The 72089-nt window shown below is 34.7% G+C and overlaps 2 protein-coding genes and 1 pseudogene across 2 annotated transcripts; 2 read left to right on the top strand and 1 right to left on the bottom strand.

The window, feature by feature from the left end:
* The first annotated feature begins 1830 nt into the window (after positions 1-1830).
* LOC122587190 lies at positions 1831-6178 on the top strand. The gene is made up of 5 exons (XM_043759291.1): positions 1831-2069; positions 2167-2240; positions 3516-3627; positions 4405-4707; positions 5611-6178. Exons 1-5 carry the CDS (start codon positions 1953-1955, stop codon positions 5887-5889), a joined length of 885 nt encoding a protein of 294 aa, XP_043615226.1. The 5' UTR covers positions 1831-1952; the 3' UTR covers positions 5890-6178.
* Positions 6179-14062: 7884 nt separating this feature from the next.
* On the top strand, positions 14063-41068 carry LOC122586846 (protein MON2 homolog). Its single transcript, XM_043758845.1, has 43 exons — positions 14063-14362; positions 14445-14630; positions 15699-15788; positions 16812-16885; positions 17749-17904; positions 18264-18384; positions 18521-18576; positions 20070-20124; positions 20240-20296; positions 20376-20477; positions 21233-21313; positions 21405-21457; positions 22157-22226; positions 22765-22828; positions 25083-25231; positions 25304-25431; positions 25511-25568; positions 26265-26362; positions 27251-27338; positions 27440-27505; positions 27614-27673; positions 27814-27900; positions 28010-28196; positions 29018-29061; positions 29145-29264; positions 29375-29497; positions 29773-29825; positions 29901-29949; positions 30150-30208; positions 30563-30702; positions 30786-30946; positions 31233-31361; positions 31446-31531; positions 31630-31745; positions 31833-31945; positions 32493-32616; positions 35720-35841; positions 36349-36737; positions 36983-37307; positions 38351-38490; positions 39416-39540; positions 39616-39817; positions 40675-41068. Exons 1-43 carry the CDS (start codon positions 14258-14260, stop codon positions 40760-40762), a joined length of 4899 nt encoding a protein of 1632 aa, XP_043614780.1. The 5' UTR covers positions 14063-14257; the 3' UTR covers positions 40763-41068.
* Positions 41069-41428: 360 nt separating this feature from the next.
* Positions 41429-48963, bottom strand: LOC122587850 (annotated as a pseudogene).
* Between the last annotated feature and the right edge of the window lie 23126 nt (positions 48964-72089).

The following is a 72089-nucleotide window of genomic DNA, read 5'->3' as shown; positions in this document are numbered from 1 at the left end:
GCAGTGGTGTCAAATCTTGAATTCGGTTCCCCATAAACAAAGACGTACTTTGTATAGATATAATATATATATATATATATATGTATTATGTATGTATATTCTGCAACTCTTCTGCAAATATACCCATTGTGCGGCTAGAGGTTATGGGGAAGATAATTAGCATTTAATGCTTGAGTGTAAACAACCATTATTCGCCATCCGTACAACAACCAAACTTTAGTTTTTTAATTTAATTATTAATACAAATTTTAAGCACTTACCCTCTGTTTGTGAACAACACTCCGGCCCAAACACCAATTTGAAATCCTGCATGCGTTTCCCAACACTCCCGCCAAACACATATTTGAAAATGAAGGCTTTATCCCCCTTCCATAATACGCCCCCACACACACTAAAAACACCAAAAAATACATACAACCTGACATCACAAATCCGATGTAGAAGAGGCGTAGTGTTGACACGTCAAGCTTGTGATGTCACTGGAGTTGTGTTCTTTAGTATGAAAAGGGAGATATATTATATGTATATATATACATGGAAATGGTTTTTTTTAATTAAAAAAAAAGCAGTGATTAGTAACGGTCCAATCTACCGGCACCACAACTGGCACGACGCTCCCCACTTCGCTCCCCTCCCCACCGGTACCGGGGGGTCGGAGCGGTGTTCCATCCGGTACCGGCCCGGTACTGGTCCCCTCACCTCACCACTTCGTCCACCCTAACAATTCCTTCGAACTCTAGTCCACTATGTCTATGGCTTATGCAATAACATAAATATTATATGTTTATAAATTAGATTTATATATACAAAATGCGAATATCTATACTATATAATAAAACAAATAAGGTTTCAACTTTCAGTTTAAATAATGTATACATGTTAATACATAATGTACCATACATCAATGTCTACAACTTTCTCTCTGCTACATAAATCCTTTTATTTCTCTAATTCTATCAAAATTTTTTATCTCAAAAACCGTACATCGATAAATTATAAAAACTATATGGGTGTTCTTAAAATTTCATGCTCTTTCATTAGAGATGTCATTCGATATAATTTCGATGAATTTTTAAATTTGAGGGCGAAGCCCGTACGGTTAAGAGCCTAAGACATTTGGCTATAGCATTCTATGATATATCACCTTCTATGAGCTATCACACTTTGTGACTTATCACCCTCACTATCTCACTGTCACAACGCGCGGATATTTGGTCTCGTATATAATAATAGAAGTTGGTTATTTGTCCAATTTATAAGTTGGTATTTGTTTAGACTAGTTGAACCTTAAAATGCCCATTTTATTATGTGTATTGGTAAGCAAATCTCAAGATTGTTGAAAGTGCTTTATATATTTTTATATTTATCATAAAATTTTATATATTTTTATATTTATCATAAAATTTAGGAGATCTCAATTTTTTACATAGATATACAAATTTTTTATATAAACCGAGTACAAGATTGCATTTAGCATTTTTATATAATTATTTCCATAGCTGGTCTAGAAAATATTGATTTTTTTTTTTTTGTGACGGTTAAATACTTGATAGACTAATTTCAAGAAAGACCTCCAAACCATTATGTATCAAAAATTCAACAAAATAAATAAGAATAATATTAAGCCCATTACCCCACATTGACAAAACAAAACCAAAGCCCAGTTCCAAATAAAATCTTCCAAAAACAACGTTGTTAGGCATGTGCCCATGTGCATGGAGAACTGCGCTACAAATTTAAATTTTAAAAAACAAATCAATGGCTAAAAAAAGTTTGAAAAGTAAAAAGTCATCCAACACTCGATCGTTTTTATATAGTACTCGTGGCTGACATACACGAGTGAGTAGTGACTGATAGCTCAACTTACTGACACACACTCACTGTGTGATTTCTAGTTGTATCATTTATTTTGAAATTGAAATTAAGGTACACAAAAAAAATCTGAAAGAAAAATGTCGTCTAAACCGAATGGTTCAACTTCTGATCTTTTGAGTTGGTCGGAAACTCCACCTCCAGCAGCTGATTCCGGCAATGTCAAGGCTTCCGGCAACCCCCCTCGTTCTCATCAGGTGATGAAGTATTATTAAACTATTATTATTGTGTGTGTGTGTGTGTGTGTGTATATATATACAGTATTAAGAAAGATTTGAATAATTAATTGAACAGCCATCGGATGGAATAAGTAAGACGTTATTTGGGGGTCAGATTAGTGAAGAAGAAGCTGAATCTCTTAATAAAAGGTATACTATCAACCAGCAGCTTAATTATTCATTTTATTTCTTGACTTTTATAATTAAATACTGCATTTAGATCTGGTTATATATAATGGAGTGATTGCTTTTTAAAATCTCTTGGGGGTGAAGTCCATGGTTCAATCCCTGGCATGAGTGATTTTAGGATTATTTGGTGTAGTTTAGGAGTAGAATAGATTTGCCGTTAGAAAAAAAAAGATTTGATTTCGGGGACTCTCTATGTTTAAATGACAATGACTATAAGACAACAATAGCCCAAAACCGCTTTTAAAAAGTTGTCAAATTAATATGTTTTCTCAAAGTTGGGTGGTAGGTGCTCGTCTCTAGGAGAGAAGATAGGGGTGTTCAATCCCTGGCAATGGTGAATTTAGGAATATATTGAGGTAGGTTTGAGTGGGGTAGTTTACGCATTAAAAATGGCACTAAAATTGTTGTCAAATTAATATGTTTCCTCACAGTTAGGTACTTGGGGGGTAGGAGCTCTTGCATTGTTGCCTCTAGGAGAGAAGATCGTAGTGTTCAATCCGTGGCATAGATGAATTTAGGAATATAATTGAGGTAGGTTTGGAATAGTGTACTTTAGCCGTTACAAAAAATGTTTCTCACCTGAACAATCATACTGAAAATAACACCAGACAATATTCCGAATAAATAAACAATAACGTTTCTTTCACTAGTGGTCTCACCTGTGCCGGGATCCTGACAGGCGTGGTTTTTGGAATCACATGCACCAAATGTTAACGTTGCGCTCGTTCTTAGTGATTGCAAGTTTATGTATAATATAAAATTATTAAATAATGGCTAATACTCATCTTACCTTAAATTCTAATTATTGGACTCTGTATTATTATTTTTACGTATGCAATGACATGTTACTACATTAGAACTCATGAGTACACGGGTGATATACATATGCAATGACACGGGTTGTCGGGTTATAAGATTTAAACTATTGATATTTCTTTTATGTTTGTCCAGTTCTATATTGTTTAGATAATAATCAAATCAGTTAGAGACCTTTAATATATATATTAATCTAACTAATTAACAAATCAACATATGGATTTTAAATGATGTTTCATTTTCATCAAGATAAGATATGTTTCAAATTCAATCAGTAATTTTAAAGCAGGTTAATTAAACCTGTTCGAAACTGGAAACTCAAAAAGCATATGTAAATTTTGATGAACATTGAGTAATTGGTGTTTGAACATTATATGTAAGATGACATGGCTTTGTATTATGGTTGGTATCTACTTGCAGAAAACCATGTTCAGGGTATAAGCTTAAGGAAATCACTGGTAACAAAATATTCGGAGTTGAATCACCTAATTCTGGGTCTTCTGGCAAAAGAACGTCAGTTCGTATTGTACAGGTAATTGTGATACATATTAATGACCATGTTAAACTCATTTGGTAGAAGAAAAGTAACTTGTATTGTTAAAGGGGAATACTGAACCTTGTATTGTTAAAGGGGAATACTGCACCTTGTATTGTAAAAAGGTATCTATTTGGCTGCTGCGTCATGTGTGCTAACGAGTTTTTGGTAGCCAGTTTTATTTTCGTTTAATGAAGATGACTGAACTTGTTTGTCACAGTTATCAATTGATATCATTCTACTGGACGAAAACACAAATATGTAAGTCAGGTTGGAGTGATCGAAACACCTTTTTGCGACTATATCTAGTTTTTTGTTACAAAAGTTTATCAGAGCTTGTACTCATTAACAATACACTTCTGACTTACTCACCTGGTTGAGCTTCAACCCATTTGACTCATTTCCTTATCGCCTATTTTTAATTCTAACAATTTGAAAGGCTAACAGAGGAGCATAGTCCAGATAAACAGTTCTTAAGTAAATTTGCTGCATTCGTGACAATTAAAGTGTGCAAACAATGATCTCAAAAGTAGATACACTGATCAAACTTTTACATCTATAGTGGCCAAACATATTTTCTTTGTGGACAGTACTTGATTTAAGATTTAGAATGGTCAGAAGAATGTATGTAATTGTACAGCTTGGAAAACTTAATATACTTAATGGTACACTGGCCAGACAATTGTTTCCATAACCTCTAGTTTCTTTTGACTCTTATAACATTTTATAAATTAAACTTAAATAGTATTTAAGTTTAAAACCAAATACTTTCAGCAAGCAACAAAAGGGATGAGCCAGATATCCTTTAGTAGTGAAGAGGAAGTATCTCTGAAGAAACCGGTTTCTGTCCCTGAGGCAGCAAAGCAACGCGAACTAAGTGGAACATTTAATGACTCGAACACGAAAATTAAGAAGCCATTGTCCGATGCCAAATGCAAGGAGCTCAATGGAAATGACATTTTTGGCCCTGCCCCAGAGATTACCCCTCGGAACCTGGAGGTTAAAGCAATGAAACAGTTTGAGGAACCTGCACCACCACCCCCCAGAAACATTCGAACTTCGGTTAGAGTTTCAAATGTAATCCTTCATTCTCTACTTTTGATTAAAATAATAAGATTGGCCATTTAGCTATGAAGTTTATGTCCTTGTAACCTATTTCTAGCATATAGTAGAGGTGATGATTTCAACTTATTTATACTAAAACGTGTTAATTTGATTAACATTTTCATATGAGTCAACCAGTTAAACTAAGATAATTTGCTAGAAGAACGGATAAGCATTTATAGTTTCCATATCATATCAAACTAAAGTGTTTATGACATCCTAAAGTTGTTCTAATTATAAGTTAAATCATTATTTTTCTAAGCATTTATGTTACCATAGGGGCATAGTTTTATTTAGAAAACTAAAAATTTAGACAAAAAGGTGTCGAACATTTTATCCCAGGTTCATTACCTGATAAAAGGTTGCAAAACAAGCTGGTTAGTTAATGGTTGAAAAGTGTTTGGATCATATGCATTGACTTTAAGTACAGTTCAAATTGAGTCGAATTGACCTGCCAACACTTTCACTATATTTGAATCGATTAACTAATGTATTTATATGAGTCTATTTCTTTTGTAGAACAGTTAGTTGGTTTTAAGTATTTTAGTACATTTTAGCTGACTTGGTCAGTTTGGCTCGGTTTTTGTGTGGCTTATTTTTGGTATTGTACTCAGTTGCGAATAATCAATAAGTTATAAACTGGTTAAAACTCGAAAGTAAGACTGTTCAAAATTAGTGAGATAGGCTTAATCATAGTGTATTAGATTAGTTCTTTGCAGGGGATCCTTGTGTTTTTGCTTAGAATTTATGCAGATGAGCTTCAAATGGTATTCAAACTCATGGCGATTACTTATTTACTTGCTAGATAAAAGTTACAAGAAAATTTCCATTCTTATCTTTTTCACTTAGTTGCTATTTTGTGTTCTGTTTTGACAGCCTGCAGGGGGTCAAAGTAATATCATGTTCAGTGAAGAAACGGAGGTGAAAGCAACAAAGAAAACAATTCACAATCAGAAGTTTGCAGAGTTGACTGGGAATGATATCTTCAAGGGAGACGTGGCGACTCATGGGTCTTCTGAGAAGCCACTGAGCAGTGCAAAGCAGAGAGAAATGAGCGGAAGTGATATATTTGCGGACGGGAAGGTGGAATCAAGAGATTATCTTGGTGGCGTGCGTAAACCGCCGGGTGGTGAATCTAGCATTGCTTTAATATGAACTACTTGGCTTATTTGACTCCTGCTACTGTAACGTTAATAAACAATGATACTGAGTATGCATGTTCTAGATATAGATTAACAATTGCTGTTAACGTGTTTAACAAACATTAACATGCAAGAGTCAATGATATTAGCCGTTTTTAATGGTTAATTTGCAATAAACTTTGTAATTTTGGGGTTAGGGAACTTTGTTACTTCGTCATTTAGTAGGAACCATGGTTGCTTGCTTGTAATGAGGATACAAATATGATGGATTGATGGTTAAGAATTTACAGTATTTTCCCCATGATATCTTCTCCACAATCTCCTCATTTTTCAATAAACCGTCTAATCTATAATGACTTTTTATTGAGAGTAGAGTCACATTTCATTGATGGTAATCAAATTTCATTGCTAGTCATCTATCATTATGTAAATACATGCTAACATGCATTACTTTTTAATATACCAATGGACTAATTTACCAACAAATTAAAACATACAAGTAATTGAAACATCCTTTAATCAACACATATGTCCCTTTTAATTTATATCCTAATTTTTAGTTTCCTAACACTAATCAAATTTGTTATTATATTATATTTGATAATAACTTATTATATCGTTTGTGATGATTTTGTACGATCGTGATTATGTATATCTTATTGGAACCACATTAAATATGACCGTCACTGATCGTTTATCATTCGCGATATGATAATTGACAATAACTAAAATCCCTATGTCTAATAAATATACGATGGACGTATTTACTCTTAAAGGCATATTATAAAGTTTCTCATTAGATGATTGTAACTACGAAGACTTATATTGCACATACTAAACATCAAGGGCTAAAACTATAAATGCTCTCTCTGCAAATAGAGAGCCATCCAACCATTTGAACCCTAATCTTCCACCCTCTTTGTGTGTGTTTTCTCACCCAAACTCATAACATCTAATAGCAATCATCTTGTTTTGGGAACCCAACATCAATGACAAACATTCTTACTTTTACAAGGTCCTCTATATCATCAGATACACATTATTATTATCATGTTTTCATTATATTTACAATATGAATCATATTAATTCCAACATATCTTTCATATATAATGTTAAATCATAATTAAAAATTACAGGTTTTTTAGTTAAAACAATCCATATTCTGATGAGAGCGTACGACATGTCATTATTATATGTTATATAGAACGAATTGAATGAATGGATATGGAGAAAAGACATAGCTAGAAAAAAGGACGTTATGTGCAAGCTAGATTAAGGAAGAAAGTGTAAAAGTTGGAAGTAAAATGAAAACCAACACACCGTTTCATATCAAACACATAAAAATTTTTTATTTTTTATTTTTTAAAACTACATATCAAACACATAGATGGTTTTGTTTTTTCATTATGACACATGTAAATATACAACTAGAAAGCATGATGACAATCATATACATTGTTCTCTATTTTTATATTTTCCTTTTCTATTATTTAAAACTAGAATTTTTATCTAGGCGTTGCCCTAGACTGCCGCCGCATCATACAAATATACATCTAGCATTACCTAAAAGTTTGGACACTTAAAGTTTACTATAAGGGGTCGAAAGTGAAAAAAATGGGTAGCCAAAATTGTAAAAACCAAGAGTTCGATAGTGAAAGTTAAAAACCTTATAATAAGAGATATAAAGTAAAAAAAATAAAGATTTGATAATTAAAGTTAAAAACTCAAAAGTTAATTAATAAGAATTTAAACCTTTACAAAAGTAAAGTATACTTAAGTTTGTATGAAAATGTTAGACTAAAGTTAAAAACCTATAAGTCAAATGGTAAAAATAAGAAACTCTAAAAATATACTATCGTTAAAAAAATTTAAAAAAATTTTTAAAAATAATGTCGGCATAACGTAAGCTGACGTCAGCAAATGTACTTTAGATAAGTCTGTCCTTTTATATATATATATATATATATAATATGACATGCTTTTTACTTTCGAGACATGTATATTTATATAATATTTATACATGACAAAACATAGATTTTTATTATTTTTTTATATAATGATAAAGTAAGTTTTTTATATTTTATATATATATGAACTTTTAAAAGTAAATGAATGAAATTTTACTTTATGTGTATACATATGAACTTTCTAAATTATACATCTTCTTCGTAGTATATGTTTTAGTATATGTATATATACATATATTTTTTTCAGCAACATATGTTTTAATATTATTATATTTAAAACAAAATATTATTAATCTCATAGCCACTAATAAGCGTATGTAATTTCAAACATGTAAAACCAATGAACATTTTAAGATACACATGTTACTAGCTTATATTTTTTTCAGCGACATATGTTTTAATATTATTTTATTTAAAACAAAATATTTGTGTATTATTAATCTCATAGCCACTAATAAGCGTATATAATTTCAAACATATAAAACCAATGAATATTTTAGGATATACATGTTACTAGCTTATATAGTTTCTCACCCCTATTTTAAAATGAATTAGGTAGAGTTATTCTATTCACAAAACATCATACAAGGTACTTTTTGTAAACGATCAAGTGATCAACATTTGCTGTTTTTGCCCGCAGCAAAGCTTCCCACTAGTTATAAATATATAATGAACTTGTATTTTATTAGGGGTACTAATACAAATAAAAATCTCTTTATATATATTTAAAATTTTCTTATAATATTATAATTTCTGGACTGTATTTGATATACAAGAGCACCTTTATATTGCCAACTCTTGACAACTTAAGGTGAATGAGCAAATCTCCTTTGAGTATTATTCAAGTTCTCTTAAAGCGTAAATTCTAATTAAATGTTTTTAAGTCTTCCTCTCATGTATAGATTTGTCTAGACTCAAATTTCATAGTTATTTGCTACTCCATGTTGAATATGCGAAAGTTTCCGCACGGAAAGATACGAAGGATTTTATCATTAGTGATTAGTGTACTTGCTTTATAATTCCGCAAATCTTAATAGAATACAAGAATAATATCTTTGTTACAGTTAATTCGGAGGTCAGGTACTCCTCCAAGTGATACTTTATTACTTTTGTTATTTATCATCAAGTTTAAGAATTGTGTGCCTAAAATTCTCAAACCTAAATGACTATTATCTATGATATAGTTAACTATCATCAAACTAACATTTACAACCATTACAATACAAATAGCTAAAATGGTTATAGGAGTTGTACATGGCAAAGATACATTCAGATTCTCAAATCGAGTTGCGTTCTCAATTTGTGCTTTGTCACGTTTGTAACTCTCTAAAACAAGTACAATGAAAACATCAATTATCTTAACAATGAGCATTTTAGTCAATATAAATATATGATGATAATTATAAATTACCACATTGTTAATGTCGTCTCTAAAACCATAAACTTAACTTAATCTTTGTAGCAGCTTTATAGCGTATTCACATATAGTACCAAAGACTTTTTTGAAATTTTTTAAAAAGTTTTGAGATTTTATTTTTCCCTACAATGTAAACAACTTTCCACAAGATATATTGTAGGTCACTAAAAGGGAAATAAAAAAGCTACCGAAAAGAATAAATGGAATGTGAAGGAAAAAAACTGCCATTAAATAGCATGCGAGTGTCAAGATCCGAACATTAAAAGTTAATAAGTTTATAATGGTAATAGTAGTAATAATAAAAATAATATATGTATTAAATTAAAAATTAGTTAATGATAAAACATGAAAACTGAAGAAAGGAAATAAAGGAGAAAAGGGAAGAAAAAAAGTGAAATAGGTAAGGTAATAGGAAAAAAAATATCTTTTGGAAGTGAAATAAGTAAGACAGGGAGGAAAAAAATAGCCATTAAATGGATTCGAGTTTTCAATATTTGGACTAATGAGTCATATTTTATACATGGAAGCTGGAAGTTGAAATAAGTTAGTGTTGAACATGCAAAATAGGAAATACAATACGTAAGCATGAAAGATGGTTTTTGAACGTCGGAGATCATTGAATAATTATTCTGCATCGCAACTGAATATTAACTTTGTTTGCAATTGTGTCAAGAAAAACCCAAATTGAGTAGTGGAACGAGGGCTTAAAGCCTGTCCGTTGGACGGCGAGGATGAAGGAAAGTTGTCTTTTTGATTGAATTGGTTGATTTTAGTGAAAAATTAACTTATTCATAATCGATGGTTAATTAATTTATCTACTAAACAGGGGCATTAGAATGAGATACACCAAAATAGTATATAATAGACCACAAAGATGTATTAGCAAATGGAAATAATATGAGTGACAAATTCAGAGTAAATAAGCATGTCACTCTCATAAACATAGAGTTATTGTGAAAGCATACTAAAGTTGCAAATTTGGAAACGTAATATGCGTATAGAATCCAAACAAAATAACCTGTCTACGTTGCTCACAAATTTTTAGATATATTGCGAAAGCAAAAGTAAAGTTCCAGCTGGGAAAAAGTGGTAGCAAAGGTAATGATGGTTCTGTTGATAATATCGATTTTATGATTAGTTGGTTATTTGTTACATATTCCCCATTGTAAAATAAGTAAAAATAGTTATAGACATACATCCGGTTCTACAAAATCTGCAACCGGTAAGGGTACATATGTTCACCACCAGCTATAGTTGTAGATTTATGAAAAAGACATGAATATCAAGGAACATAAGCTTCAAATATAACTATGCATTTGCCTAAAAATGTTATTGTACTATATGTCTTCGTCGTCACTATTATTATACTTCAATTGGATTTTTCGTTGACCCAGTTGATACGGGAGTAATAGCCTTGTCCTGAAATAGTATGTTCTGGTTCGAACAACGACTATGTTGGAGTTTTTGATTTCATTGTCGTTTTCTACGTTCATTTCATTAATTGTTGGGTTGTATACTTCGGTATCCATATGATCTTGTGTATCATTAGACGGTTAGTGATGTAATGCAATATTGTTTTGTTGGTTGAGCCCTTAGTTGTAGACATACATCCGGTTCTACAAAATGTGCAACAACCGGTAAGGGTACATATGTTCACCAGCTAGAGTTTGTAGATTTACGAAAAAGACATGAACATTAAGGAACATAAGCTTCAAATATAATTATGCATTTGCCTAAAAACGTTGTTGTACTATATATCTACGTCGTCGCTATTATTAAATACTTCAATTGGATTTTTCATTGACCATAGTTGATCCGGGATTAATAGCCTTGCCCTGAAATAGTATGTTCTGGGTCGAACAAAGACTTTGTTGGAGTTGTAGATTTCATTGTCATTTTCTTCGTCCATTTCATTAATAGCTGGGTTGTAAACTTTGGTATCTATACGATCTTGTGTATCATCAAACCGTTGGTGCTCTAATTCAATATTGTTTTGTTGGTTGAGCCCTTGTTCTACTAGTTCCTCATATGTCATATTCAGATGTATTTTTTCCTTTTTGTGTGTGTGTGTGTGTGGGGGGGGGGGGGGGAGGTCTAATTGAAGACATTGTGTTGTTTGATTTCATTGCTCACATTTCATCTGCTGCGGGCCGATGGTTAGCCGTTTTGAATTTCAAATTTTGTTTAAATTTAATAAAACAACAGTTTGCGAATATAAGAGTAACAGAGAAGTAGATGATATTTTAAAATGATGAGCCTACAGTAAGATCAAGTTAGCGGAACCGATTGTAATCAGACATGTGACCCAATTCATGGTAAAATGTGGGTAGAATTATGCCAAACACAGTCTAGATGTTGCAATTGATTAGAGTCATAATTAAAAGAAAGGAAATATGATGGTGCATATAACTGTTCATAATTTTACGGATTCTTGGTCATATGCTTATGTGAAATGTGATTGACATTGATTGTTATTATAAGCCAAGTACACATATTAAAACGGGAAAATAATAAACCGCAAAAATTGAATTGGAACGGGTTGTACATATTGGTACCTTTGCAAAGATCGTGTTTGGGTTGAATTTTTTATATTTGCTATCATAAATTGCTCGTTTAGTCCACTTTTTCCCCATGAAGATCTATGATTTACATGTTCCCTGTTTTGATCGGTGATGATTCCAAAAAGCTAGGGGGTTGAATGCAGATGAAAATCGTTAATTAATTAGGGGTTGGTTTTGGGAGGAAATTGGTAAGTATGAGCAATGATATTGATTTGGAGTAAAAAAATTTAATTGCGTATAAAGGTCGACCCAAATTTGTTAGTGAATTTTTTTTTCCACATTGGTTTTAAGAGTCATTAGTTTAAATTTAAATCATCTAAAATATTTTAGATTGTGTAAGTAAACTTTTAAAATCTATTCCTACAAATTTTTAAAACTGACTTAATACTAATGAAAATTAAGATTATTTGAACGCAACCTATATAAGTGCGCGTTGATTTGTATATGTACATATAGACATACATTATAACCATGTCACAATTGATACGATAGTAGATACTCAAAGGATTACAATATAATCATAATATTAATTAAAAAGTGTACAATTAATTTTGAATAAGTTGTGATGTCTATAAGTTGGTATGTAATTTATGTAACTATATTTTTTTTCAAGAAATCTATTGTACCATATATGTGTGACTTAGATATGTTCATATGAGTCTTTCAAATAACATGTTGGTGACACACATAAAATAAAGTAAGTTAACTAATTTAAAGACCAAAATGAAGATCTACATTCGATTTGGTGAATGAAAATGAACGGTATGTCTATCTTTCGTATTACATCATTATTCATTCGGGAAATTTACTTGTTTGGTCAAATTAAGAAGGGTGGTTTTGCTTTGGACTACATTTAAATAAATGACCAATTTGGTCAAAAAATACTGTGGCCTAAAGTGGTAAAGTACACATATTCCTTCTGTTTTTCATATTGCATCATTATTAATTACGGAAATTTACTAGTTTGGTCAAATTGAGAAAGGGTGGTATTGCTTTGGACTACATTTAAACAAATGACCAATTTGGTAAAAAAAAATAATACCGTGGCCTACAGTGGTAAAGTACACAAATTCCTTCTACCCAATCAACATTTGACACCTGACCACTCTTTCTCTCTCCCCTCTTTCTTCTTCCCACACTCGTGACCTTTTTCCCCATCCCCTTTTTTATGCTCTCCTCACCATGTTCAAACAAAAAACCCTAACTGTTATACACCTTAAATCCTATTTTACAATACCTCATTTTGTAAAAAGAATTATGAAGTTATATCTAAATGTTTACGCTGCTCGACATATCTTTTGTTCGTTCTTGTCTATCAAATAATTTATAGCTCATAATACTCGTTGTTTGCTAACACATTAATACACAAAAATGAGTTATTCAAAAGAAAGAGAAAAATTTAAGGTATATTTAAGATGTGTTGAAACAAAACGATTGTGTGTATACCAACTAGTGTGTATACCAACTAATATTAAGTACTCTAGTTTAGTTAAATATGTGGCTAGCAAGTTTAGTTTGGATATGGGGGCAGGTTTTCAGTTGTCGTATAAATTTCCTATTAACAATGAGTCTTACGAAGTTATTGATGATGATGAAGTTGCATTCTTTACCTCATAGGTGTATATTCAAGCAATTTACTTTTGTATGGGTCGGATTTGTGTTTCGTGTCAAAACAATCAGGCAAATCAAATACATAAACAAGGCTAAAAACAAAGGACAAAAATGGTTAAATGAATTGATAATACCTATTGTAGATCATGTACAGGAAGAAGAAATCGGGGATAACTTAAAACCCCCAAACATTCATTAAAATCAATGATATCTCCTATCTAGGGTTTTTTTTTGTTTTGTTAAGGAGAAGAAGAAAAGGGGAGGGGGGGGGGGGAGGTCACATAAAGGAAAAAGAGAGGAAATAGAAGAAGTGTCACGTGTCAAATTAGAAGTGACTTATTATAATCGGAGTGTTTTGTGATGGTAGACCACGGTATTTTTGACCAAATTGGTTATTCATTTAAATGTATTCCAAACCTTCTTAATTTGACCAAACAAGTAAATTTCCCTCTAATTATTAACTAAACTATACTATTCTCCATATTATAAAAGTTTTTTTTTTTATCAACTGTTGTTAAAATCGCAATACAAACAAATGGGTAAAAACATTAGTTTGGGGCCATATACTCGAATAATTCGAGTGAGCTCAACTTTACTCGGACCGATAATATTTTGCAACTCGACCTCGGCAGCTCACGAGGTTTAGCTTATTCACAATTACATAAGAGGCTCTACACGGCACATCGTATCAGCTAAAGATCTGTAACCAAAATATACTTGATCTAACCCATTTCCATCGATCGATCTATCAATCTCTCTCACACACATACACACAAAAACACACACTTACATACATGTGAACAGAAAAAAGAAGGAAAAGAAAAAATGGCGTTTATGGCTGTTCTTGAATCAGATCTAAGAGCTCTCTCCGCCGAAGCTCGCCGTCGTTATCCCGCCATTAAAGACGGAGCTGAACACGCTATCTTAAAGGTCCTTAATTTTTTAATTTTGTTAATTTATTTCTCACATTATATATTGTTTTTTTTATATATATTGTATATATATGTATCAGCTGCGGTCATTATCAAGTTCTAGTGAAATTGCACAACATGATGATATATTAAGGATATTTTTGATGGCTTGTGAAGTTAAAACAATCAAATTGAGCGTAATCGGGTTATCGTGTTTACAAAAACTCATAGCACATGATGCTGTTGCTCCACTAGCTCTGAATGAGATCCTTGTTACTTTAAAAGATGTAAGCACTTTTTTTTTTATTATTACTTTCTTCTTCTTTATTGTTTCGTATTTTGCAATTGCTCGTTAGTGCGTGATCATAAGTTCGATCGTATGCCAGTAGCCTTTTTTAGTGTAGAACTGATTTGCAGTTACGTATTACGAATTAGTGCAATCGTGGTTATAGGAAGTTGGCTTTAAGCTTTGGTGTCATTGTTACAAGTTTTTGTATGTATATATATATACACATAGGGAAAAGTTAAATTAGGGACTCCTTATTTTAGGGACGGTTAGGGACTCCTTCTACCTCCTTCTCCGGCCACCACCACCATCATCTCTAACCACCACCACCACCACCATGATCATCTCCGACCACCACCATGATCCTCCGGCGACGGCGACCATCTCCGGCGAGACTTACACATGTTTTAAGTACAATTGTTTTTAGGTAGACCACCCATCACCGGTCACCCCCTATGACCTATCACCTTCTATGACCTATCACACTATGACCTATCACCCTCAATGACCTATCACCCCCACCAGCTTTGGTTTATGAATATCCTTAAGGGCGAAGCCCGCTCCGAATCATAATTTTTATTCAACTTACACATGTGTAAGTTGTACTTACACATGTGTAAGTCTCGCCGGAGATGTCGCCGGAGATGATCAGTGGTGATTAGATATGATGAAAATGGATGGTCTAGATCGAGTCCCTAACAGTCCCTATAACAAGGAGTCCCTAATCTAACCCACCCCTATATATATATATATATATTGGTAATTAGTTACTTGGAACTTACCTAAATCCACAAGGCCCAAATGTTCGCATATACCACGGCGGATTTGTTGTTCTACTTTTGTTGTGCCATGTAATTTGAAGGAGGTGCTTTTTTGTGTGTACTATATGTATAATGTAATATATGTTTTCACTTTACTCGTTTATTATTTTAGAGTGATGCATAATTTGAGTTTCTTATATGTCCACATAGTTCTCTACATTAGTTTGTTTCTTAAATATGATTCTTTAAGGATTTTATTGAAACATTTTTCGTGTAAGCAAACTCATTTTTTGTTTTTTCATTTTCAGCATGGTGAGATGGCAGATGAAGGCGTTCAACTTAAGACTCTCCAAACAGTACTCATAATATTTCAATCCCGCCTACAACCTGACGGTGAGGTAGTAATTGCTATTCAAATTATGAATATGCAGGGTTTTTTTTTGCTTTATCTTTTGTCATCTTGTTTTATATTTATCTTTTGTAATTTTTTAAGAACAATTTATTTTATCTATTTATATTTTACTTTATCTCTTGTAAAAAGAAGACCCCATGATAGTACTCTTGATTTTTACAACCATATGAACTTGAAAACACATGAACTGAACAGTCTAGAGACCCAATGACTTGAAATATATATGCAAAAGAAAACACATGAACAGAACAGCCTGAACTTTACTAATTGCTTGAATATTAACTTGTACTAAAGGTAAACATACTATGCATCCTGCTTAATCCCATGTAACATTTAAATAAGATGGACTCTTATCTTCAGCCTAGAAAAGGGAGGAGGCTTTATGAATTTTTATTGAACTTCTGGAATACCTCGCTTGAAATCATACTATGATTAGAACCCATTTGATTTGAGAGTTTGGTTAACCTCGAAGGCCTTTGAGAAGACTTATCTTGACCTTAAACCCATTCGAGGCGTACCTTGACGGTTTGACCTTGAACTCCATATGATATATTTCTTGAGTCTTGACCATGAATTCCAAATGATATGTTAATCATAACAAACGTCACCGTCTTTGACTGAATTACAAAGTTGCCCAGTTAAAGATAAAATATTACTCGAATACCCTCAAGTTGAACCAAATCTGAGAGTAAATTTGAGATAATATCTAAGAATGAAATAAAGCCTCGCTAGAACGCTGAAACTCTTTCAACTTCAGAATCATGAAGTGTGAATCATGAAAATAAGATTAAACTGTTCTCGGATTGGAATGGAGAGTTTAGATCTGCACTGAGTGTAGACATGAAAGAATTGGAAGGTCTATACATTAGGTAAATGTGAAAGAAAGATCTTTAAATAATAGTTAGACGTCATACTAGCTAGCGGCATGCTTTAGAATGTCTCATATACATAACTATTATGCTTTTAGACATATGTATTCTTTTTGACTATATCGTACTCTGAATTTCAGGAGCATACTGCCCAAGCTCTTGGTATCTGTCTTCACCTTCTTGAGAATAGCAGATCCTCTGATAGTGTGCGGAAGTAAGATGCAACCCAGTAGATATAATACATAGTTTACGTACAGTATAGACCTATTTGTATATGGAAGATGTCAGTTATATATTCCACTGTTCAACATCACTAATACCTGCTAACTTGCCCCTTCTCATTACCTTTGAAGTAATTTAGTAATTGGACAAACAGTCAGTGCATATTCTTAAACGGGTAAACAATAAATTGTCTTTTGAAGTGTCAAATATTTCACAACTTGTGAGGAGAAATCGAGTTAATTCTGTTATTATATATCTGCAGTGTTTGGGGATTATAGTTTTAACATTCATCTTCTTCTATACAGTTATTAAAGTGAAGTTATTAAATTCGCGCTGCTTTTTTCCACATTGTTCTTTCCTCTTTGATAACTGTAGCTTAATTTCTTGGCATCAATGACGAGTACTCATTACTCAAAGCACGTGCCACGGGGCATAGGTGTGAGGCACAATATGTGACTAGGAGTGATTGAAAATATATTTATTTGTTTGGGTTCGAGGATTTAATTGGAATAAGGGATTTAGGAAAGCAGCAACTAAAATGGACCATAAAAAGATGACTGGTATGAAAAGGAACCAGTGATTTGTTAGCGAGTGCATAATGCATACTTGTTTATAAGCCAATCTTTAGAAAACTTAGTATTATGGGTGTGAAGGAATTTCTTTTATTAGGTTTTTCGTTTCTTCTCATTTGTTATAACTCATGTTCATCAATGAAATGGTCTTATTGACTTGAAAAACTGGAATATGGTCATATACGAGGCTGAGCCATTTCCAGTATTATCATTTTATTTGAGCAATATTTCAGCTCTACTTCAACTAATTTTAACTTGTTTCTTTGACATGAGTTGTTTCCAGTACTGCTGCGGCGACTTTTAGACAAGCTGTGGCATTATTATTTGATCGTGTTCTTTCTTCCGAGTCACTTCCTGCTGGCAAGTTTGTTCATGGTGGATACATTTCACGAAGTACTTCGGTTACCTCTGACGTCAATCACAGTATCAACAACTCAAAGTATGTGATATATTTTAATAACATAATGTTTTTTTACTTTATATTTAATTGCATCTAAATGACTAAGTACACACTGACACACTGAATGACGCTGGTATGTTAATACTTGCACTAAAGTTTTAAAGATCTAGATGAAAGGATGTTCTTACTCTATAATTCTATATCAATATAGAAGTATTCATGTATGTCTAGAGTGTGGTATTTCTTTTCATTTTCTTCTTCCTCACCCTGTCTCTTACAATCTCTTAGTTTTTTTATGTTCTTGAACCAATTACTACCCTTCTAAACTACATGTGTCTATAAGGTTGAAAGAATACTGTTGTTTCAAAGTGTTTCACGCATTTAAATTGTGTTAGCAGGTCACTGGAGGAAGACTTTGCCTCCTTAGGCAAATTAAAGATGAGAGAGACCCCAACTAAAGCTGGAAAACTTGGGCTACGTTTGCTTGAGGACCTGACAGCTCTTGCTGCAGGTGGATCTGTATGTGCTAATTTCTGTTTCTACTTTTTTCTGAAGTATCTAAAGTTATGATTTGGGGAAGTGCTCAGATTTGTTAGTACCCTAAAGTTTAGCATGATAATGTGTAAAAATCAGTGGTATGTGTCTTCTTGTTCAGGCGATCTGGTTACGTGTTGGCTCCATTCAGCGAACTTTTGCTCTTGATATACTTGAGTGAGAATTCTTCTCTGCATTGCTGTCTTTTTATCTTTTTGTAGTCTTTTATTACTCCGAATAGAACATAATGAAATAGGAACAAACAGTCCTGAAGAGGAATCCTGACCCAAATGGATAACCTCGTTGCCCAAGCTGCATATGACTCAACAAGTATATACCCAATACCCTAATTACAATCAGTATAATCTAATTTTTTGTGCCTACCAATTGAACCCCTATTTACTCTACATGTGTCCTTCCTCAAAATCTTCCTGGTTTAAAGACTCCAGACTTCAGGTCTGTTGGTTACTGGTCCAACAAGTAATACATAGCACTCTCTTTATTAGAAGATGTTCAAATCTATGCCCTGATTGAGACTATTGCATGTATAAGTTTCCCAGGTTTCATATTTAAACGCTGATCCATAGCTAGCTTTTTTCTACACATCAGTTTTATGATTTTGGAGTTGTGACAGAGATGATATATAGTCCTTTCCTTTTTGGTTTGTGGTGCACATGGTAGAGTTGAACTAGGATCGTTTCATATCGCTATATTAGTTATGACATAAACGTTTAGGGTAAAATCCCTTTTACACATATTCTTGTTCTCTCTATGTGGCCTCATTCTGAGTATTCTCAAGTTTTAACCAGATCTTTATGTGCTACTATAGTCAATAGCCACAGATATCACGAGAGGAAAATTTGGAGAGTAGGAAGAGAGGGACAGAAATCATTATATTACATATTAACATATGGGCCTAAAGATGGGACCCAGATAAAACCAGAATGAATGCTGATACTTAATGTTTCCATTATCTTTAAGGGTTAAATGCATAAAAAGGTAATCTATGTTCCTAAAATTCCTAAAAAGGATAACGTATTTATGTTTTGATTATTAAAGGGACTTTGTTTTCAAATTGTATGCAATAAAGGTAACATCGTGAGTTTTTAACATTAAACATTCGTGAAGTGCCAACGTGACATACCACATCAATAAAAAAAGGCCACGTCATTAAAGAAAATGGTCGATCTATTAGGTTTACAAAACAACATCGTCATTTTCAACAATTGGGTATCATTTATCGGTGAAATAAATATAAATCGGTGATGGGTATAAAAATGGTGGAAGAAAAATTGGTGATGGGTATGAAATGGGTTTTGCATTGCTATGTGTAGTAGATAAGGGGTGTGCATTACGTATATAAATGTCATGTAGACTTTTTTAGTGATGTGGCATGCCATGTTGGCACTTAACGAATATCTAACGTCCAAAACTAACGATGTTACCTTTATTGCTTACATATTGAAAACATAGTCCTTTTAATAATCAAAATATAAATACGTTATCCTTTTTAGGAATTTTAGGAAAATAGGTTACCTTTTTATTCATTTAGGAGATATAAATACACAAGAGAAGCAAAAAGATGCCATTTCAAATGTAAATCTTTCTCTTTCAAACAGATGCTTGTTCTTCTTTGTGATAATATGTTGGGTTTCTCTTTTGATTTTCAGGTTTGTTTTGTCTAATTATGTGGCTGTCTTTAGAACTCTGCTACCTTATGAGCAGGTGTTTACTTATGCAGTTTTCTGATACTTTTGTATATGAATTAAATTATGAAATTTCCTTTAGGAAGTTACTTGTAAAGTATTTTTGACTTGCTATAAGCTTTGAATATGTACAGGTCTTACGACACCAGATTTGTTCACTTCTAATGACTTCACTTCGTACCAATTCTGAGGTGACTGGTCTAGTCAACATTCTTCCGCTTTATAAGTCATACTACATCTTTAATTTACCTAACTCTGTAATTCATAAAGATTGAAGGAGAAACTGGAGAGCCTTACTTTCGTCGTCTTGTCTTGCGGTCAGTGGCCCATATAATTAGGCATTATAGTTCATCCCTCATCACTGAATCTGAGGTATGGCTTCTCTTCTATGTTGATCGTTAGAACTAAGAAGATAAACTTGCATCTGTTACAAATAATTAGCAACTGTGAATGTGTAGCAACTGAAAAATCAACCACTAACTCCATACATAACTAAATAGAGACCAGCATTTGGGATGAAAATGTTAAAGCACCAGTAGAAATCGATTCTGCTCATCCATGAACATAGAAACTATTAAAGATAGAGCCTGACAATGTATGTAACTGTTTCAGTGAATTCATATACAGTGTCCTAAGTCCTGTTACTATTTACCTAGGCCTAATGAACCCCATTAGTATCTGCCTGCCCGTACATTGGAGTCATCAGACACATCCAGACGGATTTTTTTTTGTTTCTATTGCGCATATAATATAGTAATATAGTATCACTCATTGAATTAAGGGACAGCTGAATAAATGCATGATCTTACTTCAAGTTTTCAGTATTTTGCATTTTTAAGCATGTTGATGATTTTGGATTAATCCACTTCTACTTTTTTTGTTTTCTTTTAAGAGAATAATAGTAGACACACTATAGATTAGATTAAACTCAAAGTTGATCATTTAAACAGCTGTCGACCATATATCCTTGTCATAGATCTGATCTGTCCAATTGTGTGTGTTGATGTTGGTGGTGGTTGTAGTTTGTAGTTTTCTCTTATTTGTTTACATATAATGCAAATTTTGTTGGTAAATACTTTGTTTTGTTTCTGTTTATTTTAATTTGACCTTTTTAAATTTGGGGACAGGTATTTCTCAGCATGTTAGTTAGGGCTACATCTCTTGACTTGCCATTGTGGCATCGCATTCTTGTACTTGAAATCTTGAGGGTAAATTTGTCGAATTGAATACGTCAACTACTAATGCACTTTTTTAGAAGTCTCAATGCGCTTCATCTAACCACCAATACCACTTTGGCAGGGTTTCTGTGTGGAAGCACATACTCTGAGAATCCTATTTCAGAACTTTGATATGTAAGCTCATAAACATACATATGTCGCTGTTTGACGTTTGTTAATCTAACTTAATAGTGAAACCCTTTCACTCACATACAGTTAATTGTCATGATTTTTAAATAAACGAAATTTTTTTGAAAGCGTACAAAACAGATGCAAACAATCTTGCTTAGGGATATGGGGTAAAGTTCAGCCTAAAATTTGGTTCAAGAAAAACTGGAAGCCTCTTTTTTTCTTTTGAACAGTTTTCTTCAATATATATAAAAATATAGTGAGATTCATAATTGTTTCTTACAATAAATTATGAGTTTATGAATGAGTTATGTGATATAGTAACGTTTTTCTAGCTGATAGAAAACCGACTAGACTTTTATAGCCCTATTTGGTTTTGCATTTCTCATCATGTAGAGTATAATTACATTTCATTGAGTTTTCCATACTTCGAATTTTTCACCTAAAACCCAGTAAAGTTCAGTTTTAAATTCCTGTTCCTCTTAAATTTGTCTCAGTTTTATTGGGTTTTCATTACTGGACCGGCATCTAAAGCTAGAAGTTTCCAATGAATCTTTAATTTTTTTATAATTATTTTTGGCCTGCTTAGCTTTTCACGAAAGATAAGATCTTGCCTTTTGCTGTTACATTGTTTACTGAGGCTACCAAATTGTTAAACAGGCTTGACCCATAAAGTAGATAACCGAGTTGCATGTTTGTTTGCAGGAACCCAAAAAACACAAATGTAGTTGAGGGTATGATAAAAGCTCTTGCTCGGGTGGTTTCAAGTGTTCAGGTACTACATTGGAATTTTTTTTAATATTAATCTTCTGCTCTTTCACTCCGGTAACTACTTGTTAGTGTCAATCATTTCCTCTAGATAGTTGTAGCTCAAATTGTGGCAATCTCTCTTATTGGATGTTAGCATATCTGTAATAATTCATTTGCCTAGGTAAGAGGCTACATGGCATAGATAGAAGGTATAGTACACATGAATAACGAGACAAATCCCGTCTAGAGGTCTGCATGTTCATATCAGCTGTTAGCAAGTCGATTACATTTTTAAGTTGTTCTATATCTATCACATTAGTGATGACCTTATTTGGAGGAGGCTAGGTTGGAGACCCCAAAAAGTCTACCTTGGGTCCCGTGATTTTAATCATATTGTCAAGTTGTGTAACTTTTGAACTTGTATTAATTATTGACTGAAGTTATGCTATCGACAATTCTTTTCTGATTATAACACATCTACATATCATGTATTATTTTTTACCAGTTATCTATGAAGTATGAAGATTTATATATATAATTGTGATATGTTTGAAAATTTTCAGCTTCAGGACTCAAGTGAGGAGAGCTTGGCAGCTGTTGCAGGAATGTTTACTAGTAAAGCCAAGGGTAAGAACAGTTGATTACGTAAAAAAATTATAGACTTAGTTACAACAGCACACATTCTTTGCACATTTATCATTTACTTGCCCATGGGTCCTCTGTTTACTGTGTTTACACTTCACATTAAGTTGTTATATAATATATTTATCCAATAGTAGGTATCTGATATAACTACAGTTCTTTTGTGTGGAGGTGCAATAGCATTACAAGCCATCACATTGTTAATGGAGACAGACCTTTTATAGTACTGAAACAAAGCACTGTCGAGATATTATTCAGTAGAGGGCACAACATAATCCTAGACTTTAATACATATTGATTATACCTTATCGTGTGGAGGCAATACAAACTAGACCTCTACTTAGTTAGTTACAATAATAAGTTTATGCTCATCAAACTTTCTTACTAACTTGACCAGATAAAATACGACATTTGTGCTCTTGCTTTAGTTTTCATTTTGTGTACTATTTCTATTGTGTGGAGTCATTTCTGATCTTTTCTCTAGTACCTTCTTAATTTTCTTTCTATTCGTTTTGGGAAATTATCAGTATGGCATATGGATATGTTTCAATTTCGTTTTGAGCCACCATTGTTTACATTCATGTTGTTTCATTTAGTGGCAGAATATTTGAATCTAGTGGTTCTCAAGTCCTTATAGACTATTAGTATTATTGATAAAGATTGAACTGAGGTGGAAGTCAGGTGGGAAGTAATGTTAATAGATTTGGACTTCAGAGTTTTGGATCCCAAGTTTAAGTAAATGGTTACCACGCTTGGAACTTCCAAGACGTCTGCTGAGCTAAAAAAGGAGATAATTCTTTTGGTAAAGATAGAACTGAGGTTGGGGTGGCAAGTAATGTTAATAGATTTGGACTTTGGAGTTTTGGAACCCAAGTTTAAGTAAATGGTTCCCATGCTTGGAACTTGCAAGACGTCCGTGAGCTAAAAGAAGTTGAGATATAGCTTGTTTAAGATTGAACCTAGGCGGAAGTAAGGTGGGAAGTAATGTAAATAGATTTGGACTTTGTAGTTTTGACCCACCCCATGTATAAGCAAATGGTTCCCACGCTTAGGACTCACAAAACCTCTGGTGAACTAAAAATAGGAGAGAATAATTTGGTAAAGATAGAACTGAGGTGGAAGTAATGTGGGAAGTAACGTTTATAGATTAGGACTCAACCCCTCAAGTTTAAGTAAATAGTTCCCGCACTTAGAACTTTCAAGACTTATACTGAGCTAAAAAAGGGGAGATAAAAGTCAGACACATGTATGGCTGTTTTCATGCTCTATTGTTAAATCAAAAGTTGCGTAAGCATGGACTTTTCAGCTCAGATATGAATGTTTTGTAATCACTAGGAAAAAAATGCTAATTGCTATTTGGTTGAGCACTTGTGGCAAAGCTTGCATGATTTAGTTATTTGCAATAGATCTATGTGATGAAAGCTGTGTAAGCATGGACTTTTCAGTTTAGATATGAACGTTCTTTAATCACTAGGAAAAATTTGCAAATTCCTATTTGGTTGAGGACACACTTGTGGCATTGCTTGCATGATGCAGTTATTTGCAATAGTTCTATGTAATGTATAGGCAAGAAGCCAAGGGTTGACTTGTTCGCAGAAGAATCTGAGAAGTATAGGGCAGTTTCAATCTCGGAATGGATCTTTCGATTTTATAAATTTAAGCTTCCACACGTAAAGAGAAATAATAGTGATTGATGTTTTTAGCTTCTTAGTCTGGCAATTGTAATATGTTGGTTAATCTGATACAATAAATTTTTCCGTCACTCGAAGTGTACAGTTGTTGGTATCCTGAAGTTATCAACATCAATTTTACAGGGAAAAAAAAATAGAAAGGTAAGGTAATCTGTATATTGGAAATGAATTATTTGTAAATGAGGTGTAGTAAGCCATTATGATAATGGCAAATCAATTCTATTATTAGGATCACTGACGTGTCACATGGGTAAGCCATTATGTTTTTAGTTTATTGACGTCTCCCATCCAAATGAAGGATTCCTAAAACATAGATCCTCTCGTCAGGGACGGTTTACCATTGTTAAAGAATTTCAGCTCGTTATTATTTTTTTGAAGTACTCCTTTACTTGATATGAATATACCAACTATGGGTGCTCAAAGTTACCTGCAAGTTAGTGTCCCTTAATCTCTCATAGGCTAAATCTTTTTTTTTTTTTTTTTCCTTTTCCTTTTCCTCGTATCATTGATGGTGAACATAAGCAAATGAGCTTTTTAATGTCTTTCAGGAATTGAATGGAGTTTAGACAACGATGCATCCAATGCTGCTGTTTTGGTTGCAAGTGAGGCCCATGCAGTAACTTTGGCTATTGAGGGTCTTCTTGGAGTAGTTTTCACTGTGGCAACTTTGACAGATGAAGCAGTGGATGTTGGTGAGGTAACTTCACATCTGCTTATTTATAATAACTATGAGTATTCTTCTATAACATATGACATCGTTGTCTCCCAGCTTGAATCCCCAAAATGTGAGTCTGATCCACCAGCAAAGTTGATTGGAAAAACAGCAGTTCTATGCACAACGATGGTTGATTCAGTGTGGCTGACTATTCTCGACTCGCTATCATTAATTTTGACCAAGTATAGTGTTAGTTAACAAATTATTATTTTTTTATTTTACATGACCAATTATTATTTCTAATTGTAGCATATTTAACAGATCACAGGGAGAAGCTATAGTGTTGGAGATATTGAAAGGTTATCAAGCATTCACACAGGTATCCCGCTAAGTTCTGGTCTAGTAGGCTAGAAGAACATTACTATTAAGGAGGCATTGATCTATGGACAGCTTTTTTTGGTCTAACAAATGTGTGTATTTAGAGCTGTACAATGTGTATTAAGTAGATGAGAGTTCTGTGGCCTATAGTAGTTCAGAGGTACTGTTTCTTAAGAAAAGTTGAATATAGTAAATGTAAAAGAGAACTCTCTTACTCTCTAAAAAGTAGAATATGATATATGTAAAAGAGAACTCTTTGCTTAGTATAGGCAAGTCTGGAGAAGTTGAATAGTCCTTTTTTTTTCAAAAACAGCCAAAGTTCTCTTGTTCGGTTGTCCAAAAACTGCATTTTATTTCCTTTTTGCTGGCGAGTTTTGAATTTAAATTAACTTACGAGACTTTATTACCTACTACTATTTATCGTTTTTATTTCAGTTTGAGTTTCTTTGTTATTACAAAGGGGTACTTTTGATTGTTAACCTATACTCAGAGATTACTATTGAACTACATGGCAATTAAACGGCTCATTTTTTCCGAGATGGAGTCGTACCAACTACCAAGTATATTGTGTCTTCACATGTGATTCTTTTTCTCATCTGCTTTCTCCGTAGTTATCATTGAGATACTTCTCTTAACTTTATATTATTAATCAATGTCTTCTTATAGATGTATGATGGTAATTTCCGTTTTCATTTAGGCATGTGGGGTTCTTCGGGCTGTAGAACCTTTGAATTCGTTTCTTGCATCACTTTGCAAATTCACCATAAGTTCATCAAGTGAAGCTGAAAGGAAAAGGTATTCGGAAGTTATCTTGTTTGTAATCTATTGGTTTTGTTTTTCCATTTGTTACTCTACTAGTGAGTGTAGATTCATTATATAAAATTTACCATGGTAAAACCCTTTACCCAAAAAATTGAGTGTAGTTGGGCAGATTCTTTCACCTCTGCCTTGTGTTTTAGCTTATTTTAGAATGTTTTTTCAAAGTTCTATGATTTGATTGTCTTTGAGGGTATTGCTGTGAATTGCTATGTGCACTATTGAGATAGCATTCGTTATTGTTACACATTTTGATATCTTCAAACTACAACTTCAGATTCTACATCAAGGGATAAGCTCAAGATTATGACGTGTACCATTAGTAATAGATGACATCATGCACACTAACAATATAATAGCAGATACATAGATTATAGGGTTGGAGATACTAAAAACTGCTTTTGCTGTTTTAAAATCAATAATCATAGACAAGATAAAGGATATTAGGTTGGGATCATTTGAACCTCTAAAAGACACAGGGCCAATCTGGCTCCATAGACTAAAGAATGGATTGTCCAGATTGACTACACTACATGTGATTTGTAAATCACATCGTAAGGTTTTACTCACATGTATTTTGAAGTGTAATACTATAACATACAGTAACATGTTATCTAGACGTCTTAAATGAACCCACGCCCATATATGATTATTACTGTTGTATAATGTAATCACGGAAATGTAATCTTACATAACTTGTGTTATAGTCAAATATGACTCTGGGAGAAACTGGCCACACTGATCTACTTTGTTTTTTGTCTCTCGTGTCTTTTAATGTCATTATCTACCAATGAAAAAACTTTAAAAGTTAATAGTTTTATGATCTTATGGTTAAGTGTCTATAACTATTGTGATTGTTCATATTAGCCGTAGTTTACAATCTCCGGGATCAAAGCGGACAGAAGTAGTGGTGGATCAAAGGGATGCTGTAGTTCTTACGCTTAAGAATGTGCAGGTACATCGTTTGCCTGAGTCTCATATTTAATGAAGTCATTTTTGTGGTTACATTTGGTATCTGATTGGTAAGATAATTTATTTGTCTTTTATATATGTTAGGCCCTCAGGACTCTCTTCAACATAACTCATCGATTATACAATGTTCTGGGACCTTCATGGGTGTTGGTATGGTTATATATTTCTGTCAGATGTATATATATATATATATATAAGCATACACATTTAGTGGAAATAGTATGCATTGGAAAAATGTAAATATGTTTTGAATCATAGGTTTTGGAGACTTTAGCAGCACTTGATCGAGCGATTCATTCTCCACATGCAACAACCCAGGTAACCCTTCAACTGACTTTAGGGTAGTCAGCAATAATATACTTGATGACATTTCTCAGTGTAGTCGTTAACTATCAGACTGGGTCTACTAATAATTCATGACATTAATCTCTTCTTGAAAGTTTTGTTTTATTAATTAGGAGGTATCTGCAGCTGTTTCAAAGCTTACCAGAGAACCATCTGGCCAGTATAGTGACTTCAGTATTCTCTCATCATTGAATTCTCAGGTGACCTTTTGGTTACACACTTTTGGCTATTAGATATAACTTACTATTTTACTAATTAACATGTTCTCTCCCCCACATGGTCTAACTTCTTGTCTTTTCTTCTATGAAGTTGTTTGAAAGCTCTGGATTGATGCATATATCTGCAGTTAAGTCGCTTCTTTCTGCTCTCCGGCAGCTTTCCTATCAATCGATGGCTGGAACTTTAAGTGGTGTTTCACAAACATCAAGTCAGAAAACAGGAAGCATTAGTTTTGCAGTGGAGAGAATGATATCCGTCCTGATCAACAATCTTCACCGTACGACAATGATCTTTAATCTAAACTCATTGCCTGCAGGTGTCTTTTAATTTAAAATGATTCTAATTCTGCCAAAAGAGATGAGGAATAGCAGCATTAGTATCTTCACGAAATATTATACGAATAGAAGTCTTGCCTACTCTGTGTGTGATGACAACAATTCTGTTATCCAACATGCAAGAACGAAATTCACTCAGATGCAATTATCAACCTCCTGTTTAAGAGCCTAGGGCAACTTGTAGCATCTATCATGCACCTAGGAATTTACGTTGTGTTGGGTCTTGCTGCCAGGTGGTCAGAACCAGGACACCTAAAAAATTGTAGCCGCTAAATGTTATAGTCATAGCAGTCGGTGTATATAATCTTATGTTAAAGAATGTAGAATATAATGTACTAAAGGCTGACACAATGCGCCTAGGATGAAGAACCTCTCTGATAAATGCTATAAAGCGTGTTTGAATGTCTTAATGTTGGAAAATGCCCATTCTGTGGTCAGTTACTCTGAAACTTATCTGCCACCAGTCTCCACTTTCCAGGGGGATCCTGGGTTCGAGTCTTGCCAAAGGCTAACTTGAGATAATCAGGAGATTATTAAGTGGTTGAGATTCACCTGGACACTAGCCTAGCTGGGGGATTAGTGGTACCAAATGATACATGTGATCAGGGGGTTCCCATCCAATTACCCTTTTTTTTTACTCAAACTTATCTTATTAAATACTAAAGACTGGAATATGAATTTTTTTAACTGATAGAAACTTCAAAATTATTTAAATTTAACTTCGTTAGTAACTTAGTATGTGGCTTACCTAGTGTTATTGCAGGGATTCAGCCATTGTGGGATGAAGTTGTTGGCCATTTTATTGAGGTTCTGACATTTCATGCCATGCATTGTGAAACTTACTATCATCATTAATACAATTTTATTGACATGATTAGAGATGTTTGCAGCTTGCCAATAGCCCTAATCACCACTTGCGAGCAATGTCACTTAATGCTTTAGATCAATCAATTTCAGCGGTGTTAGGTTCTGATCAGTATGAGGAGAATGCAATGTCAAGACACCATGCTGTATGTGATGATCTTACATATTTGCACTGCTAATCTTGATGATCTCTTTCTTTCCTTCTATTAAAAATAGTAGCTCCTATAATAACAAAAACATTTTTATCTTTTGCTAGATAAAAACAGAAATGAAGGCACTTGAAGTCTCTGTAATATCTCCATTACATGTCCTTTATGATTCATGTTCAAGCAGTGATGTTCAAGCTGGATCTTTAAAAATTCTTCTGCATGTTTTGGAGGTAATTTGTTGCATTTTTTCGATTTTAACGTCTATGTATCTGGTATTTTCTTCTGTTCCATATAAATTGTGCCAGAATCTACTTTGTATTACATTCAACATTTCTCTTTGTAGTATAGACTAAAAAACCCTAAGTTTCCCCTATTCTTTTGATATTTAAGGCCTTAAGGGTAGTTGACAACGTTTTTAAGACAAAATGTAGAACCAGCATCGCAGTTTCTTATTTTACTCTGTTCTTAGCTACATAATCTTTCTTTGGTGGAAACTTTTTTCCAGAGACACGGAGATAAGCTGTGTTATAGCTGGCCAAATATTCTTGAAATGCTAAGGTAACCATTGGCCTGAACTCTCTAACTGTATAATGCCGTGATGTTGGTTAAACTTCTCATTCCATTCTTTTTTAGATCAGTTGCTGGATCATCTGAAAAGGATCTTGTCACTCTTGGATTCCAGGTTAGCAGAATAGTAACCACATATATATGACTTATTAATTTTGTATGAGGGTTACTGGACAAGTCAAAATGTTGCAAAATTGTATATATCTGATCAAATTAATGAAAATGGTTGTATTAGGATTATACATGCAGAATAGTTTTCAGCTAGCTTTACTTCCCTTTTTCCAGTGCATTGAAAACTGTTTCCTTTACTTGTAGAGCCTACGAGTTATCATGAATGATGGGTTGTCAACTGTACCTTCAGAGTTTCTCCATGTGTGAGTTTTCTGAACTTTATATGGGTCATCTTTGGATATGTAAATACCTGTTTTTGTTGAAATTATCTGACTTCATTTCTGGTGCTACCATATCTGTAGCAGAAAAGCCCCATAATATTTAGTTTTACTAATAAACTTTTAATAAAACCTAATTTTGGTTTTTATTTTTTTTTATAAACAGTTATGTTTAAGTTTGAAGTTTCTAATATATCTAATTTTTTAGTACATATAATATCAAAAATTCCTGACTCCCCCCTCGCCGAACCGAACCCAAGTCACAAGTTCCCCAACCTTGGTGTTATACTATCTATAGTCTGGATAAATGTCTCTTGAGTTTTATTCTTCCTTTCTCAGATGTATAGATGTTACTGGTGCATATAGTTCTCAAAAGACTGAATTGAATATAAGCTTAACAGCAATTGGTCTGCTTTGGACTTCAACTGACTTTATTGCCAAAGGTCTGTACGAGGGTTTCATAGAAGATGGGAAAGGAGGTTTGACTCTGATTGGTATTAATTTTCCGCATGTATCATATTTGGTAGATAAATAATTTGTAATCAGATTGCCTATTCTGCAGAAGGTCCAGAGCACAACAATGGTAAAAAGATAGAACTGACTGGGGGTACCATCAAAAAAGTTGACCAAGAAGATTCCTCTACAATCGTAGCTGAACATGAAAAATTGTTGTTTTCTGTTTTTTCGTTACTCCAGAACCTGGGAGCCGATGAAAGGCCAGAGGTAATGTTTTTTTCTAGCTGGTGGGTTTCATATATGATGTTATCTGCTAAGTTGCTTGAAATTTCTTTCGTTCAAACTTTAGATACTTATCAGGCATCTTAGATGCAAGATTTGACACTAAACTGGAATTAATAATGCTAGTATTATATCAAACCAAAGTCATTATGTATCAGTTATATATCCATTTAACACACTCCTTGGGTGGTACATACATTCAACATGTATTCTAAATTGTAATTAAGGTGCTTGTAACTTTTGGCTATTGCTGGGCTTTATTCATCTTTAGGTTAGGAACTCAGCCGTGCGGACACTTTTTCAAACCCTTGGAAGCCATGGACAAAAGCTTTCAAAGAGCATGTGGGAAGATTGTCTTTGGAATTATGTTTTCACTACATTAGATCGTGCTTCTCACATGGTAATTGCAGTATATGTAAGATATGTAATTATACTTCATGGTCCTTTTTGGTGCAGTCTTTTGAATTTGATGATTTGATTATAGGCTGCAACATCCTCCAAAGACGAATGGCATGGAAAAGAACTTGGTGTCCGTGGTGGAAAAGCAGTTCATATGCTCATACATCATAGGTATCTCAATGCATAATTTGCTTTATCCTTATTTCTACAGAAATAGGTCATTAATTTCTGTTAATACATTAGGTTCTAAGTTTTTTACTAATATGCAGTCGGAACACCGCTCAAAAACAATGGGATGAAACACTTGTGCTTGTATTTGGTGGAATTGCTCGTATTATGCGTTCTTTCTTTCCACTATTGAGAAGTATAACCAATTTTTGGTCTGGTACGTGTTGCTTATAATAACTTACAAACTACATACGCTATATGCAGCAAAGGAGAGTGATGGTTAAATCAAATTCTTACTGTACAGGATGGGAGTCTTTGCTTCGTTCTGTGAAGAACAGCATTGCAAACGGTAGTAAGGAGGTTGCCCTTGCTGCAGTAGGTTGTTTGCAGTCAACAGTCCTCTCTCATTCACCCAAAGTAAGCCTGTCATTTTTGCTTCATTTGGATTTAAAACCAGAACCAAACTCACTTTTCCCCTTTAAACTCGAAATGCGGTTATTTTTGGAATAAAGTTATCACAATTCGAGAAACGACTATATATGTATCCAATTTTCAAACTGGTAAACCTGTATTGAAATGGTTTGCATCCATATGACTTTTGGTTTCTCTGGTTCCAATCTCGTGCACATCAATTGCTAATCTAAGGGCCTTATGTGGCAAGACTTATGATGATGTTTTCTGCATGTAATTTAAGCTCCACAAGTTCTTAAGTATTGCATTTATAAAAGCTGTCAATTTTACCATCAGGAGTAACTTCGTTTAGTAGGTGTCTATCTATATTGGAATGATTTTTAATATAAATATTGACAACTCATTTTAAATTTTAGAATTATTATAATTCATATTAGTTTAATGATTTATCCTTTGTTCTTTATCTTTATTGGTCCTGTAAGTTAAACATATATTTCAACTGAGAATGAGGTTATGTGCCTCCAGGTACTTACAATGCAATTATTTGAATCAGGGAAATCTGCCAATGCCCTATCTCAAATCTGTGCTTGATGTTTATGATATTGTTCTTCGGAACCCAACTGCATGCAGTGACATGGCAGCAAACAAGGTGAAACAGGAAATAATACATGGCCTAGGTATTCACTTGTATGACCTTGGACATCATTTTGCATTTATCTATATATATATATAGGGAAAAATTATTTTGAATCCACCTTATTTTGAGTCCAAAAATGGTCCATTGATGTTCTTTCATCTCCTCAAATCCCAACCACCTCCTACCACCACCACCATCATCTCTGACCACCACCACCACCACGACTTACACATGTGTAATGTAACACCCTAATACCCCACCGTTGGCGGAAACATGAGGTGTCATGAAAAGTACAACACGACATGGAATTACATAGATACTGCTAAATGAATTTGAATATAATAAATATATTCCCAAAAACATGAGTTCAAAGTCATCACAATCCTAGAACAGCTTAATACAATAAGTCCATAAACTGGATAGTCCAAGGCATGGAGCATAAATCCCATATCAAGTCAAAACAAATGAGTAGAGTTACGCCATATCAAGTCACCAGTCTCAAGTCTCAAGTCTCAATTCCCAAAGTCACAAGTCTCAATTCCCAAAGTCACAAGTCTCGAATCACGAGACCCAAAGTCTCAAAGTCTGGCTTTACGGTACCTGCCTTAGTCCAAGTCTCAAGTCTGAAGTCTCAAACTCACACAATAAGCATGTCCAAAGCACAACAAACAAACACATAATTACACAAATACAAACAAGATCAGAGCACGTCAAATGGCACAAGTAACTCTATACGTACAGGCTCAATACTCAATATTGAACATAAACAAAAATCGACAAAACTGTTTGAAAAATAAGTATACTTTTCCCCCCAAAACTTGTAAAAAGAGGGGCTACGAAACTCACCTGAAAGCAACACAAGTATAAGTATTCTAGATCAATGTTAAGAACACGAGTCAGATACACCTGAAATAAGCTCACTATCTGTCCAAAAGTCCTACATTGTCCACAAGTCATCCAGTAAGTACTTACTTAATTGCACACGTCCATGTCCTATACTAGTGTCTTAGGAAATGCCATTATGTCTCGTCATATGTCATAATATATATAATAGTCTTGTTGTCTTTGTATATTGTCCAAATGAAACCTTTCGTCTAATAATGTCACTTTATATCGTTTATATCTTGTCAAGTCTTCGTATGGAATATTATTACAAAAATGTGTTAAGTCCAAAAAGTCGTATAATATTTATAAAGTCTTTTTGTTTCAAATTAATCTTCATATTTATATATGTATACATATATACATATGTTCTTATTAAATTGGTCCATGTATATATGTACTTATATATAAAATTGTCCATTTTTAAATTAATCCGTACATATATACACAAAAGTCAGAATGTCCATATTATTTCGATTTCATGTCAATATGGATCCAATTATAAACATGGTTTTAATTAACAAGGACCCAAATCTGAACTTTGACCAAGAAAACTTAATTTTGACTTTGACCACCAAACTTAATTTTTGACCAAAAGTCCAAATACCACAACCCTAACTTTTGTCAAAAATACCAAAATAGTCAAACATAAAATCTGCCCTTTGACCGCAGTTGACCGGTGTTGACCGGTGGTTGACCGACGAGAACACGACTCCCAAAATTAGATCTAAACACAATTTCAAGACCAAAGTCACGATTTTCAAATCGGATCCAAGTAGATCTAATCAGTAACAACCTAAACAACACATATTTCGGTTATATAAACATTTTCGGATCTATAAGTACAAGAACCAACCATCAATGTGAAGATTTCGGATCCTATGGTTTTCGGATTTGGAGGATTTCGATTCATACTTCTCGGATTTGAAAGATTTTCGGTTCATTGTTCTCGGATCTAAGAGATTTCGAACTCAATCTTTTCGGTTCTACACATTTTCAGGATTTGTTTCCGGATCTATATAGTTTTCGGATATATATATATACATATCTACAACCATTTCAACCAAAAATATGTACATAAATATAAAGATTTCGGCATACATAAACACATGTACCTTTATTAAACCGGAAAACATAAAATTTGTCAAGAAAATTTTTGGATCTATGTAGTTTTACATAAATAAACCGATTTGTATATATAAGTGAAGATTTCGGATTTATACTCATATATACATAGTATTTCCGATTCATATATATATATATAGATTAAAAAGGTTCGGATCTATACAAAAATAGGTAAGAAAATCGGATTTTTATACATATATATATATACATAATCCGAAAATATATGTAAGTTGACAAGAAAAACGAATTTTGATGATGAACAAACCTAGATCCAACCAAAAGTTACCAAGATCTTAAAGAAAAATGAGAAAAAGATGAAAAGTAATGGTGGTTTGTGATGGTTGGTGGTTGTGTGGCGGCCGGTGGTGGTTGTTTGGCAGCCGCGTTTTAGAGAGAGAAGAGGGAGAAGAGAGAAGGAGGTGTGTGTGATAAATGAGAGGGGGAAAGGGTTAGGGTTAGGGTTTTGAGGCTTCCCATCTCTAGCTTTGACTGAAATTGACCCATCTTTGACCTCACTAAAATTTGTTTGACTCGACCATCTAAGAAAACCCGACACCCGTTAAAACATTTTGTCGACATATTTAAATGTAACTTTTCAATAGCTTTCTAACGGATATAAACATGACTATATTTATTTATTAAATCTTTAATTAATAAAATATTAAGTATTCTACTTATTTTGGCATTTCCACAAGACAACTAGTATTCGTTCTGTTTTCGAGTCCACGCACAATATTTCTAAAGGCTAAATGCTCGAAGAGTCCAAAGAAGTCATAAATCCACCTATTTCATCACTAAAGTCTTAAAGTCTAGTGACGTACATAAACGAAACGAACTAATATGACCGGAAAAGTACTTCGAAAAATACACTCAGATGACGGTTGTCACATGTAAGTTAACTTACATAGGTGTAAGTTGACCACCATCATCTCCGACCACCACCATGATTTTCCGGCGACGGCGACCACCGCCACCACGACTTACACATGTGCAAGTTAACTTACACATGTGTAAGTTATATGGACCCTTTTTTGACTCAAAATAAGCTGGAATCTAAATAACCTGCCCCTTATATATATATATATATATATTTTTTTTTTTATGCATCTCTATTTTCTTTGAATTTTTTGTAACAGGAGAACTATATGTGCATGCACAAGGAATGTTTGAAAGTAACATGTACTCACAGTTGCTTTCTGTCATTGATTCTGCAATCAGAGAAGCAAAGATCACTCAAAACAATTTTGAAGCTGAATTTGTGAGTGTGCAAATCTTTGAGTTCCTTTTTTAAGATCATATTAAGTTTTTAAAATGTTAATGAATGATACCGATAACCTCATATATAAGATAATTGTAGACATGAAAACCAAAAGGCTGCACGACAAAACTATTTCATGTTAACTTTTCATCCAATTATAAGCATATTTCACAGGAACTAGACATTTGTTATCTGAAATGACAAAAGTAGGTCTGCATGTTCACTTAGACCTTGGCCATTGAATATTGTATCCCTACTTGTGTTGTGCTCCACATTCTCTTTCATTCTTCTTTTTTGTTCAGAATTCATATTAAACTTTTTGGTTTAAATAACCCGAGGAAGCGAGATGTTATATCAGATGCATCAACCGCCGCTAGTTAAGTTGACTCATTTTTAGATACCATTAACATATGCATTGGGGTTCATTTGATGTAATAAACAATTAAACATAGTCATATGATTGTACAAGACAGTACAGTTTTGTGCTCTAATTATCTATTGCTACAGGGACATGTTCCGCCAGTGCAGCGTGCAATACTGGAAATCTTTCCACAACTACGTCCACCTAATCATTTGCCTTCATTGTGGACAATTTTCTTCCGAAAACTATTACATTATCTTCCAAATTCTGATTCTGATTCTTCAGAACAGAATGAAGGTGATGTTGCGAAGCCAGTTGAATCGAGAGGCTATAGTGATCATCCAAATGGGACTACTTCTAGCGAAGACATAGAATCTTCGTCTTCAAGCTCCAATTTAAGAAAAACTTCAGCAATATTCATCTCAAGTGATTTATTTGCCGAAAAGCTTATTCCTGTGTTGGTTGATGTGTTCTTACAAGCACCAGTAGCTGAGAAGTCTATTACTTTTCCTTATATTATTCAAGGTCTTGGTAGGTAAGAACTTTTTTCTCACTCTCTTTGCTAGATATATAATTACATATATACAGGTCACACATAGGTGGCTTGCTTGGGTTCTAATAACTTGAAACGTGTGTTTTTTTCTAACGTATCACCTGCAAACAATTTCTTGTCTAATTTTGTAATTAGCTATTGTATTAGATTTGCCTCAGATGATATAGTCATCTGTATACCCTTTTTTTATATGTTATATATTCAGAGAAAGAGTTTTGTCCTTACAGGTGCATGATAACAAGAAGAGAAAATCCTGATGGTGGACTTTGGGGACTAGCTGTTAAAAGCTTCAACCAATTACTTGTTGATGACATTGGCAAATTAGTACAACGATCAGGGACTGATCAAAGCACCAACAGGCCTGCAAGAATACGTCTTTGGAAAGAAGTTGCTGATGTTTATGAAATATTCCTTGTAGGCTATTGTGGGCGTGCTCTTCCTTCCAATTCACTTGCTGCGATATCCAAGGAGGATGATGAATCCCTTGAAATGGAACTTTTGGATGTTTTGGGGGATAAAATTCTGATGTCAGACATCGATGCCTCTCCTGATGTAATGTTCTTATTACCAATCTACTTATATCATATTATTAGAGGTGGAGAAGTGAGTATGTCCAGAGACTTGAATAATGGATCAAAGATTCAAAGCTGGTTAAAACCTTAAATATAGAATATGTGAGTATGCACAGATGCACTAAAATACACTATGGGAAATTATGACCCATTTGAGATCTGTTGAGGGACACTATAACTCTTTTTGTACTTGAGTAAAATTTGAACTAACCTTTATGGAGTTTGAGATATTGCAAAATGGTTACAAAGCTCTCATGGGGAACATTTGAGTGAGAGTATTCGCGTTCATATGAAAAAGAAAAAAAGATATATTTTATTATATTTTTAGAGGTAGTAGAGTTGGAAGGTTTGGCGTTTTGAGTAACCGGTCAAAAAGTCGTAACATTTGTAGGGATCGGGTTGGGTTTACGTGAAATTTATTTTTTATAAAACTACTGTAATATTACAATAGGTATTTTCTGTTTTGCATAAAGCATTTTAGGAGGTAGGCATCAAAAGACAAGTACAATATGAAAGTTTTGCAACCTGTTTCGTACAGGTCAGGCTGACCCAAATCAGTCGCTTTTAAGTAAACGGATCAAATTTTATTACCTTTTATTGTATCTCCTGAACTGCTTAAAACTATATTGTTACCTGGACCTTACTATCAACTCTACTGTATATATTAATTATCGATGCATCTTTTTTTTGTTGTTGTTAACCTATCCATCTCGCTTTGCGAGCCTACTAGTCCCAGGGTGACCACCCGCTTCACCGGTATAGTCATCGCGGGTGAACTTTCGTGTCCACAAGGGGGTATATTATTTGCTTCTAGATGGCTAGAAATCAAACTTGGGACCTCTAGGTATTTTTATTCTCAGAGACCAAGTTTTAACCACTAGACCATCACCCTTGTGGTTTATCAATGCAGTATCATGTTTTTCTGTTGAAACCATTTTCTGTGATCATTACCTGTATGTTACTAAGATGCTTTGGATCCGATTCTTAAACTTTTTGATTCTACAGTCTTACTCACTTTTACAGATCTTGGAACGGTTGATAGTTACCCTTGATCGATGCGCGTCACGTACATGTTCCTTGCCTGTTGAGACGGTTGAACTTGTGCCTCCTCACTGTAGCAGATTTTCTCTCACTTGCTTGCATAAGTTGTTTTCCTTGAGCAGGTATATCTTCATGTGACTTATAAATTTTATACTTGTCTTCCCCTTTTAGAAACCAGTTATGCTCTTGACATATATATGAATTTTTTTCAACATGTATTATATTTCAGTTATATTAAAAGTTTCTTTAGATAACTTAATCTGACATTCGGTTACTTAAATTTCATTATTTCAACTATAATTAAACTTTTTGAAATTTCTTTCAGGAGGTTCTAACAAGTTCACTTTAAGTTACTTTTGAACCGTATGACGCGGTTCTGTCTAAACTAACTTCTGCTGTACGCATCAGAGATATTATATTTTTTTTCCTTTATAAGGAATGCGTGTGTAGAATTGCATTCTAGTGTATATTTTTTTGCCAATAGTAGCAATGTACTAAATTTATACAGAAACTTCTTGATTTTTTCCCATCATAGTATATAAAACATAGATCAGATAAAAATATTGACATTGAACAGGTCTTAGTTTGTGTTTATAGTTACTTTTTTAATAATATGATAAAATGAATTTATTATCATAACTTTATAGAGTATCTTGTTGCAGTATGTTCTTGCTTTGCAATTATCTAAAGGGATTAGTATTTTAAAATACATATAACTCTACATGAATTGTCATTAGTGTCTATGAAACTTCATTCATATGCATTGTATGTAATGAAGTTTCAAATCCTGTGCACTGTATGTATCCATGTAGATGTGACAACCGTATAAGCTGCTGCCACTTGTAAGTTTTTAATTGGTCGGATACATACAATGCATAGGATTTATAAGTTCATTTGCGTACAATGCACAAGATTGAAGTTTGATACACTTTATGACAATTTGTATAAAGCTGTTTACATTTTAAAGTACTAATCCCTTATCTAAATACTTATTTGCTGGGTACTTCCCTTTCATTATTTACAAGGCTATTGTTTGCTTCTGCTCAGTTACAACAATGAATCAAACAATTGGAATCCAACACGAAGTGAAATAAGCAAAATTTCGGTGATGATACTTATGACAAGATGCGAATACATTTTGAAGAAGTTCTTAGCCGACGAGAAAGAATTGGGTACGCGTTATAATACTAATAGAACCTGTGTGTCATAAATGTTCATGCTATAACATTCTTTCTATTAATTTGAAGGTGAACGTCCATTCCCATCGGCAAGAATCAGTGAGATTGCTTTTGTACTCCAAGAGATGGCACGTGTTATCCTGCATACAGACACTGCTTCAGTTCTTCCTTTACATCCTTTCTTGAAGGGTGGTCTCTTAGAGGAGAATGCTGGTCAACGTGCACATTTGTTTGTCCTTTTCTCACCTTTAAGTGAGCTTGTTAAGTCAAGGTAAGCATAGTTCACGTAAAAGAATCTAAAAACAACATGACTGTGGGTTCCTAAGTTGTAATCATTAGTTGTATCATTATGAAGTATAACCATAGGTTCATAAATTATAGTTAACGGTTGAGTCAGGTTAAATTTTTTTCAGTTAAGGTTCTTAAGGGGTTTTTGGTATGAGGGGATCGTAAAGAATGGAGATGTAATAAAGAATAAAACTAGTGGGAAAGAGAATAGATTATATCGTTTGGTAGGAAGTACAAAATTCTAATTAATAATTAAAAGAGTAAATTAAATGGATGATACCTGAAGTACACACGAAGTTATTGATCTGATACCCAACTTTTAAAAACTACGCCAGACATACTTCTCATTTTTTAATACTCGGACCATACCCACAAGTATGAGTGTGACTGGTGTAATTTTTAAAAGTTGGCAATCTTTATAGTAAATTACATGTATGATACCTGTGGGTATGATCCGAGTGAAAAAGTGACGAATTTGGGTATGTCTGGCTTAATTTTTAAAAGTTAGGTATCAAACGAGTAACTTCATGTATACTTCAGATACCATCCGTGTAGTTTACCTTAACTAAAGTTAATACATATAACATCATTAAAAAAAAATTCCATTCTCAACCATTCCCGCTTCCCCAATCTTATTCATCATATACTCCATCGCAATCAAACAAGAGAAGGTTTTCTCATTTCCTTTCTACCCTTTCCATGCCATCATACCAAAGACTCCCCTAAGATAAAGTGATATTGTTGTATCTTATATTAGCTATAAAACTATGTTTACAAATATGTGGTCTTTTGGCGCATTAAATAATGTTTGAATATAATATTGGGCTGCTTTGTGTGCAGGAATTCTCGAGTTAGAGATCTAGTGCAAGCTTTACTTAGACTAGTTAGTGTGGAACTTAGACTAGATAAAATTTGCTTGACAAATTAACTGCATTTAGCAATATTATCTGCTTGCATTCTCCAACAGTTGTGCTGGAAGGTTCCTTCATGCAGTTTGTCAAATGAGAGAAACTTTTAGGTTAGATTGTGTTTGTACAAGTGTTGGTGAGAAAGTGTCAGTTTTGATATTTGTTTTTTCCCCTCATTTTTTGAGTGTATTGTAAATTTCGGTTATTGCCGGTGTATTTGTAATCTCTTTATAAAGATAGGTTGTGATTAGCTATAGACAGTTTTATTATTCTCCTGATTTGTTTATACACTTAATATATATGAGCTGTTATTTTGGTACATAAAATTCTCTTTTCGTTTTGATATATATATTTTTTTTAATGATATTTTTATAATTACAACTTACAATGTCTTAGCTGCATCATGACAAATAAAATTGCAATCTGCTCACACCTCACGTAACGCAAGCAAGTTTAAGTTTATTATTTACAAGATTGAATTTCTACATATTTCCATTTCTCTTGTTTGTACCAAACACCCTTTGATTGTGTATAAATGAACTTGGACTCACAAAGGTCATCAGATTCAATGAATGTAATTCTTGTAAATACATAAACATTAATAGGATGCATGGTAAATACGGAGTTTATTATATTCATAGTAAGTACTTAGATAGTCAATATGTCCCAACAAATGCATGCTTAATAATATCAATCACCTGCATGTGAAGTACACAGATAAAAAGGGATGTAAAGTTCATTTTTCTCCTCATCTTTACAAGCCATTAGACATCACACTCATGTACAACATCCACGTTCCAAAAGAAACTAATGCTACAAGCATCAAGACATCAAGTCCCTTATTTGCAAGCCATAGCCATTTGATGAGTTCCCGCAATGTAGGGTTGCCCTCGATAATCCAAATGTCCCACATTGTCCACTTCATGTCCGGTGCTGCTTTATGACATTAGGTGGGACCGGCTCTGCCATGGTAAAAAGAGGGAGCGCAAAGTTGGCAAAAGTATTACGATAATCTTGTACCTTGTGTCCACCGTCAATGACCTTGTATAGCTCGAGACATACCAGACCAGTAGCCATTGTTTTTGAGGTAGAAATTGCAGGGATAATTCTTCTGGCTATAAACTTGGCTTTCAACTTGTCAACTTACTGGATTCCGAAATTCCTTGCTCTCAAGTTGGCAAGTCCAGCAATGAAATCCATATGGTAATTTCTGTCATCATCGTAGAAAAATTGATATGTATTAAAGAGTGAAATTATATGCAGGTATCAAATTCGAAACAAGATTTAACACCACATGCCCGCATGAATATTATACACAACAATATGAACTCTAAATTGGGTCTATTCAGGTTATGTTGTATCTTTAACGCATAAAACCCCCTAAATTTTATGAAAAAAAAAATGCATTATAACGACAATTGGTTTTTATGGATTATCTCAGACCCCTTATGATTGTTGTTTGCCCCAAAACTTTTGAAGACAACAGATGCAGGGGATTTACTCTTTTTAGTAATATAGCCTAGTTTCTCATTTAGACCATTTTCTAACCTGGATAGTATTGTATACTGCGTCAATGCAAAGGATAAGAAAATGTGTAAAATTATAAAACGATTGTAAATTTTCCGACTGATTTTTTGGACAAAAACAACCCCAGATACACTTAAATCTTGCTCGTTTTCAATTGTAAATTTAGACTTGTTACCCAACCCATCCTTTGTGTCAACAACTCTCTCTCTCTCTCTCTCTCTGTATATATATATATATATAGACATATAGGGGTGGGTTATTTGTAGTACATGTACTTTTTATAGTACATGTGTAAGTTAACTTTCACACTTCTTATTCATTCTTCCTTCCATCTCCGACCACCACCATGGTCATCCGGCGACGGCGACCATCTCCGGCGAGACTTACACATGTGTAAGTTAACTTTCCGGTGAGAATCAAGTTCTTTTTCGGGTGGATGCGGTACGGGCCAGAGGCCCTTATCCGTTCTAAACTGACCGTCAAGGGACGCATATGGGAATCGTATGGATTTGATGGGCGGTGATCCAAGAGATGGTGACAGTTTGCTACGATACGGGCGAAGCCCTTGCTCCCGGCGCCGTGGTTGGGGTGGTCGGAGATGATGGTGACCGGTGGTGGTTGTCTCGCGAAGGAAAAAACTTAGAAATTTTAAACACTAAAATGCTAAAAAAGTTGTACTTACACATGTGCAAGTCTCGCCGGAGATGGTCGCCGTCGCCGGAGGATCATGATGGTGGTGGTGGTGGTGGTCGGAGATGAAAGGAAGAAGGAAAAAGAAGTGTACACATGTACTATAAAAAGTATAGCACTACAAATAACTTTCCTCTAGACATATATACACATATATACACATGCAAATGGGTGAGTGAAAGTGCATACCATCTCGAAATCAATAGGGCAATAGGCATCATGGTATATGCAGATGGAAGAAACATTCTCCACTGTTCTATCTTCTCGATTAATTCCTTGGTCACAAAACGATCATTAATCATATTTATAATACCCTGCATTGGATGGAAATCAGGGATAGAGACCTGATCAATTGCCTTAGCCAGTTTCTTGGGACTTTTAGCCCAATCCGGAACAGAAATGCCACATGCTTTTGCACCAAGAATGGAGCCAGCCAATACAAAACTTAGATGGCTCGAGTCCATAACAGAGAACTCAAGCAAGCATGGGAAACGCTTTGGTGCTCTCCAAAATGATTAAATGAAGTTCCAGTAGCATTGGCGCTGTCTTCTGGGAATAAATATATCCTTTCCTTGACACAATTGGAAAAGTAATCCTCAAACCTAACAATTTTTTAATATACATAAGTACACAAGCATTATATGATTTGAACAAACTTTGGATCAGAATATACATATAGTGGAGGTGCAAGATTGCTGCATTGGACAGTTTAAACTGGTCACCAAATTTTGGCACGGTCAAATAAGACAAGCCCACACTTTCTCCCAGCTTTCTATAATTATTATATGTGTATTACTAATGTGTTCATTATTATAGAAACATGTTATGTTATTCAAAGAAATCTTTAAATAACACGATTTGGTAGGTTGTAACAATTTCAAATAGCCTTTGGGCAACTTAACGTCATTTGACCGATTCCCCTTTTAGTTTTTTTTTTTCCCTTATACGATCTGTAAAAGACCCAAATCAAGTCATTTACAGATAAATTGCCCAAAGTTGTAATCTCAAACAAAAATACACTATTTCGATCGCGTTTGTGTCTGTGGGGTTAGATTACATACTGCAAGAAAAAGAAAAAAAAAGGGTATTACCTTACGCGCCCAACTGATGCAATCTTGACATGTTTCACATTTTTCTTTGTGGACACTCAAAAATCTGTTGTAAATTATCACGAACCTAAGCAGTATTCAAGAGACAGGCGTTAACTTCTGCTGGCGTTTTCTCAAGTAGCGGCTCGAATTCTGACCGTACCATGCCCAGGTCAGACAGTGGTCAATCTTATATGGGAACGATTGCACAACCCACATGGGTACTCGATTCTCTGGTGGGTCCTTAGAGGCACCATGGTTTTCAGTCAAGTGTGGAATAACTATTTGAGTGTTGCATTTAGCCCCATGTGTACTAGACTCTAGAAGCGGCTTCTGGAAAAATAAGTATCAATAATCAACATAACGCCTCGTGTCGACATTGTCTAACGCATAAATGACAACATTTAAATTCTCCTAGAATAAATCATCAAAGGCGTTTTCGGTCTGTGCAATGTTTCGATCTGAAAATCAGGGTTAATCAATGCAGCTGCAGAGGCGGCAACAGTGGATTTTGCCTGCCTAATATTCCAGTCACGAAATAAAAATTGTTGGCTGAGATTGCTTTTCTCGATGACATCATTGTCAGTGACAGTCAATTTCAGTCAATTTCCCTTGACTGCCATATGGAACACCCATCAAGACTAGATTTTTCAAAAATTCACAACCCAATGAGCCGGATCCTACAACAAAAGACTTGGTGCTTTCCAATTTCTTCTGGAATTTAGCTCCAAATACTGAAATTTAGGCATCATAACGACTTTTCAAAGGCATATACTCACTTGGTTCCACTGGTTCAGCGGGAAGTGACTCAACCGAGTCAAAATAAAAGAACTGTACAATCATATTTAAAACATCAAAGACCAACTCAAGATCCGAATACAGATTGTAGACTAGAGGTGGCAATTTCAACTCATAAACTTATAAATGAGTTGATTTGGGTTGTTTACGTCTCACGTTGTTCAGATTAACAAATCTAAGCTAGAGTGTATGAGGGTCTTATTAGTAGAAAGAGTTATAAATACTAAAAGTAATGTTTTTGTATCCGTAATGATGTGTATCAGACCCGAAAGTAGCAGCACAATAAGAATAAAACAGAAAATAATTAAAAGAGAAGACAATCGATAGATAATCTGGATTAATGCCCCAGTGACCCTATCTGGATTAATGCCCCGGCAGCCCTAGTTCCTAAGAACAATAATAATAATCTCCATACTCGAAACGGTGACCTAATGGCCTCATTTAACCAAGCTCACAACTTACCCTAACTTGGTGCACAAGATACTAAATTAATAATAATAATAACAATATGCGCCCTCTTGTCAGGCCCAACCCAATGGGCCTCTTGATTAGTATCATTACTCCCGCCTGCAAAAAACACCTTGTCCTCAAGGTGTTAGCTTCAAAAAAATTGTCTTGAGTAATTCCGGGATCCCATGAGAAGTCAGGATCAAAATGAACTTCTCTTCCAACGCCTTTGCAACAAAATTTCTTTTCTAGTAACTCTTGTTTTTGATTCTCAAAAGTAAAATCTGTTGCAATAGGTTTCTCCTCAAAGGTCTCCGCTGCTATTGTCTTTGTCCCAAGTAACCAACCCCAAAGCAGTTTATTAGAACACTTTACTACAGAATCATATTTGTTTTGCTTTATAGCACGGCTATCACAAACATCTGCTAGTTTAGCATAGTCTTCACGTATATTTTCCACCACCACCAGTTTAACAGACACCGTGGTTTCTTTCTCGAGCTCCATACTGATTTCTTGACATGATTTTGTACCTTCAGTAATATCCACATCTTCAACTCCAGCACTAAAAACAGCCTTGTTCTCTTCTTTTTTTTAAATCAAACTCCAAATCTTCTTTATAAAGAGAAGAAGTAGGATCAAAAGGAGAGAATGAATCTTGCAAACCATTAGAATCAATTTCTAAAGCCAATGACATCACATCTTTCAGCTTAGAGCAGCTATATTGATGCCATTTAACAAATATCTCCCTAACTTCAGTATCTAAACCATAGATGAATAGATATATAGCGTAGATCTCAGAAATTTCTTCTAGATTTTTAACTTGATCGAATAAGATTTGAAACGAAAGGCAATATTCTTCAACAGTACCCTCTTGGATAATAGCCATGATCTTTTCCAAGGCAGATTCCATGTTGCCCGCTGATCTGCCCCCCCCCCCCCCCAATGAACAGTAACACGGCGAACAGTAACTTTTCTGGACGAACAGGAACGCGATGAACAGTTCGCATGATGAACTGTTTTTTTTTTTTTACCACAGGTTGCAGGAAAGATTGCTCTGATACCAATTGATGTGTATCAGACCCGAAAGTAGCAACACAATAAGAATAAAACAGAAAATAATTAAAAGATGAGACAATCGATAGATAATCTGGATTAATACCCAGTGGCCCTATCTGGATTAATGCCCCAGCAACCATAGTTCCTAAGAACAATAATAATAATCTCCATACTCGAAACGGTGACCTAATGGCCTTATTTAACCAAGCTGACAACTTACCCTAACTTGGTGTACAAGATACTAAATTTAATAATAATAATAATAATAATAATAGTAATAATATGCGCCATCATGTCTGGCCCAACCCAATGGGCCTCTTGATTAGTATCAAACTGTGAATATGTTTTATTATAAATTTCTTTTAGAAAGGACAACGAGTGAATGGGTAGACCACCCCAACTCATCCCAACACACCGAGCCCCTCTTGCAACATCCAGGGTTGACCTCAAAAGATTAATCAAGAAGCAGACTCAAGGGAGCCACAATAACGCTGACTTTTAAATATGCAAGTATTATGTATAGCCTAACCTGAAAAAGTAGATGGAACTTTCCAGAGCATGCCTTGATAACCTCTTGACCAACTATGCCATGGCAGCCATGGGATTAAGCATGGCTCGCGCCCCATAAGCAAAAACTCGTAAAAGTTTTGGATTGAGATCATTCAAATTTCCATCTCCTGAGCTCTCATTCATGGTGGTGGCTGTAGAAATGAACTCATGTGCATCATCTTCTGAACCAGCAACCGCCCAAATTCACTAATGAACTTATTAAGTGCTGGAATGCTAGATGCAAAGGAGGAGAGCGGTCAAACTTAGAGAAGTCACTCAACAGAAACTCGCCTGGAGTTTTAAGTGCATCTTTCAGTGGCTTAAAATTCAGGAACTTTTGCTGTTTAACCTCCGTCACTATACCACCTTTAACATATTTGCCAAAACTGGTTGTATCTTCTTCAAGAAAAAACGAGTGTGGCGTACAGCTTTTAACCTTTCTTGGTTTTCCATCATTAAGTTCTGCCATCCCGTGAATTTCAGAAAACTTGACAAGATCACCATCTTAGAACTCCAATCTTTCATCATTAATACATGTTACAAGTGCAGGGTAATCATTGCTAATAGATGTAATGAAGCCAATATGTGGTTCCTTGCCATCAACATCAGCTACGGTGAAATCAGTGCCAAAATCACAGAAAATGTTACCAAAAAGTCCTCTGACTTCAGTCTTGATGAAAGCAATATGGGGCTGATGGTTGTGGCAGTAATCATCAAACTCAATAGCTGTTTTCAAGTCGATATTGGTAAAGACTACAGTCTGAAAACATTATAGAACAGTAAATTATCAATTTCCAAAACAAATAATCATGTCATTAATCTAATGCGATATAAGTTCCTATCCTATGCTATTAGAGGAACATATATACTAGACATCATGCCTTGGCAAACAAAAAATTAATAAAAGCATTCATTCTATAAGTTCAGAAGATTTAATTCACCGAAGCAACTTGGACACAACATCTAAGGTTGTTAAGACTATGCATCATCCTTGTTTAAGAACTTAGCTGTGTAATTTTTTCAACCTAAGGTTTGTGAGCCTGTTAGTCTCAAGTGGCTACCATTCCCTAGAAATGAAAGCTTTGTTTGTTTCTAATGTATGTGTCAATCTATCGTTCCTACGTTTCTAAGGCAGATTGCTTGTTCCTTTCACTGATGACTGAACCTCTGCAACTTGGATTCGCTACAAACGAACTTCGTGGTTATATCAAGCCGAGTCCTTGACATTTAGTTTACATATTGGTCTTTAAAGAAGTTACATATGTTCTTTTTTTGATAGAGATCACGACTAAAGTAGGGTTTCTCTTCAATCTATTAAGTTGGGCATTAGAGTTGTAATTTCATATCCTTGGGAGAGTTGGCTTATCTCCCGAGTATAGGCTATGTATTTGTTTTTCTAGTCAGTTCGTATCAAGATCCTACACTAATTATCACAACATACTTTTACCCCTTTGACCGAATATAGTGATAACCAGCCAAAATTGAGGCAATTCAGAGAAAGGAAATACTAAAAATACTCGAAGAATAAATGCGCATAAGTGAAGTAAATGGGTACCTGAAAATTAGAAAGTTGTTCTTTGGTCAGCTTAGTAGGAAAAACGGAAACAAGGACAGCAGGGTTGAGTTCCTGCAGCTTCTGGAGGGAGACAAGAGCTCTATTCCTGCCAACATCTTTTTCTGAAAAAGTGAAATTACTCGACAAATCCCAAAGCTCCACGGAGCCTTCATCATGCAATGTCACAGACTTAACACCAGCAAGTATAAGATTTTTTGCTGCAAACAATGAGAAAACGACGAATTGAATAAATACCACATTAAGCCACATGATGTGAGAAATTTTATATGGTAACTAAAATGTGTCTCGTCGTCTCACGTCCATACACTAGAAGTTGTCTGCTATGTAGATCCTCATCAATATCAACCTGCATACTATTATCCAATGCAGACTTCACAAGTTCCGAATCCACGGACTTTGTGTATGAAGAACAACCGTTGAGGCATGGCTTCTTATTGGAATTATTATTATTATTATTATTGTCATCAACATGTCTTATTTTAGGCAACATATCCGATAAATATCAAAACTAAAATTTAAACCTGCAACAAACACCGAAACAAAAGAATGTATTTATAAAATCAATAAGATAACTTGTAATCAAACAAAACTACAAGTATAACTATGTGCTACGTCCCTACCGAAACATAATGAGAGTGAACCATGCAAAGTCGGCCTATTTTATCCAAAGATCTTTAAGGGTGAGAAATTAAAAAAGGGATAAGTATGTAACAAACTTTGAAAGAATGTCTATAATAGAAAATAACTAAAGTTGTGTGTATTGTATGTAAACAACTCGAAAATAATGTTTATTGTATGTAAGAAAATGTATTCAACCAATTTAAATCAAACAAGTGACACCTCTATATAGTCGTCACGTATGTTTTCTTATATACAATAAACATTTTTTTAAGTTGTTTACATACAATACACAAAACTTTAGTTATTTCCTACTATAGACATTCGTCCAAAATTTGTTACATTTCAGGATACTTATCCCATTAAAAAATATTAATCCAACCCAAATATATGCTCTTATTAAAGATTCTCCTAACTATATGATCCTCACACAAGATATGATCAAATGGTAAAATTAAAAGACAATATTAATAGATTACATTTGATATGTTATGAATTCCTTTTTATCAAGATGATTATTAGGTATTATTACTATTACTATTATACAATAATAGCGTAAAAAATGGAAGTAGCCTCTCTATCTAGATAGAGATAAGGTCTGCCTACATTTCAACCTCTCTCATACACCGTCGAGGTATTGGGGCTCAAAACCCGCGGAAGGCGGCACTGAGCAGTTTATTCCTTCTTCTTCAACTATTATACAATAATAACTAGTTTTTTAACCCGGGCGTTGCCCCGGGACAGATGACGCTACGTAAAACATACAAAGGAAAGAAAATGAAACTTTTGTGGCTCAAGTTGATAAAAGTAAACTTGTGTGGTAAAAAGTTAAGAATATGAGACCCTGTTGACAAAAGTTAAAAATCCAAAAGTGGTGAGAAATAAGGAAAATAAAACTTTCGTGTCGAAAGTTAAAAAAAGAAAATCATAAAAAGCAACGAAAAGAAAAATTCTATGTCAAAAGTTATAAAATCTAAAGTTACATGGCGAAAACTCAAGGTTATATAGTAAAAAGTAAAAAAAACGAAACTTTAGTGGCTGAACTTGAGAAACCTAAAGCTATGTGCTAAAAAGTTAAGAAAATGAAACTTCGTTGACAAAATTTAGAAACCCAAAAGTTATGTGGTAAAAAGTAAAGAAGGTGAAACTTTCGTGTCGAAATTTAGAATTAAAAAAGTATATAAAGTAACAAAAACGAAACTTTAGTGCAAAAAGTGAAAATAAAAAATAAAAGTACAGAAGGTAAATAAAAGAAAACTGTCGTGCAGAAAGTAAAAGAAATGAAAGTGCTGTGAAAAAAAAGTAAAAGGGTGAAAAATTTAGTAAATTTATGTGATAAAAAGTAAAGAAAATATTTCGTGGCAAAAGTTAGAAAAAAATAAACAAAATAGAACTTTTGTGCTAAAAATAAAGAAACTGAACTATGTGACAAAGAGTAAGAATGTGAAACTATGTTGACTAAAAGTAAAAAGTTATGTGGTGAAAAATAAGGAAAATGAAACTTGCGTGTCGAAAGTAAGAAGTAGGAAAAGCAAAAAAAAGCACAAAAGTTTTGTGGTAAAAAGTTAAGAGAATAAAACTTTTGTGGCAAAAGTTAGAAATATTAAAGTTTAAAATGTGAACATCTTTTGTAACTTCCGTTAAACACCTTAATAGAACTAAAACTACCGTTAGCTTATGAGGACCTTCTTTTCAAAATATTTGCAACAGGGACTATATTGAGAAAAAAAGTTAACAGCCGTTAGCTAAAGGGGACCATTGCTGCAACAAACTTAACGAAAGGGATTGAAAGTTGTTGAAAATGACTTGCGCACTGAAAAAGAGAAACGCAAATTATATATATTATATATATATATGGTAACACTCCGGTGATAACAATTTTAAAATAAGAACGGTGAGAACACTTAAAAACATCATTTTGATGCATTAAAAGTCCATAAAACTAACATAGTGCTTAACTAATTATCATTATATAAAGTGTTTAACAACACATTGATCCGTCAAAATCAAAAAAATCACGTTTTTTGTTTTGTGCATCCATCTTGGATGCATATTCATCGAAATGATGAATCCAACAAAAAACGTGACATTTTTGATTTTGATGGATCAATGTGTTGTTAAATACTTAAATAATGATAATTAGTTATGCACTATGTCAGTTTTATGGACTTTTAATGCATCAAAATGTTGTTTTTAAGTGTTCTCATTTTAATTTAGTTCTTATTTGATTGCCATATACAGAATATGGAGAAAGAACAATAAAATTGAGGGAAGAAAGAATCGATCATATATTTTTTTTTTTGTATACAATTACAAGGGAGTTATAATATACATGAGATTTGGAAAAGGGCGTAATTTGAGGAGTCTAATTTGGAATGTGTATATATATATATTGAGAATTGATATTCGTACCATTGATTTTGATTAAGTTACCACACTGTACAAATAGAACAGGACACTGCACAAGTAGATAATATATGTATATGGTAGATCTATCAAATTAGATGGTACTAATATCATCTCCTATATCTATTTGGTATATAACATGATATAAAGTTTTTATTAAAGATGATTTGTTAATTAATTAACTCCACTTAGATAGGTTGGCTAGTGGTATTTTCTAAATCCACTATGTGGGTCCCGGAGATGAGGTTTCCCCAAGGCCTCGGGTTCGAGTCTAAGACTACCCACATCAGTGAATTAACCCAACTTAATCTCTAATTAAAAACTAATTTCTCTCTCTTCCAACTATACAATCCAGCCTAACTCAAATTTTCACTCACATTAACAACCCAACCTAAACTATCTTTTAATTATATTAATATAACTTATAAGTATTCTTATCATATTAAAAATAATTATTTTACTCAAAATAAATAAAAAAAATTCACAACAATCTTATATAGACAAACAATAACTAAAGTAGAATACTGAATTAGTAAAATATTAGAAACTACATTTTTTTTAAATAGCTTCATTTTTAATAAAATTTATGTTAAAATGTTGGTAAAAAAAATAACAAAAAGTACGATGATTTTATATTTATATAAAAATTTATAAGATTTAGCTTATTAATGAAAGACTAACTGTCTAACTAAGGTGAAACTAATTACTCGTATATAATAATAAACAATATAGAAGATGCTATCTAGTGAAAACTTGTCATGTGGCAACAAATTATAACAATCTATTGAAATGAAAACCAGATCGTGAGAATTGCTTTCGGATTTTCCTAGTTTAATGAATTTTATATTACTCAATCTACTTTTCAGTTCACCGATAAGGGTGGTCTAAGGTTTTTCATGTCAAGGTACTTTCCAGCAAATCACTGGCTACAGCACGTCTGACTCGAAACTAATTTTTTTTTTAAAGAAAGGAAAATATATTATTAATCATAAAAAAATTGATATGAGGAATTGAAAAAACATTATATTTTTATAATAACAACCTTAAAAATTCAATCAACTTTATATAAACTCATTAATCGAGAGAAAACGGGTCTAAAAGGTTTCCGAAACATGCACAACTCAAAATTGATAAACAAAATAAAGAATTATAAACGCAAGAATTTACGTGGAAACTTTAAAACCGGAGAAAAATCACGGGCATCCAAATAAGAAAAGATTTGACTATGTGAAAAATTGTTGCAATCACATAGACTAATTTTCTAAACCTGCCTCCCTAAACAAACACTATGAAACAAACACTTATGCTTCTTATTCTAGACAAGAAAACATCATTCCTTTGTTACACTAATTATAGTGCATATTGGTGACTAAGGAACTAGTGTAATATGTGGCCTCTGATATATTTATACACATGTGAAACTTATACACAGAGACTGCTTGATAGCTGTGAACCTGTGGTATACTAGGTGATCGCCCAAGGCCCCTAATTTTAGTGTTGCAAGTCTATAATTCTTAATGGGTTTTTTACGATTAACTTTGGATTTAAAAATCCTACTATTAAAATTGATGTACCAAATAAAATATAATTATGGTATATAATTTCACAAAAAATTAAATAGGTTTGTTATTTTATCAACTGAAATATATTTATTTATGAAATTGAGTATGAAGGTTTGACTAAAGTGGTTGTTTTTTAAAAAGTTAGAAACATATATGTTAAATAAAAAATTTATTTTTTTCTTACACACGTAAAAAGTAGATAGAAAACGTTAGCTCCGCAATTTACTGAGTTGTTGGGAATTCCTTGTACCAAATTCCTGACCATGATTGTGAAGAAAACTTTTTGACTTGACCATTTTTTTTTATCAAAAAAGGGGGTGATGTTATTATGTTGCTATTGTGTCAAATTGAAATGTCATGCATTTGATTATAATATATTTCACTTCGGAAAGATCATATCAAAAAGTAAATGGAAAATAGAATAGAACGAAAATATATAAATGTAGGGAACAAATATCATGGGGAGGGGAGGGGGTGTTATTCGTCTTCCTAGTCTTAAATTTTTTTTTTTTTTGGTTTATTTTTATCTTTTCCAAACCCAAATAAAAGAAGGGGGGTTTTTGTTAAACCTTTTATGAAAAGGTCTCCAAATTAGTTCCGTTTAAAGCCACCCAAAAGGTATACAACACATTTTGTAAAGTTTCTACAACACACTTTATATATCAAGCTTTCTACTATACTTCAACAAGCTTCTTGGATACTTTTTTAGCATTTCTCCCTTCCAAGAATAGAAATTAATTCAATGTTATTTCTCTCATCTCAATTCTCTTAAACATACTCTTAATTGTGTATGTGTTACATAACCATGAAGGACGTCAATAGAATTAACAAGGGTGTAACATCCCATTTTCCATAAAGTAATTAAAATAAACCTTTATTGTAGTTTTAACATTAAAATAACTTCCTAGCTTTTTGTTTTAAAAACGGAGTTAAATTAGGTGGAACCTTAGTGGCTAGCGGGTATAATACCCTTTATTTTACAAAGAAAACGTGGCTAAAGGGAAGAAAGGCCGGCCAACTTGTTCTTATGACTCATCCTTTTTCCACTAACACCAACCTTCTCCACTCATGCCTTCTCAAATCTTCTAGTAATCAAGTGTATATTATGACTCATCCTTTTTCCACTAACACCAACCTTCTCCACTCATGCCTTCTCAAATCTTCTAGTAATCAAGTGTATATGTTTTCTATCAAAAATTAAGATTATCACTCAATCATTTCAAGCAATTCATAAAAGTATTAGGTTGGGTGTGTGTAGAAGGTGTGGGTGAATTAATTTCATAAAAAGAAAAAGAAAAAAATTATGAATTTCATCTGCTTTCAATCCAATTTCTCCAATTAAGGTAAGAATTTAACCTAAAATCCTTGTTATGAGATTAGGGTTCTTATGTAAAGAAAATTTGGGGATTTTGGGTTAGAAGAGTTATATGGGAAAGCTATAGTTATTATTTTAAGAGCTTTGTTAGTATTGCTAATCTTACTATAACGTAGTAAAATGATAACTTGTATAAATAGTTGCAAATAATGATGATGATGATGTATACTTTAGGCCAACACAATTATGAAGTTAAGTGTAGAATTTAGCTATTAACAAGATGAAGTTAAATAAGAAGCCTTATCATGATGTAATTTTGGATAGATGGACTTTAAGGAGAAGAATACTTGTCAAGATTGTTTGTTTTTTCATTTTCATTTACAAATGTGAGTACATTATATATATATATATATATATGCATATGTTTGTTAAGACTCCAAGTATGGGCATTTATGTGCCATACTTGGTGAAACGTTGTTTATCGCCTTTTTGCCATATGATGAAATATTGTTTATGACCTTTTTGGCATATGATGAAATGATGTTTATGACCTTTTTGGCATATGATGAAATGATGTTTATGGCCTTTTTGGCATATGATGAACTATGTTATGAATGTATTTTAGTGAGAATTGCGCACTCCCTCTTGACAATGATGTAGTATGGATCCATGCTAGTATGTATGATGTTAATGAATGCGATGTGAATGAAAGAAATGGAATGTATGAATATATATGTTGTACTCATTAAGCTTTTCGCTTATGCGTTTAGTTGTTATGTTTTCCTTATAGGAGGATCAAGCTCTAAGGGTAAAGCTAGTTCCTGAAGTGAAGTGAATTGAAGATCTTTTGGTAGGTGATTGTATTAGTTAATGTTGGTGGATAGTTGTCCCTTGATCAAGTGCTCCCAAGTATCCCTAAAACTTGTGTTTTTGTTTATGAAATGATGAATCTTAATGTTATGGTATTGTGTCTTGTTTAGTTTCAACTCAACATTTAGTATTGTAAGAATTATGTTAAAAGGTGAAATTTGGATAATTTGCCAACTTGGGTAAATGACTCGTTTAGTCTTGTAAACTTGGTTTGTAACAATGGATGGTATAAAGACTTTTGGAAATGTTGTGTTATGTCTTTTATGTCATAATGAAGTTGTTTATCAGTTGCACAAAACTCGGTAATGAGAAAAAGGGGTTGAAAATTGATTAAAGTGTCAAAGTACGAAGCTGTAGGAGGACGGCCTTTGAGGAAGGTTCTTGCAGAAACAAGAGTCGTGCTCTGCTGTAATTTTTCACAAGTTTTTACCGCGGCTTCGTTTGACCTTTCCGGGACCTGAAACTCATACAATAGACTTATATTAACATTCTAAGAAGGTTCCAATTGTCATTTGTCAAATTTGAGAACTTCGATTTTTGGCGAAAAATGGCTTAAATTTTCCAAGTATAAAATTGTCCATCTTGTTTAACATAAGTTTTCAAATAATTGTATGCTTTTCGAGTCAAAATGGTTTGGGGCGTTAAAGGGGCATTCCCTTAGACGGGGGTTTAAGTTTGCCAAGCGTAAAATTGGCTCTTATTAATTCCCAAGTGGTTAAGAGAAGCTTAATTAGGTGTGTTATCTCTTGGCAACAAATTTAATCTAGATGTATTGCGATTCAATTTAGACAACTGACTACAAACTACTCAATATTTAAAAGGTTTTCATCTTTATATGATGAGGAGTGTTTCGGCATTATGAGTGATGTGCTCTAGTCAAAGAAAAAGAGAATGCCCACTACCTAGGCAATTATCTAGTTTTTAGGTTCACAAGTCGTTATCTTTTCCTATTTAAATTATACTTCTTTGGCTTTATGGATACGAATGAAGAAATGAACTAAGGGGCTATTTGGTAGAACTGAATTAAGAAGAATGGAATGGTGGTTGAGAATGGAATTGTAAGGAAAAGGAATGGACTTAAGAAATGAAAACTGATTCCTTTGTTTGACGCAATGAAAGAATCAATCTAAGGAAAATGATTCCCCTGTTTGTTAGCTTTAAGCTAATGTTATCATAATACCAATAGATGCATATATCGTTGAAGATATCATAGAATTAAAAGATCACAAAACAAGCAAAGCACATGTATACACTAAAATGTAAATCAACCGAAATGTACAGATTATATTTAGCATGCATTATAAATGTTCAATAACCTTTTATCATTTGGATCTGAGTAATCAACTTTGACAATACTAAAAGAAAAACTTGGTGGGCAACATAATACAACTTCTTAAAATAAAAAGTAATAAGAAGATTTTTTTATTTTATTACAAGTTAAAGTGTAGGTGTTGCTGGGAACAAAGTATAAAAATATTGTTTTGAGTACTTTTCATAAAGCTATCGTCGATCTTTTTTTTGGTAAAAAACATAACCTTGTTTTGAGATTTAAAGATATAATCAACAATTTTTATAGGGTTTTATAAAAGGGAGAAACTTTATTTTTTTTTAAGATCGAGATCCATCATATATTTTTGATTGATAATAATAAAAAAGAAAGAATTAGATAGAGAAAAGGTACCTTGATTGAGGTGGAAGAAGATGAGATCTGGCTAGCGTTTATTATTGATGATTTTTATTTGGTTGTGATAAAATGTGCAAGGCACATGTTTAACTTTTTATACTCCCCAATTTTTTTTACTTCAGCCTTGTTTCCATGCTAAGATGGAAATCTTTTCTTTACTTTTTATAAAGAATCAAAACTAAGGAAAGAGAATGAAGATCTGGTCATATACTTCCATTCTTTAAGTCAAACAAATAAGGGATTTTATTCTCTTTCCTTTTCTCCATTTTCCATTCATATGTACCAAACAACCCCTAAGTCTCAAGTTTTCCTCTAAATTTCTATCTATTTTCTTATTAAATTTTTCTTTCTTTTGCCAATAAATTAATTGTTGAAACCAGATCAATGGTTGATGTGGTTTGTAAAATTTGAGTTTAATTGAATGGTTATGAGTGGGGTAAGTGATAACCCTAGTTCCATTCTAACACATTACTAAGAATGACACAACCAAAAATATTACAAGAAGGCCATTGTTGTTGTTTTATGAAAACAATGTGGCGAACAACAAGGAAGCCATAACGTGTTAGCACATTCACTTGGCTCCATTGTTATTAGGCATGAGCATATGGATGGAAAACCCGAAGCCCGACATAGACCCGCCCAAAACCGACCCGGACCGGCCCGATCGAGTATCAAACGGTCCAGGCTTCGGTCCATGAGATCAATGGTTTCTCGGGTTCGATCCGGGCTGGTCCATAACCCGAAAAAAACCAGGTTGGACGGAAAAACCCGAACATATACAATATATATATATATATAATTATATATACATATGTTTGTGTGTGTATGAAGAATGAGATGAAGGGGAAGGATATGAACCCACAAAAAAAACAACTCAACATAAGCAGTAATTTGATATCAGATTCATATGAGATACATTCATTCTGTTTACTTTCATTCCATAGATTTTGAGATGAGATTTACATATATAGTATTTGTATGATACGAATGAAAAGAAAGAGTGTTTTCATATTTTCATTTCATTGCTTTTGAGATAAGATTTCATACATAACAGAGCATCTTCTCTTTCTACCTTCTATTTCTTTTATGAAAAATAGTTTTATATTTAAATTAAAATTGAGATACGGGAGTCAGGAGTGAATCACGTGAATTGTAACACCCCAAATATTTTAAGGTAAAAGAAATTAACCCCTTTTCATAGTTTTGACATTAAATTATTTTCTTAGTATTTTATTTTTGATTATGGGGCTAATTTAGTTTGAACTTTGACAGATAGCGGGTTATTATACCCACAATTTTTAGTTGGGTCGTGGCAAGCCAGGAAGGTGCCAGCCCACTTCTTTTCTTTGACTCACACTTCCACCTTGTTCTTCAACATTTCCTCCATGCAATTCTTCTAGTTCATTTTAAAATTAAGGCAACTCTCTCTCAAGTTCAAGAATAAGAACATCCATAGTAATCATCTTCATCCAGTAATCTTCAATTAAGAATTCAAAAGCTAGGGTTTGTAGGTTGGTGGTGGTGGCCGAAATTTGAAGGAAAAAGGAGAAGAAGTTGTGGCTTGAAAACCCTAATCTAATATCTTCCTTTGTTGAGGTATTGATTTCCCCTAAATTTAGTTTCCTCTTTCTTTTGAAGTTAGGGTTCATGGATGAACCAAATTGGGGGTTTTTGCTAGAAAATGAATTATGGTTAATTTTTCTCAATCCTTAGTTAACCTAGTTGTCATTGAGTAATGTGATGTGTTTGATTATGAAATTGATAAGTTCATGTGAAAATCTTAGTTAATGAGAAAAGATGAATTTTTTTACTAGTTATTGAAATATGGATGAAAATGGTAGGTTGAACTACCCAATGTTGTTGTTAAAGATGAAAGTAGCTCAATCACAAATGGGTTGGGTTTTGGGTTTAGGAAGGCTAGTGATTGAAGTATGACTAGGTTGAGCTAGTCAAGTTGTGAATGTAAGCTTATGCACTTTTATGATATGATTATAGGTTGAAGCTTGCTTGTGCTTATTTGTTTAGCATTATTGTCCCTTTTGCGGAGGAGGTGAGTATATCTGCATACCCTTATGGTTACGTTGGGTCAATTACCATGAGATGTGAATGTTCCAAGCATGGTAATTGATTTGGCATGAAGCCCATGTGGGGCATTGTTTAAGAGGCCTAAGAACCTCCGGGGCCTAAGAATCCCGATAGATGATGTGATATGAGGCCTAAGAACCTCCGGGGCCTAAGAATCCCGATAGATATGATTGTTATGATTGTTTAGCTTATATGGATCTATATATGTGTTGTATGTGTGCAAGGTGAATATGTAAATGTGACATGACGATGCCATAGGTTACATGTGAAAGTCCTTGTACTATGCCCTCCTTCGTATTCGTAAATGTATGCAAGTATATTCACTAAGCCTTTGCTTATATTTTAGTTGTTTACACTTTTATAGGTAGTTCCGGAAGAAGGAACTAAGTGTGTGTTGATAAGCTTGAAGTTGTAGATATCTTTGAAGAACTTGAAGGTAATTAGGTCATTCTCGAACGAATGACGATCTTTTGGTATAGAAGCTTAGACGTCCCACACCTCATGGCTCATGGTACATTTTGGTTTGAGGTCATGTTTCGGTAATATTTCTGTAAATGTCCAAGTTGTAAAGTCTTTGAAAAATGGTATTGTTGTTTATGGGCGAAAATGTTGCCAAAACGAGTAAATGACCCGTTAGGGTTGTTCTTGGATTTGTGAAACATGATATGATGTAATTGTGCTTGAAATGTGTCTACGTTGTTGTTGGAAACCTCTGAAATGTGTTTTGAGAAGTTTGTTTTGAAATTTGAAGGTTGCAAGTTGTTCATGGTCGAAATGAGTACTTAGGGTTGCTGTCAGGTGGCTCACTGCGGCGCAGTGGGGGTGACTTTGCCCACTGCGGCGCAGTGGTTTCCCACAGAAATAATGTTGGTTCCTCCCACTGCGGCTCAGTGGGAGATATGTCGAACCCACTGCGGCGCAGTGGGAGATATGTTGAACCCACTGCGGCCCAGTGGGGTTTTAAGAAAAAAAAAACTTGTATTTTTGGTTTATCGAGTCATGTCATTTCAAGTTGGTATCAGAGCCGAGGTTTAATGGATTTAGGTATTCCCTCGTGTAGAGAGTGCCTAGACTTAAACCTTAGTTGAGACTCGACCTTAGGCATCCGAAATTTTATATGGGACCGAAAGATGTGTTTGATGATGCTAGTTTGTCAATTTGCTAGTATTTGAAGCACAATAAGAAGTCGGCCTTATTATCAAACCTTGGAACGGTTTTGTATAAAGTTTTAGGTTTCGACCATAGCTCGTGAGGAGAAATAGGTTGTGTGCTTAAATTAATTCGTTTATTCTTATTATAGTATGGAAGAGCAACCCCGTCATGAAGAAATCGAGCACAATGAAGAAGAAGAGCCCGTATTTGATGAGGCTAGCATGGATATATCGGATCAGATAGGGAGAGCATTAGAAAAATATACTCCTATCTTGCTCAAGAGATTGAATCAAACCTTAGAAGGAGCGGTGAATGATCACATCGCTCAAATGATTAAAGAAGAAGTTGCAATCAATGTGCAACAGGAATTTGAGAAGCGTGATGCCAAAGATAAAGGCAAGAAACCCGAAGATGAAAAGGAGGTGGAAAGTTACGGGGGAAAGAACCTACAAGAAAAAGTTCACTTTTCGGGATTTCGAGGTATGTCACCCACCCGAGTATCACGGTGATCGGGATCTTATTATTTGTACTCGGTGGATCTCAGAAATTGAAGGGGCATTCCGTACTAGCCAATGTCCCTCACATTTGAAAGTGATCTTTGCGGTTGGTATGTTAAGGAATAGTGGAAAAAGGTGGTGGGATGGATTGTTGGCTATTAAGAAGGGGGCACTAGATGATGTTGAGTGGCCCGAATTTAAAAACATGTTTTTCAAAAGAATTTCGGTCGGAGGCCGAGGTAACTAAATTGAGGAGTGAATTCCTCAATGATTGTCAAGGCAACATGACCTTGAATGAATTCCGAGAAAAGGGGGTTTTGTGACCGAATTATCACTTTGCAAAGTCAGTTAAATTTGTTAGTAATCCCTCAGGATTAATCGAAAGAAGAGTTTGTTGGTTTAAACAATAGTTTAAAGGTCACCCATCTTGATTTCGCTCGACAACATGTTAAGATTGCACGTTTGATGAAGTTCAAATTCAATTTAGTGATTAAATGACCGAGACTCAAATTAATCGCCAACCCCGTACCCGTCAAGTTAACAACTTATTCGACTCTCTTGTATAAACTAGTTTCATTATTAAGACTGGTACCCCGAGACGCCTTTTTATAACTTCTCTAGTTTAACAATGGTTTTGGTCATTTCAGATAACAATTTTGCCTATTGATTGTACCCAACCATCAACCCGTTAATTCTTCTCAAATATTAATTACCCTCTACCGTACCCGTCATAGAACCAATTACTTCTAACCAAGCAATCAAAATAACTTATACCCAAATCCTAGTCGTCACTAAGCAATGAATACAAATTATCCGCAATCAATAATTGAATAACGAAGAATTAATAGATTAAGATCACGACAAACGTTAAATCAAATCACTTGAATTAATAAATATTGTGCAATCCCTACATAATGTCTCACTCCATCAAGATGAATGAAAAGGCGATTAGCCACTCATATTAAATATGAAATAACAAATCAAATAGAGAGAATTCATCGTTACCGAATACAAAGAATTGAACAGAAATAACGAGAATAATCCAATCGTAATATCGATCTTCAAGGATGATAAATCTGATCAAAAGTCTCCTCAAAAGGTCTTCAAAACGGCTGGAAAGTATGAGATAGGGTTTTGGAATTAAAAACAAGCTATTTATATGTTTCCAAAAATTCTATGCAGAATCGTCCTTAAGTTGCGGCGTAGCTCCTCTTTGACCGCTGTTGACTTTTGACTTTTATTGACTTCGCATGGGACACAACTGGACGAGCTGCTGCGCAGCTTAGACCTTCTGTTTTACAGCTGCGACACAGCTTATAAGCTGCTGCTCAGCTGTACTCGATTCCAGGTTTGACTTTTGTTGACTTTCACTAAACTTCATCCAAACGACCCGGTAATCATCCGTAAGCACTTATTTCACTTCGAGAATGTCGTTTTCTTCAGAAATACGCTCAAGTATCTGCTATTAACCTGAAACACTAACAAATACCATAAACGCACCAATTGTATACGAAAACGACTCATTAAACATGCTAACTTAACTATATAAACCGTGGGAAATGGGTATAAAATACGACATATCAAATCCCCCCACACTTAAGCTTTGCTTGTCCTCAAGCAAATCCAAGCTTAAAGTAAAACATTCCTCGACAATCACACTATCAAACAAGTGACAAGTATCAAAAAGCAGCAACACCAAGCATGTCAAATGACAAAAGGCGGGTGAAGCAGTTTTAATCTTAAATGAAGACTCGAAATGTTTGACAATACCTGAACAATCCGTAAGCCACGATAATCAACTAAGCATAAATCAAACAGACGATCCTACCAATATCATTATACTCCAACAACTTACTTTCGGGGTTGAATATATGGAGAATCACTCATAGCTCAGTTGTGATGTATACTTTTTTACCATAGACTTGAGCTAGGATCGTCACTCCACCGTTAAGGCGCAAGGATCAAGCACATCGTCAAAATAGGCATAGAGGGTAGTTGTATATTTAAACTAAGGCTATGTATTTATGGGTATTTACAATGGAAAATGGGAAGTTATAGGTTACAAGTGAAGGATAAGAATCAAAAGTATAAGGTATATGTGAGAAATGTACAAAATAGTCTAACCAATCCCATACCATTGATTGCCAACAAACCACCAACTTATAAGATGCTATCCCGCGAACACATCTTTAAGTATCAAGCAAAACCCGACACCATTGTGGTGTATCAACCTCAAACAACTTATTATTAACCAAATCTTCCATAAATAATGATACAACAACTTTCTAGACATTTGAAAATGAGAAATACCTACTAGTAGCCCAAGTTCCTTTTTTATATTTTCCAGTTTTTCACGTTCTTTATTCTTTTGAACCATTTTTACTCTACTAGTAAATACCCTCTTACAATGATGAACATGTCTATAACTCTTCACTTTCTTTGTTTGAACAATTCAAGACAATCTTCAATAACTTAACCCGTTTACGTATTCTCATAGACAAGAATATTCCACACATCAACCCACTAAAAATCTCCAAAACCATTCAAACAACCATGACAATCAATGGCCCCCAGATTAGACTGACGGTATAGTTAAGTATAATTAGGTGAAGTTTACATGAAAAGGTGGATTTATACAAGGGTGAAAAGCTAAATTACAAGGAATGTATATGTGTATAAGATTATCTGAGGTTTACAAAGAAAAAGGGAAAATGTGTAAAAGGTTGTATAGGTGATTATAGATGTACAAAAGACAAAGAAACGAAAGAAAGAAAAAGTATGGTCAAACCTAAATGCCAATTCAGCATCCAATGTACTCGTCACGATCACTAGGCCAAGTTCTAGAATCAACACATCACCAGCACACTCTTATCGAGAAAAGAACCCGGAAATGGCTTAGAAATACCTCAAACACGCACATCCTAGTGCAAGGCATCAAAAAATGAATACCTTACTCCCGAATAAATCCAAGAGCCTAAGAGAGGGACGTATTTACGAGGCAAACAAACCAAAACCGTCACCTGAACAACTATATATGAAAGGATGAAATCTCACAATTTGGTGTTTTGGATATATATAAGCATGCAAGTAATGTTATCAATCCTGAAGGACTAGCCAAATAACCGTTCAGGACACACTTCACCAATTAAAATTTTTGTCAAGGAAAAATTTGGTAGTAAAATTGCTTAATAAATAATGAATTAAGTGTCAAAAGCAATTTACCACAAGGACAAGTTCAACTCAAGTTTAAAAATCATATCAACTTCTATTATCCCGCCAAATTGATAGCACCAGTTGCAAACATGCACATCACAGTTAAGAGTTCAAAATAGAAACTCATACCCCTAGATAAAATCCAAAGGCTTACGAGAGGGACATATCAACAAAACCGATAGAAATCGCAATGACAAAACAACAAAAGTGATATACCCGGTAGCTTAAACCTATTTGCCACCTATCAAATCCTTCATGATATCTCTCAATTCAGCATTCGCATTCTGCTGACTATTGAACCTGCTAAACCTGCTTCCACTAAAACCAGAATTATTAGCATTAAAATTAGATGAAGGAAAAGAAGTACCTGATGACTGATTTTGATAACCGGTACTCTGATTGAAGTTCCCTTGCTGATTCTGGACATAGTTAACTTCTTGTGCCGGCTTATCCGGGCAATCCTCCGAGTAATGCATGTCCCCACAGTAGTCACACCCATCAGCAATCACCTTAACATCCCTTTCAATGCTTTTGAATCTCACATCTTGGTTGTCAAACCTCTCGTTCATCTACTTTGTGAGGGCTTTGACTTCAGCTACCAAGCTCGGTTCTCCAGCACTCTCCATCTTCGCCACAGTCTTACCACTAGTTATCTTGCTTACAATCTCATCGCGATCAGAGAACTCCTTGGCCATATTATCTCAGATTTTGTACCCTTCAGTCGGGGTCACATTGTTCAAACTACCTCCAAATGCCCCAGCTAATTCCCTCCGAGTTGTCTTTAGCAAACCATCATAGAAGATCTCAACCACTGCTTCTGTGTTCAGATTGTTTCCCAGGCAATTCCTGATCATCTCCTTATATCGTTTCCAGGCATCTACTACATCTTCCCGTGGATCTTGAGTGAATGATCGGATCTTATTCTCCAACTGTCTCTGAGTCCTTATAGAATAGAACTCATCAATAAACCCAACACGAAGCTCATCCCAAGTTGTATACAGATCATCTGGTTGCTCCTTTAACCATGCCTTAGCTCCTCCACATAAAGTGAGTGGAAAAAGCTCAAGCTTCACATTATCATCTTGGTTCGCGCCATAGTGATAAAACCTACAAATCTTCTCGAACCTCTCTAAATGCCCATACGGATCATTATTAGTTACCCCATCAAACTTCTCTTCCTCTACACTTTTCAAATGACTTCCTTTGAGAGAAAAGTTTACTCCGATGGTTGGAAGGCGAATAGGAGTGCCCCTGTTAGTGGGGACATTTCTCCTACGGTCACCGTAAAGACGGTTATTGGGGTTTACCGGTTCTTGATCACCCATTCTCCTAGCTCTAACTGGTTGAGTTACCTGAGGATTTTCTCTAGGAATCTCTGTTAAATCCGGCTGATGAGTTCTATCCCGATTATCTTCTTCCTCTGAGCTATCACCAGTTTTGAACAAACCACTACCTTCAGAGAATTTAGAACTTACGTGCACCTCGGACGTTGAACCTTTCTTCGAGTAATGTTGATCCAAATCTACGTACGGGTGATCACGGTTTTCGGTACCTGAATCTATGTTTTCGGTGTTTGAGGGCTCCGTGTTGTTTGATCTAATTAAGCGTCGTCTGGCTTTCCCTGGATTAAATTGAGGACTAAGCAAAGGTCTACCAGAGGCTCTTGTGTTCATCACCTACAAAGCACCTGCACACGCACCACAAGAAATACCGTTACCCGCACCAGAAACTAACACAATAAAACTAAAATAAATAAAATAAAATCTACCTATTAAAACGAATAACTTCTTAATTTAAGTCCTCGGCAGCGGCGCCAAAAACTTGATGTGTGAAATCTAGCTTTAAAATTTATAAAACACGAATCACTGGAAAACTGACTACAACACACTCACGGGCAGTGTACCCGTTCGTATGTAGTATAGTAACCGGCAAATACGAGATCGTTCACAAGGACTTTTTGTAAGCAATTGTTTTAAGAAATGTGATTCAAGAGAAAAGGGGGTTTTGTGACCGAATTGTCACTTTGCAAAGTCAGTTAAATTTGTTAGTAATCCCTCAGGATTAATCGAAAGAAGAGTTTGTTGGTTTAAACAATAGTTTAAAGGTCACCCATCTTGATTTCGCTCGACAACATGTTAAGATTGCACGTTTGATGAAGTTCAAATTCAATTTAGTGATTAAATGACCGAGACTCAAATTAATCGCCAACCTCGTACCCGTCAAGTTAACAACTTATTCGACTCTCTTGTATAAACTAGTTTCATTATGAAGACCAGAACCCCGAGACGCCTTTTTATAACTTCTCTAGTTTAACAATGGTTTTGGTCATTTCAGATAACAATTTTGCCTATTGATTGTACCCAACCATCAACCCGTTAATTCTTCTCAAATATTAATTACCCTCTACCGTACCCGTCATAGAACCAATTGCTTCTAACCAGGCAATCAAAATAACTTATGCCCAAATCCGAGTCGTCACTAAGCAATGAATACAAATTATCCGCAATCAATAATTGAATAACGAAGAATTAATAGATTAAGATCACGACAAAACGTTAAATCAAATCACTTGAATTAATAAATATTGTGTAAGCCCTACATAATGTCTCACTCCATCAAGATGGATGAAAAGGCAATTAGCCACTCATATTAAATATGAAATAACAAATCAAATAGAGAGAATTCATCGTTACCGAATACAAAGAATTGAACGGAAATAACAAGAATAATCCAATTGTAATATCGATCTTCAAAGATGATAAATCTGATCAAAAGTCTCCTCAAAAGGTCTTCAAAACGGCTGGAAAGTATGAGATAGGGTTTTGGAATGAAAAACAAGCTATTTATATGTTTCCAAAAATTCTCTGCAGAATCGTCCTTAAGCTGCGTGGCAGCTTATAAGCTGCGGCGCAGCTCCTCTTTGACCGCTGTTGACTTTTGACTTTTATTGACTTCGCATGGGACACAACTGGACGAGCTGCTGCGCAGCTTACTAAGCTGTTGCGCAGCTTAGACCTTCTGTTTCACAGCTGCTGCTCAGCTGTACTCGATTCCAGGTTTGACTTTTGTTGACTTTCACCAAACTTCATCCAAACGACCCGGTAATCATCCGTAAGCACTTATTTCACTTCAAGAATGTCGTTTTCTTCAGAAATACGTTCAAGTATCTGCTATTAACCTGAAACACTAACAAATACCATAAACGCACCAATTGTATACGAAAACGACTCATTAAACATGCTAACTTAACTATATAAACCGTGGGAAATGAGTATAAAATACGACATATCAGTTTCTCAAAGAGCAATTTTACTTGAAGTTGAGGAAGAATCTCCGGGAGAAAATTAGTTTGCGCCAAATGGAGTCTTTCTCCATGTTGGCGGATGTGGCCCGGGATCATGAGATTGAGATGTCAAGAGTTGATGAAGGTGTTTTGAAAAGAAGGTATGAAGATGTAAATTCTCCAAGCAAGCGGCCTAGACAAAAGGGTAGTTCCGGGAACCACCCCAATAAAAGAAATGTCCCATTTTGTTGCCAATGCAAGAAGAATCATCCGGGGGTTTGTAGAGCGGCGGACAAGGGTTGTTACACTTGTGGGAAGCCGGGGCACACTAGCTGGGAATGTAGGTCTAAACCTCAAAGACCCATTATATGCTTTAAGTGCTTTGAAGAGGGCCACATGAGAAGCTCATGCCCAAAATTGACGGAGGAGTAGAGGTTAAAAGAAAGAAGAAAGGAGACGGAGAGGAAGAATTCTCAAACACATGGGAATCAAAGAGGAAGGTCCTTTCAACTCTCCGTGGAACAAGCAAGAAACACCGCTGACGTTGTCACAGGTACATTCCTTGTATACAATGTGCCTATGCGTATTCTCTTTGACTCGGGAGCGAATGATTCATGTTATTCCTGTGTCTAAGTCATGTCTAGAAAATGCTTTGCAAGTTGAGGTTGGTAATGGTAGGATGGAATTAGTAAATGAGGTGTATAGAGGGTGTGAGATAAAAATTTCTTCGGAACTCTTCCAAGCCAATTTAATTCCTTTTCCGATGGGAGAGTTTGATATAATCTTGGGTATGGATTGGTTGAGCTCATGTAATGCAAAAATCACTTGTGATGAAAAAGTCGTATATCTAAAAACTTCCAAAGGTGATGACTTGGTGGTTTATGGTGATCAGGAAGGAATGTTCCATACCCGTGTGCACTTTTGCTTGTGTCAAACGTTACATATCCCATGGATGTCACGCTTACCTTGCTCACATCGTTGATTTTGAGAAGAGACCTCTTTCTATCGAAAACATTCCCATTGTGAAAGATTTCATCGATGTTTTCCCCGAAGACTTGCCGGGCGTTCCTCCCGAACGGCAAGCTGAATTCTCAATTGACCTTATTCCGGGAGCTAATCCCATTGCTAAAGCTCCCTACCGTTCGGCTCCATCGGAAATGCAAGAAATGATAAAGAAACTTCAAGAGTTACTTGAGAAAGGTTTCATTCGACCTAGTAACTCTCCTTGGGGTGCACCGGTATTATTTGTAAAGAAGAAGGATGGAAGTATGCGGATGTGTATCGACTATCGTGAACTTAACAAGGTAACCGTAAAGAACAAGTATCATTTGCCTAGGATCGACGATTTATTCGATCAACTTCAAGGGGCTTCATATTTTCAAAAATCGATCTTCATTCGGGTTACCATCAACTCAAGGTACGTGAAGAAGATATTCCCAAAACCGCTTTTCGTACTCGTTATGGTCATTTTACGTTTTTTGTCATGCCTTTTGGTCTTACCAATGCTCCCGCGGCTTTCATGGACCTCATGAATCGTGTTTGTCGTCCTATGCTTGACAAGTCCGTGATTGTTTTTATCGATGACATTCTTATTTATTCCAAAAGTTCCTCCGACCATGAAGTACATCTAAGAGAGGTGTTGGAATCCCTTCGTAAACAGAAGCTCCCAAGTTCTCCAAGTGTGAATTTTGGTTACGGGAGGTGCAATTCCTTGGTCATGTGGTTAATAGTGAAGGAATTATGGTAGACCCGGCTAAGATTAATGCGGTGATGAAGTGGGAGCAACCCAAGAGTCCGTCGGAGATTAGAAGTTTTCTTGGTTTAGCGGGCTATTATCGTCGTTTTATTCAAGATTTCTCTAAAATAGCTTCTCCCTTGACCAAATTAACTCGCAAGAGTATCAAGTTCGAATGGAAAGATGAACAAGAGATGGCTTTTCAACAACTTCGAGAAAGGCTAAGTCAAGCACCGGTTCTTGTTTTACCCGATGGCCTTGAAGATATGGTGGTGTATTGTGATGCATCATCTAATGGCCTCGGTTGTGTTCTTATGCAACGAGGTAAAGTTATTGCTTATGCCTCTAGGCAATTGAAAGAGCGTGAAAAACGATATCCCACTCATGACTTGGAATTAGCGGCGGTGGTCTTTGCCTTGAAAAATTTGGCGCCATTACCTATATGGAGTCAAGTTCACCATCTATTCCGATCATAAAAGCCTCAAGTATTTCTTTGAGCAAAGAGATCTCAACAATCGCCAACAAAGATGGCTAGATCTCTTGAAAGATTATGATTGCGAGATTTTGTATCATCTCGGGAAGGCTAATGTAGTAGCGGACGCTTTGAGTCGGAAGAGTTCTCATCATGCTTTAGTCGTTTCTCCTCTTTGGGTTTTGATCACTAACGATTTCTTGGATCAAATTAGAGAAGCTCAAGAGAAGGCCTTGCAACGGGATCCTAAAAGAGAAAGAATTCAAGGCCAATTGCAATATTTCACTAAGGATTCTCGTGGCCTTACTTTACGTTTTGGGCGGATTTGGATCCCATTCTCTTGTGAGTTGAAGCAAGTGCTACTTGATGAGGCTCACAAATCCAAGTACTCTATCCACCCCGGTGCTATAAAGATGTATCATGATTTGAAAGTAGAATATTAGTGGCCCAGTATGAAACGTGATGTAGTGAAGTATGTCGAGAAATGTTTGACTTGCGCACAAGTGAAGGCTGAGCATCAAAAGCCTTATGGTATGATGCAACCGTTGGAAATTCCCAAATGGAAGTGGGAAGAGATCACCATGGATTTCATCACAAAATTGCCCAAGACCCCTAGAAATCAATTTGATACTATATGGGTGATAGTTGACAGACTAACCAAGAGTGCCTTGTTTCTTCCTATCCGTGAGGCATCATCATCCGAAGTGTTGGCAAAGATCTACGTGAAAGAAGTTGTAGCAAGACATGGAGTTCCTATCTCCATTGTTTCGGATAGAGACACTCGTTTCAACTCTCACTTTTGGCGGAAATTTCATGAAGATATGGGTACCAAGCTCAAGCTTAGCACCGCCTATCACCCACAAACGGATGGCCAAAGTGAGAGAACCATTCAAATGCTTGAAGACATGCTTCGAGCATGTATAATTTACTTTGGAGGCACTTGGGACCTTCACTTGCCTTTGGTAGAATTCTCATACAACAATAACTACCATTCTCGTATTCAAATGCCACCATATGAAATGTTGTATGGAAGGAAGTGTCGATCTCCAATTTGTTGGGGAGAAGTAGGACAAAGAGAAATAGGTGGCACGGAAGTGGTGCTGAAAACCATTGAGAAGATAGATGTGATCAAGGAAAGATTGAAAGCGGCTCAAGACCGACAGAAGTCGTATGTGGATAAACGAAGAAGGCCAATTGAATTTAATGTTGATGATTGTATCCTGTTGAAAGTCTCCCCATGGAAAGGTGTGTTACGTTTTCAAAAGCGTGGAAAGTTAAGCCCTCGTTTAATTGGCCCATTCAAGATTGTGGCTAAGGTTGGCAAGGTTGCATACCGTTTGGAGTTATCGGGAATTCACCCTACTTTTCATGTGTCACATCTTAGAAAATGCCTTGCCGACGAGTCTTCCTATGTACCATTGAATGAGATTGAAGTTGATAATAAGTTGAATTATATTGAAGAGCCGATTGCCATAGTCAAAGAAGAGCTTAGAAGAGTACAAAATAAGACGGTGAGAACTTACAAGATTTTGTGGAAGCATGGTAGGATGTCCAATTGTACGTGGGAATCCGAGCATGATGTACTAATTTATTATCCGTCTTTGCATATGGCTTGGATCACGAGGCCGTGATCCGTTCCAAGTGAGGGAGAGTTGTAACACCCCAAATATTTTAAGGTAAAAGAAATTAACCCCTTTTCATAGTTTTGACATTAAATTAATTTCCTAGTATTTTAGTTTTGATTATGGGGCTAATTTAGTTGGAACTTTGACGGATAGCGGGTAATAATACCCACAATTTTTAGTTGGATCGTGGCAAGCCAGGAAGGTGCCAGCCCACTTCTTTTCTTTGACTCACACTTCCACCTTGTTCTTCAACATTTCCTCCATGCAATTCTTCTAGTTCATTTCAAAATTAAGGCAACTCTCTCTCAAGTTCAAGAATAAGAACATCCATAGTAATCATCTTCATCCAGTATTCTTCAATTAAGAATTCAAAAGCTAGGGTTTGTAGGTTGGTGGTGGTGGCCGAAATTTGAAGGAAAAAGGGGAAGAAATTGTGGCTTGAAAACCCTAATCTAATATCTTCCTTTGTTGAGGTATTGATTTCCCCTAAATTTAGTTTCCTCTTTCTTTTGAAATTAGGGTTCAAGGATGAACCAAATTAGGGTTCATGGATGAACCAAATTAGGGTTTTTGCTAGAAAATGAATTATGGTTAATTTTTCTCAATTTCTTAGTTAACCTAGTTGTCATTGAGCAATGTGATGTGTTTGATTATGAAATTGATAAGTTCATATGAAAATCTTAGTTAATGAGAAAAGATGAATTTTTTTACTAGTTATTGAAATATGGATGAAAATGGTAGGTTGAACTACCCAATGTTGTTGTTAAAGATGAAAGTAGCTCAATGACAAATGGGTTGGGTTTTGGGTTTAGGAAGGCTAGTGATTGAAGTATGACTAGGTTGAGCTAGTCAAGTTGTGAATGTAAGCTTATGCACTTTTATGATATGATTATAGGTTGAAACTTGCTTGTGCTTATTTGTTTAGCATTATTGTCCCTTTTGCGGAGGAGGTGAGTATATCTGCATACCCTTATGGTTACGTTGGGTCAATTACCATGAGATGTGAATGTTCCAAGCATGGTAATTGATTTGGCATGAAGCCCATGTGGGGCATTGTTTAAGAGGCCTAAGAACCTCCGGGGCCTAAGAATCCCGATAG

The sequence above is a fragment of the Erigeron canadensis genome, chromosome 2 (assembly GCF_010389155.1).
Source record: "Erigeron canadensis isolate Cc75 chromosome 2, C_canadensis_v1, whole genome shotgun sequence".
Taxonomy (NCBI): Eukaryota; Viridiplantae; Streptophyta; class Magnoliopsida; order Asterales; family Asteraceae; genus Erigeron; species Erigeron canadensis.
The sequence above is the reverse complement of the archived record's forward strand: the minus strand, read 5'-3'. Positions and strand labels throughout refer to the sequence as shown.

Excerpts from the sequence above, each read along its gene's own strand:
- LOC122587190 (XM_043759291.1), top strand. The coding sequence starts at position 1,953 with ATGTCGTCTAAACCGAATGGTTCAACTTCTGATCTTTTGAGTTGGTCG. Across the intron at positions 2,070-2,166 it reads ACCCCCCTCGTTCTCATCAG|CCATCGGATGGAATAAGTAA; the intron begins GTGATGAAGTAT and ends TTAATTGAACAG. Across the intron at positions 4,708-5,610 it reads CTTCGGTTAGAGTTTCAAAT|CCTGCAGGGGGTCAAAGTAA; the intron begins GTAATCCTTCAT and ends CTGTTTTGACAG.
- LOC122586846 (XM_043758845.1), top strand. The coding sequence starts at position 14,258 with ATGGCGTTTATGGCTGTTCTTGAATCAGATCTAAGAGCTCTCTCCGCC. Across the intron at positions 29,062-29,144 it reads TTGTTGGCCATTTTATTGAG|CTTGCCAATAGCCCTAATCA; the intron begins GTTCTGACATTT and ends AGATGTTTGCAG. Across the intron at positions 39,818-40,674 it reads AGTGAGCTTGTTAAGTCAAG|GAATTCTCGAGTTAGAGATC; the intron begins GTAAGCATAGTT and ends CTTTGTGTGCAG.